Source organism: Platalea leucorodia (assembly GCF_965183815.1).
Source record: "Platalea leucorodia genome assembly, contig: HAP1_HAP1_SCAFFOLD_159, whole genome shotgun sequence".
Classification (NCBI taxonomy): domain Eukaryota; kingdom Metazoa; phylum Chordata; class Aves; order Pelecaniformes; family Threskiornithidae; genus Platalea; species Platalea leucorodia.
The window spans coordinates 139,408-210,045 of NW_028121388.1; the positions used below are offsets into that span (position 1 = coordinate 139,408).

The 70,638-nt window shown below is 52.4% G+C and overlaps 3 protein-coding genes across 3 annotated transcripts; 2 read left to right on the forward strand and 1 right to left on the reverse strand.

Annotated features, from left to right (window-relative positions):
- Window positions 1–7,475: 7,475 nt before the first annotated feature.
- LOC309603629 (olfactory receptor 14J1-like) lies at window positions 7,476–8,435 on the forward strand (the record flags this gene model as incomplete). Its single annotated transcript, XM_082338424.1, has 1 exon — window positions 7,476–8,435. One exon carries the CDS (start codon window positions 7,476–7,478, stop codon window positions 8,433–8,435), a length of 960 nt encoding a protein of 319 aa, XP_082194550.1.
- Window positions 8,436–52,143: 43,708 nt separating this feature from the next.
- LOC309603626 (olfactory receptor 6E1-like) lies at window positions 52,144–53,091 on the reverse strand (the record flags this gene model as incomplete). Its single annotated transcript, XM_082338422.1, has 1 exon — window positions 52,144–53,091. The coding sequence occupies one exon, from the start codon at window positions 53,089–53,091 to the stop codon at window positions 52,144–52,146; it is 948 nt and encodes a 315-aa protein (XP_082194548.1).
- A 10,583-nt stretch (window positions 53,092–63,674) lies between these two features.
- LOC309603630 (olfactory receptor 10A7-like) lies at window positions 63,675–64,634 on the forward strand (the record flags this gene model as incomplete). The annotated part of the gene is made up of 1 exon (XM_082338425.1): window positions 63,675–64,634. One exon carries the CDS (start codon window positions 63,675–63,677, stop codon window positions 64,632–64,634), a length of 960 nt encoding a protein of 319 aa, XP_082194551.1.
- Window positions 64,635–70,638: the final 6,004 nt, after the last annotated feature.

A 70,638-nucleotide genomic window follows, 5' to 3' on the forward strand; every position in this document is an offset into this window, starting at 1 on the left:
TAACTCCTCCACCATCAGGCATGCATGCAGAGATATAGCTAATGATTCAAGAAATGCAGTTAATAATTGGGACAGCTGAACCCCCTATTTGGAAAAGGCGTTATTAGAACCTCAAGAATTAGATATCTTAGGGAGTGTTACGGCACAAGCTGTATATATTTCAACTATACTGGGAAAAATAGCACTGAATACATACAGAGTCATGAAAGCCATGGAGCGTATGATGAATGGAGTCTGGATTGCTCAAAAACAAAAAGGGGGATTTGTGGGATATCTGAAAAGCCAGGACATGTAGTGAGCAACCCAGACTCAGACTATGTGGACTTAATCTGCATTTAACGCAAAAGGAATTCAAGGATGCTGCGAAGGTCGACTGTGGTTTGGAAGACATGAAACAAGCAGATTAAGAGGAAGAAACTATTGGCTTGCAATGTTGAAAACAAGATATGGGAGAAGCGGGCGGTGCGTGTGAACTATTGTTATGAATGAATCAGAATATCGCTAGTAGCGCATTAACAGCATATTGCCAAACATAGTTAACCAATTAGCGATAAGTTTATGCATGATTAGGAAGGCAAGAGACTATATTAACTAAGCTGTGTATGTAATAAACCGACATTTTGCTTGATCATATTGATCGTGTGCTGTGTCCGTGACTTCCGCGTCAGCATCACACCATTGCACATCCTGCCTGGGGAGCCAGGACAGTTGTGCCACACAACAGCCAGCCTCAGAGGGAAGCTGGAGGTAGTGTGAATTCAAATGGTTTTGACTCAAGTCATAGAATCATAGAATCATTTAGGTTGGAAAAGACCCTTAAGATCATCAAGTCCAACCATAAATCTAACACTGCCAAGTCCACCACTAAACCATATCCTGAAGCAGCACGTCCCCATGGCTTTTAAATACCTCCAGGGATGGAAGTTCAAATCCCGAGCTGGCAGGACAACACTGCCTGCAGTTACACGTAAGATACTCGTCACGACCGTGAGTTCAGACCTCGCTGGCAGTTTCTCATACCCCTCACTGAAGAGGGCAGGGTGCTGGGGAGGTGGGAGCGTGCTTCCATTTCCCAGATCCCACAACAGTGCCCAAACCATCCTTCCCTTGGCCTCTGGCATCCCGTTTCCTGAGATATAAAGCTGGTGGGCCTTCTGGGGATAATCATGTTAAAATACATCAAAAATGATGCACGAACCTCCCAGAGTGATGGCCCATTCCTGCAGGAGAAGAGTGAAGGGTTTGTGAAACACATGAGAGCGCAGGGAGAGAGTGGTGTATGCGTAGCAGTGTGGTAAAGGCAGGAAGAAGACCTGAAGAGCTTGGGCTGGGCATGCTAATGTGGAATAGATTGATTTTTTTATTTTTATTTTAGAGCAGCAGAAGAAGGAGCACGTGCATTTCAGTGCTGGCGGATGGATCCAAATTGAGGATTCAAGCAAGTTTGGGACTGGGACATCTTAGGTGATTGAGGACCGTTCTCAGGTCCATGAAAGAAGCTGAAGGGGTTGTGGGGACCTCACAGACATTGTCACATCCTCAGAAAGCCACAACGTTGTGGTTAAAGCAACAGCACTTGGCACCAAAGCCACCCCCCGAAACACAAGTGCACTCACGCTGACCACAGGCAGAGCCTCGAGAACCATTTGAGAGAATAAATCTTCTTTCCCAGGCCCTGGGGATCAGGGCTCGGCCATTCTGCTGGTAAACAAACCCCAAAGGCTTACATGGCATCAGAGCCACCTCCACCTTGCCTTTACCACCTGCAACCAGTGTCTCCAAGTTTGTGCTTCACCAGCCTCCAGGGACAGGCCCCTCGACTGATTGGTTACTTCACAGCTGCTCAGTGATGGCCCTTCGTGGGCTCCCAAACACCCTCAAAAACTTGGGCTTTGCTTCTGCGTTTCACTTCATTAGAGGTTTGTTGTGTCTTGCAGTATCTGCAGTTCAGGAACTTGGCACCAGAGGGCTCATTAACATGCAAAATGCCCTTACAAGCCAAGGCTCTGGGCATCATTCTCCTAAAGGCTTCCAGTCTGGTGTGGGTGATCAGAGAGATTTCAGGAGTGTAGCCAAACAGAGAACATTTCAGTAATAAAGTTGTATTTCTTCTCTTTCCATTTTTTTCTTTTTTTTTTTCCCCCTGCTTACACAGCAGGCGATATCAGCAATCTCCAATTCGTATTGATCTGGAGCCTCTCCTGATGAGGTCTGAATATGTTGGAAAAGTGGGTGCCTGAAACAACACTTGAGTGAGGAGATAGGTGAGGTCATCTCAAGAGGAATCACACTCCTCTGGACCAAAAGGTGGATGTTTGTGGGACTCTCAGGTGCCATGGCATAGCGATACTTGTGTGCAGGGAGCCAGCTGGTCAAACGACCCATCTCCGTTTCTGTAACGGTGTCTGAGTTTGCTCAAGTAACCCCTGCCTTGAGCCCTATCCACTCGGGTTGTTCTCCAGACTCCTGCCTTCAGGAACAAAGGGCTGGGAGACCTTGCTGGTGAAGATGGAGGCAGAGAAGCCATTAAGCACCTCTGTTCTGTCTGCTCCTACTCTTACAAAGTTCAGCAGCAGGCCACATCCTGACCACCTCTTCCTTGTTTGCCAGTACCAGGTGCAGGTGAGCATCACCCTTGTTGGCCCCCCATCAGCTGTGTGAAGAACTTGTCCCAAGATCCCCCAGATTGTTGGCACCCTGCCAGTTTGCCTGGCCAATGAATGCCAGGGCACTTTCAGTTCCCCATGGGAACCTGCTCATTGACCTGAGACTTCCTTAGGTTGCTGACAGAAGATCTTTTCCACCTCTTCTCCCTGATCAAGCAGTTCGTCACGTCCAACAAAATGTCACCATGTATTAGGTTTACATCACAAAGTTTTGGAAGAGGGGGTGGAGGTGCTGCTTCTGTGAGAAGACCCCAGGAGTTGGCCCCATGTCAGACAGAGCCAGGTTCAGCTGGCTCCAAGATGGACCCCCCGCTTGTCAAATCGGAGCCCCTCAGTGATGTTGGTAGCGCCTCTGTGATAACGTATTTAAGAAGGGGTAAAAAACACTGCACAACAGCAGGTGGGAGAGAGGAGGGAGAAAATGTGAGAGAAACTGCCCTGCAGACACCAAGATCAGTGAAGAAAGAGGGGGAGGAGGTGCTCCAGGTGCCAGAGCAGAGATTCCCCTGTAGCCCATCGTGAAGACCATGGTGACGCAGGTTGGCCCCTGCAGCAAATGGAGGTCCACAGCGGAGCAAATATTATCACTGCAACCCATGGAAGACCCCACAATGGAGCAGGTGGAAGTGCCCTGAAGGGAGGTTTAACCCCCCGGACAGCCCATGCTGGAGCAGGCTCCTGGGAGGAACTGCGGCCTGTGGAGAGAAGCCCACACAGAAGCAGGTTTTCTAGCAAGACCTGTGACCTCGTGGGGGACCCGTGCTGGAGCAAGTCTGTTCCTGAAGGACTGCACCCCGGGGAAAGGACCCATGCTGGAGCAGTTTGTGAAGAACTGCAGCTCATGGGAGGGACCCATGCCAGAGAGGTTCATGAAGGACTGGATGCCGTGTGAGGGAGCCCATGGTGGAGCAGGGGAAGAGTGTGAGGAGGAAGGAGCAGCAGAGACAAAGCATTATCAGCTGATTGCAGCCCACATTCACCATCCCCCTGTGCTGCTTGGGGGAAGGAGGGAAAGAAGTCAGGAGTGAGGCTGAGCCTGGGAAGAAGGGAGGGGTGGGGGTAAGGGGTTTTGAGATTTGTTCTTAGTTCTCATTATTCTGTTCTGTTTAATTGGCAATCAATTCATTTCAGTTCTCCAGGCTGAGTCTATTTTGCCCATGACAGTAACTAGGGAGTGATCTCCTTGTCCTTATCTCGACTCATGAGCATTTTGTCATATTTTCTGCCTTGTCCTGGTGAGGAGGGGGAGTGATAGAGCGGCTTGGTGGGCACCTGGCGGACAGCCAAGCTCAGCCCACCACACACCCTTGCTGGCTCTTCTAATCCTCAGTGACAAAGCAAATCCTACCCATTGTCCTTCCCATACGGGAGCTCCTGACATCTGACCTGCTCCTTCGCAAAGGAGGCATCCTTCCCTCCTCTTCCGCCCTGCTACTCTTTCTGGCAGAGCCTGTCTCCCTCCATTGCAGCACCCCAGGTGAGCAAGCTGTCCCACTACATCTAATTTAATCCACAAAATTCACAGGGCTGTGAGGGTCCAGTTTCTCCTATCTGTTCCCCTGCTCCTCCTGCCTGCGCACATTTGGGCTGCGGCACCGACTTGTTCCAGGAAAACATGGGAGCAAGGGCCCAAGACCCAACGTATGGAAAGGCTTTGCTTCAGGGCACAGACGTGCTGGAGTGTTTGGCAGATGGCAAGGTAAGGAGGAGATGAGGTGCCCACAAAGAGAGCAAACCCTGATGTCTCCAAGGGCAGAGGAGCAGGGCTGGGCAATGACACCTGGCCCAGAGAGGGCTTTGGTGTTTCTGCATGAACTCTGCAGAGCTGTGGGGCTTGCAAGACAAACTGCAGGGAGGACAGGGGGCTTCAGAGAAAGTCTCTGGGGGTAACAGACTTTGATCCAGCCACTCTGTGAACATGATTGTCACCTTTCCTCTTTGTAGCATCAGGCAGGTGAATCTCAGAGATTGAGAGAGAGAATGGCCAAGGGCTGAGAGCACAGGGAGAGGGGAGGGCACCCTGGTGTGATCCGCCTCCCAGTCCTGCAGTGCCCCTGGGTGTAGATGGGACAGACCTTGCATCTGTGCTGCGGTGTTGGTGTTCAGGTGGCACACAGGCACCAGACCCATCTGGGGGTCCCTGGGCTGTCTGCCCCACAGCAGCTCCAAGAGGGCACAGCTTTTCTGGAGGTCCTGTGCTGTGTTTGCCTGCTGAGTACAGTTGTGTTTGGCACCCCAGGCACCTGCCATGGCACTCGAGCCTTTTTTTTATGCCATTAAAATGAGAGCCCTGATGTATTCAGTGCAGCGATGTGGATGCGACTTAGCTTTGCGGTGACTGGAGCTCTAGTGAGTACAGTGGATAGAGAGAGACCTGGGTCTCTGTCTGAGGCAGTCCTCCGTTTGGTTACCTCAATAGGTCTGCATGCTCCAGGGAGATACTTGACAAAGGCACGTAGGTGGCTGGTGTCACCGTGGGTGGCAAAGGATATCCCCGTTCCCCCTCGGGCCCTCAGCTGATGCTCAGAAGAATGTGAGTGTTCTCAGAGATTTTCCATCAGAGCTTGCAAACACTTGCCCACATCTTGGACCACCCCTGGCACCTCAGTCATCACCAAGTGTCTGAGTGTGAGCACCTGAGTCCCCACTGAATGAAGCCAAGGGGCTCAGAGCAGGAGCTCACATGCAGGCCACTCTTTTATGCCCTCCTGAACTGAACCAGAGGATTCCCTTTGGCGTGTGGGGTGCATGGGGGGAGCTGGATGCCACTTCAGGCCCAGGGTTTCCAGCTTGGGATGAGATGCCTGTGTTGCCTCTGCTGAACCCCTGCTTGGCACAGGGGAAGCCAACCCCTCCCTTTCCCTGTCTGTGTCTCTTTTTGCCATGGTACAGGAATGGGGGTGTCCAGGGAGGAACATTTGCGCCTCTCACAGTCAGCCATGCTCTGGTAGGACAAACCATGCTGCTGGAATCAGTCTCTCTCCATGGTTTGATGAGGGATTGTCCATGATTACTTGAGTTGACTTCAAAACACATTCCCCTGGAAGGACCAAGCTGCCTTGCAGGAGCTGTCAGCCCTTGGAGCCCCAGGGACATCTCAAAGGAGCCCAGAGGGGGCAGAGAAAGTGGTGCCTTGGGCTGGGCCTCTGCTGCTGAGCTGGGCTGGGCTCCTGGGATGGAGGGAGCTGCTGGCATGTGGGCAGCACTGCAGAGAGACAGCTCTGCCCAGGAGCAGCTCCTCTGCAAAGCGCAGCAGGGCTGAGGGCACTGCCTGCAGGCACGGATGGGAGAGGAGTGAGGAAGAGAGAGTTGGCAATCTGGAGGGGAAGGAGAGCTGAGAGCTCACTACGGGAGAAATCTTCACAGCCCTAAATACAGTAAGTCTCTGGGTGTAAGGCAGAGCAGCTGTGGTTCCTGGAACGATCTCGTAATGCTGGCACATGCCACAGATTATGGAATATGTCAGGAGGACCCTCAGAGTTTCACTAGTGTAGAGCAGAAGGACATGCTTCGGAGCAGGGATTCCCCACTGCACCATCAGAGGACTGGCTGTGATGGCTGCCTTCTCCCAGGGATGGCTGCAGGGGTGTGAAGGTGGGTGTGCAGCCAGGGGTGCCCAGGGCCGTCCTTCCGAGCAGGGTCCCTGCACCCCAGGGGGCTGTGTGCTGGGGCAGGGACTCTGCCGCCTGCCAGAGTCAGCACTCAGCCTGCCCGGGGAGCTCCCAACAGCGCTATGGGGAGAAGCTGTGGGTGGAAGGAGTGAGCCTTGGCAGGGCAGGGCAGGGTGCTTCTGCTGTTGAGAGGGACCTGCGTGCATGAGGACAGCTCAGAGCTCCAGATCACCCTGAGGACATTTGCAGAGGGTCCTTCTGAAGGACGTTGGGGCAGCATTTACCTGATAGGGAAGGATTCTGTGCTCTCAGTTTTTCTACTCTTGCTTGGCTGGGTGGGCAGTGGGAGATGGGCATTTATTTCTTTGCTCTGGAGTAGGCAATGAGACCCCAGTTCTCATTAAGATTTTCTGAGCTGCTCCTTCGCCCCTGCACACACAGAGATGCCCCTGGGCAGTGCCCTGCTGCCAGGAGGTGCCTGCAGGGCAGAGCTGAGCACACAGCAGGTGGGATGGGCTCTGTGAGCACGGAGAAGGAGGAGACCCAGGGACAGAGAAACTGCTGCCAGAAGGGACAGCTCTAGGCCTCAGAGACATGGGCAGGGAGTGAGAGGGAGCTGCTACCAGCAATGCTGTGGGAGTGGGGATTCAGGCATCTCCCTGCCAGCCCCTGCAGTGCAGACACAGTTCCCAACGCAACCCTTGGTCTCCTCTCCTACCCAGCAGAGCCTCTGCCCCCAAAGCCATGGGTCCAGGGCATGAGTCACCACCTCAGCAGCTGGACCTCCAGCTGAAGGCTTCTTGGAATGTGGTACACAAAGAAGATGCTAAAAGCACTTGCCCTACAGTGTCATCAGCTGAGCAGCAGTGAGCACAGCTGGGTAAGGAGGCTTCACAGCATGTCCGCACGCCTTTCTGTCCTCGCTTCATTCTTTCTGGAGCATTGCAGTGTTCTTGCCTGTTTCTCCACCTGTCCGTGGTACTCTTGCTCTCTGGGGTTGGGGTGGGGATGTGGGTCAGTTTTTGTTATGAAACCAACTCTGGGGGTCCTGCCCAGGGGTATCTTTTCAGGGGTATCTATTCAGCTCAGGGAGGGAGTTTCCTATGAATAATGCCATGTTTTTTTCCTCAGAGAAGTCTCCTCTAAACTGCCATTGTCTTTTCCTCCTTGGACAGGTCCTCATGCCCAGAGGGACAAAATGTCCAACGGCAGCTCCATCACCCAGTTCCTCCTCCTGGCATTTGCAGACACGCGGGAGCGGCAGCTCTTGCACTTTTGGCTCTTCCTGGCCATCTACCTGGCTGCCCTCCTGGGCAACGGCCTCATCATCACTGCCGTTGCCTGCGACCACCACCTCCACACCCCCATGTACTTCTTCCTCCTTAATCTCTCCATTCTTGACCTTGGATCCATCTCCACCACTGTCCCCAAAACCATGGCCAATTCCCTCTGGGACAACAGGGACATCTCCTACGCAGGATGTGCTGCCCAGGTTTTTTTCTTTTTGTTTTTGATGTCAGCAGAATTTTTTCTCCTCACCATCATGTCCTATGACCGCTATGTTACCATCTGCAAACCCCTGCACTACGGGACCCTCCTGGGCAGCAGAGCTTGTGTCCACATGGCAGCAGCTGCCTGGGGCACTGGGTTTCTCAATGCTGTGCTGCACGCTGCCAATACATTTTCACTCCCCCTCTGCCAAGGCAATGCTGTGGACCAGTTCTTCTGTGAAATCCCCCACATCCTCAAGCTCTCCTGCTCACACTCCTACCCCAGGGAATTTGGGCTTGTCATGTTTAGTGCTTTTGTATTTTGGTGGTGTTTTGTTTTCATTGTGGTGTCCTATGTGCAGATCTTCAGGGCCGTGCTGAGGATCCCCTCCGAGCAGGGACGCCACAAAGCCTTTTCCACGTGCCTCCCTCGCCTGGCTGTGGTCTCCCTGTTTATGGGCACTGCCATGTTTGCCCACCTGAAGCCCCCCTCCATCTCCTCCCCATCTCTGGATCTGGTTGTTGCAGTGCTGTACTCAGTGGTGCCTCCTGCAGTGAACCCCCTCATCTACAGCATGAGGAACCAGGAGCTGAAGGAGTCCATCAGGAAAGTTATTTTCAGGATGGTTCTCAATAGTGGTCAATTTTCCATCACTCTTCAGGAATGACTCCCATGGTGCCTCATTGCACGCCTGTCCATCATTTGCTGTTTTATCATTTTTTATTATCCGTATTGTTATTAGTTGTTATTGTTCTTCTAAATAAATGTCTGAATCCATCTTACTTCTCTTGAGGAATGAACCTGCTCTGTCAAAGCTGGAGCTGATGGAAAATTGTGTCTTTCTCTCAGGCAGAGCTGACACTTTCATAGCATTTCTGCAATAAAATGGGATCACCCCAGTGCACTGACTGAGGTGGGGACTCTTCTCCTGATGTCAGCAACAGGCCCAAGGAATTTCACCCCAAAAGGGCCTATTTCTTCTTGGAATTGGAAGAGACAAGCTCGTGGTCCCATTAGTAGCTGTTAGAGAGCAAGAGTTGGAATTTGGACTCACCCATTGGTGTGTGGTGACCATGGGGATGGTGACTGGTCAGTGAGGAACATACCCAGGGCTTTCTCAGATATGACAGTACAGAGGAAATTCTCCAGAGAGGTAATCTGGAGAGCCTTGGGGTTCTATGGGGACAGCACATGCCTGGGGTAAGCAGTGACTGAAGCCCCACTAAGTGAGAGATCACCCAAGGTAGAGTCACCCAAAGGGAAAGTGCTAAATGCCGGTATCTGCAAGTAAGGAAAGATGAACATACCCAACCATCGACAGACCAGCTCCAACAGGGAACAGCACCTTTACAGCCACCACACCAGCAACAGAACACCCACAACCATGGACAACACAACTGTCCCCATCCTGGTCGCTTCTCTGCTCTGCTGTGAAGGTCATGAGTGGTCTGGGGGTCCTCTGTAGCACCTACCCACGGGCCCACACCCCCACGGCCCCTCCCACTGTGGGCCTGAGTTGTGGGTCTGCCCAGGTGTCCTACTCAGTCTTGGAGCCGTTACCCACTTGGCAACTTCATCCTTGAGTGTCTCCACATCCTGGTGTCCTCTTCTGACAGCCAGCCCCGCTTGGAGCTGGCCAGCAAAGCACGTACGTGCATTCTCTCTGACACACAGACACACGCACGCATGCGCACACATGCGCGCGCACACACACACACACAATTGAGCATGTTCACACAGCAAATAGCCAGGAGCAGAGTTTAATAAGAAGACGGGACACACCATGGAGATCAGGCACAGGGTTTGGACAGATCAGCCCTGAGCAGCCCCTTCCAAACTGCAGCTGGCCCCTTGCATCCCTCTCCTCGCCCCATCCATAGGCTTCTTCCTCCCAGGCCTCCTGGATCCCTCCCTTTCTGTGCCCCAGTCCCCTCCCTAAGTAACAACTGTCACCAATTACTTTTTCCCCAACAGTCTCAGGTTTGTTCCATTTCTACCACCATTTGGTAGTTGGGAAACCATGGCCTAGGACATCCAGACCTTCAATGGCACCACTGATGGCTTCCCCTGGCACTGCTGGCCTTGCAAGACTTGACTGCCCAGAAGCTCCCCAAAGCTCCCCTCCAATGATCTGTGCAGTTTGGCCTCTTCTCATGTCTCTGCTCTTCAGCCACTTGTGAGACCCAGCTGGGACACATCGTGCTGCCTGTACTGCTAGTCCCTTCTTACACGGGTCTCTGTCACATCCCGCAGTTTCTCATGCCCTGTCCCATAGGTTCCCATTTCAGGTACAGGTGGCTTCACGCCAGGGCAGGGCCTCACCAGCAGCTCAGTCATCTGCCTGCAGCCTTCCCATCGGGTGCTTTTGATGACCTCATGATGCCTGCCTGCTCCTGGCCAATCACGTTGCGGTCATGAGGTGACCTTCCAGCAACAGCCCAACCACGTTGGTCTTACCCACCTCTGCCCTCCCTGAGCAGCCATCTGTGTCACGTTGGGGTTTGTCATATGCTTGATGATGTCACAGTACCTGCCTGCCCGCTGCAATTCAGTCAGGCTGCAAAAGAAGTGACCTCAAAATCAGCCTCCCAGCTCCGATGCCTCTCCTGGCATCTCTCTCTCCCTGCGACAGAAGGAACCTCCCAGCCAACCTCCCACGCACTTCCACGTTGCCGCCATCTCCCCTCCCCTCCCCAGCAATGTCATTTCTGCTGGGCATGCAGAAACACGCTTGCCCGTAGGGACTGCAGAGCCCTGGTGGGACAGCTGGGTGATGGGAGGGCAGCCATGGAGGGCAAGGTGTGCCGGTTTGGGCTGGGGTAGAGTCAATTTTCTTCACAGTAGCTAGTATGGGGCTCTGATTTGGATTTGTGCTGAAAGCAGTGTTGATGACACAGGGATGGTTTCGTTCTTTCTGAGCAGTCCTTGCACAGAGCAAAGGCCTTTTCTGCTTCTCACCCCACCCCACCAGCGAGTAGGCTGGGGGTGCACAAGAAGTTGGGAGGGGACAGAGCTGGGACAGCTGACCCCAGCTGACCAATGCGATATCCCTTACCACATGACGTCACACTCAGCAATAAAAGCTGGGGGAAGAAGAAGGAAGGGGGATACATACGGAACGATGGCGTTTGTCTTCCCAAGTAACCGTTAACGCATCTTGGAGCCTTGCTTTCCTGGGAGAAGCTGAAAGGCCAGCAGCAGGCTCATGGCTTGGAAGACGATGGTGAGGTTCCTTTTGTCTGGTCAGTTGATAGGCCACAAGAAGGCTGATGGGTTGGGATGTCATTATGACATAAATTGTGCCTGAGAAGCTCATAGACCATGAGGAGGCACATGACCATGAAGGCGAGCATGAGGTCACTTTAGTCTCCAGTCTCTTTGGGTGATTGCCCATCAGCAGGCACATGGCTCGGATGTTGACTATGACATCACTTCTGCCTGAGAACCTGGTAGGTCCCAGCAGCAGGCACCTGACTTGGGTGTTCTGTTGTACCTGGAGGTTCTGGTTTGTTATGTCCCCACGAAGAAAGGCACGCAGACCCTGTGAAGTATCATCTCAAATGCCATTTCCTAGAGCAAACACTACCCAGAAAGAGTGAGTAAGGCCAACTGCATACAGGGCTGCAGTAGGAGGACTGTGGCCACCCAGACAAGGGGGTTATCATCCCCCTCGGCTCAGCACTGGTGCGGCCACATCTGGACTAGGCAGAACTTGATTTTGAGGCTCTGGACTTGGTTTGCTCCTTGCCTCTTCTTAGGTAACCAGGAGGTGTACAGTTGTCCTACACTTGGCATTGCTTACCTTCACATCCCACTGCCCCCAGGAAGAGTCCTGACCCACACATGAGGGACAGGATCTGCCCTCCCATTGCCTGGGGGTGAGGGTTTGGCCTTGCTGCTTCATTTAAAATGAACAAACAAAAAAGGTTTCCTCAGCCTCCGAGCTGCCTGCACATTCCCTTTGCCTACCTGCAATCAGAGCCTCCAATTATCCGCTTTAACGAGTCGCTGGGGAGGCTTTGCCAGTAATGGGACTCATTAATACTTGAAGGTACTTTGGGTTTTGCTTTTGATGCTGACTCTTGGAGAGGTTTGTGCAATCTCCCCTCAGTGCCTGAAGCTGAAGGACTCACCACAAATCCTCCATGGGGCTCATTGAAAGAAAGCAAGCCCTAACGAGCCATGTCTCTTCCCGTAAGTTTCAAGTCTTCAAGAGTTGTACAGATAATTGGAGCTGTTTCCTAGTATAGTTATGGGGAAAGATTTCAAAGAGCTTCTAATAAAAATGAGGTTTTATTTCCAAGGGTGTAGTTTATTACTTTTCAGTTTAGAGAAGAGGTGACGGCAGCATTCTCTAATAGATATTGCTGCAGGGTGTCTCCTCAGGAGGTGTGGACTGGTAGGAGAAGCTGTCCCTTGAGCTCTGACAACCTCCCACCTCACCTGCCCAACCCCACCATTTCTCTCCTTGCCCACCTGGGACTTTTCCTTACAGCAGACTTCTCCACTGATCTCTGCAGCTGGATGGTACAGCTCCTTTGCACCACCTCCCCCCTGCTCTCCTTAGAGACCTGGCTGCACACAGGCACGGGAGGGTTTTTCCTATTTGCAAGCAAAGGAAAAGTCAAGCACGGTCAAGTTCCATAAAGAAAACAGACTCTGCAAGCATCTGCTAAGTCCAAGCTGCCTCTAAGGAGGATGCCTTTCTACAGGGGATAATCTTAGGAGAACTATTTCAGGTAGGGAGATCCAAAGAAGAGAGATATAAACATAATTAAAGAGTTGGCTAAGGAGACAATTAGACTGCTGAAAGACAGGCAACTTTTAAGTCCCTGATGTCAAAGCAGCAACTGGATGAGTGAGAGGAATCTGAATGAACCAAGAGTAAGGGGAGGAGAACACTGGAGAATAAGGGAAAGGGCTTTTGTCTAGGCAGTGTTCCTGTGAAAAGATGACGTTAGAAATGGTTCTTCTATCAAGAAAGGTGAAAACATATGAAAGATAAAAATTAAATTAATATAAATAATTTTAATTTATTTTAATAATTTAAATTTAAACTTAATTTGAATATAAATTCAATACACGGTATAACAGGCAGAATAGTGGTAATGAAGTTACACTGGAAGATCGATATTTCTTTGGAATATCCCTTTTGAAAGGTCATGGGATTGGTAGAGGCCTCTTGGGAGTGACGACAAACCAATGTTGCAGCCATCTTTGAAGAGGCCAAAAGTGCAACCCCGGGAACCCCAGGCTGTACAAGCTCACTTGGGGGAGGAGTGAGCCTTCCCATGAGTGCTCTTGGGGGACATTGCTGGGCACCTCAAAGAGCAGAAGGTGTCCAAATGCAGTCAGCATGGATTAGCCAAGGGTAAATCCTGCCTCACCAACCTGATGGCCTTCCTGATGAAGTAACTGCTTTTATGCACAAGTGGAGAACAGTGGATGTCCTTTGCCTCCGCTCCAGCAAGACTTTTGGCATGGTCTCCCTTGATATCCTGGTACCCACGTTACGCCATTACAGTCTGGATGGGTCGACAAACAGATGGGTGAAACACCAGTTGGAGGATGAGGCTGAGAGAGCAGTGGAGAAGGGGTCATACCCTGCCTGGAGGCCAGTGGGACATACTGGGGCATTGTGGGGCAGCACAGGGGACTCTCCTGAGCCCTGTGCAGTTTAACACCTGTCTCCATGACCCGGAGGAGGCAAGTGTCACCATGTTTGTGGATGGCACAAAATTGGGAGGACCATTCCTGTGCCCTAGGTGACGTGCGGAAACAGACTCCACAACCCGTAAGGCTGTAAAGTAGGTATGTTTATTCAGCGCTGGGCAGCACAGGTGGTCATCCCGCCAAAGTCGTGCGCACTCACATTGTGGCTTGTCCTGGATTTATACGACAAAGTATTACATATACATAAGGTTTCCCAATACGCCTATACATATGCATTACCTGCCCCCGCTTTGTATTAAAATTAGCCCCAAGAGGTCGTTTCCATAAACCCCTCCCAACTGCGCTTGCGCAGTGCATCCTGGTGGTGGTCACGAGGGGTCGTGGGGATGAAGGCTGATGACTCTTCTTCGTCACCACTAGTAATCCCTTGCTCTTGCGCAGACTCAGTTGCTCCTTGACTCTTGTCCAAACTGCAGGGTTGGTTTCAGCTGGTTTTCAAGACAAGTTGCTGTTCTTATCAGGAACTGTCTTTCACTGAAAGATTACAAGACTCCTTACTTCAATCATTTTGTACAATAGTTAAACTTTTATAGTTACACTCTAAAGCCCCTTTTCATAGGGGTGCCATTCAGGGCAAACCTGACAGGCAGAAGGACTGTCCTGTCAGGAACTTCACGAGATAGATGAAGGACAAAGGCCAGATGTACTGGTTTTGGCTGGGATAGAGTTTAACTTCTTCATAGTAGGTTATACGGGCCTATGTTTTGGATTTGTGATGAAAATAGTGTTGAAAACAAACAGATGTTTTAGTTACTGCTGAGCAATGATTACACAGCGTCAAGGCCTTTTCTGCTTCTCACTCCACCCCACCAGTGAGTAGGGTGGAGGTGCACAAGAAGTTGGGAGGGGACTCGGCTGGGACAGCTGACCCCAACTGACCAAAGAGATCTTCCAGACCATATGACATCATGCTCAGCAATAAAACAGGGCAGGGAGGGGAGGCTGGCGGGGGGGGGGGCTCTGACTGAGGACTGGCTACACATCAGTCAGTTGTATTTGACCAACTGTTTTCATTTGAATCCCTTGTTTTTCTTGGGTTTTATTTTCCTCTCGCTTTCCTTGATTTTTTCCTCTTTTCCTTACTTTTCTTTGTTGTTATTATTATTATTATTATTATTATTATTTCTTTTTAATTATTAAACTGTTTACATCTCAAGCCATGAGTTTCTTTCTACTTTTACCCTTCCAATTCTTCCCCCATCCCACTGGAGGCAGGGAGGGAGTGAGCGGCTGCGTGGTGATTAGTTGCCAGCTGGGGTTAAACCAGGACACCAGGTCTTGCACCTGGGACAGCCTAACAGCCTGCAGTTGCAGGGGCTGGGGACTGCCTGGCTGGGGAGCAGCTCTGCGGAAAAGGCCCTGGTGGTGGTGGGGGACAGAAGGCAAAACAGGACCCAGCAGTGAGACCTGGTAGCAAAGGTGGCCAGCAGTGTCCTAGAACATATAAAGAGGAGCCTTGCCAAAAGAGTGAGTTGAAGTGATTGTCTCCCCTTTCTCATTACTTGTTAGAGGGGAGAATCACCTCCCTCCACCTGCTGGATATGATTTTTTTGGCAGCCCAGGATATGGTTGGCTTTCTGGGCTGCAAGCACACATTGCCGGCCCATGTCCAAGTTTTTACCCACCACTATCCCCAAGCATTTCTCTGCAGGGCTGCTCTCAATCCATTCATCTCCCAGTCGCTACTGACAGTGGGGATTGCCCCGACCCAGGTGCAGGGCCTTGCACTTGGCCTTGTTGAACTTCATGAGGTTTGCATGGACCTACAACTCAGCCTGTCAAGGTCCCTCGGGATGTCGTCCCTCCCCTCAAGTGAATCAACCGCCCCACTCTGCTTGGTGTCGTCTGCAAACTTGCTGAGGGTGCACTCAATCCCACTGACTATGTCATTGATGAAGATATTAAACAGTACTGGTCCCAGTATGCACCCTTGAGAGACACCACTCGGTAAGTACTAGCACTAGTACTAGTACTCAGACATGGAGCCATTGCCTATAACTCTGTGGATGCACCCATCCAGCCAGTTCCTTATCCATCTAAGAGTCCATTTGTCACATCTGTATCTCTCCAACTTAGCAGCAGCAAGAACGTTGTGGGGGACCATATCAGAGGACTTAGAGAAGGCTAGACAGGTGACGTCTGTAGCTCTTCTGTTCTCCGTTAATGCAGTTACTCCATGGTAGAAGTAGAGTAGTCAGGCACAAGTTGGCCTTTGTGAAGCCATGTTGGCTTTCTCTAATCACCTCCCTCTCTTCAATATGCTTTGACATGTCTTCCAGGAATATCTCCTCCGTGAACTCACCTCTGTACAACACAAACATGGACTTCTGACCTAGTCATTTGGTGTGCCACTGTGGAGGGATAAACAACCTGTACGAGGTGGGGTGACAGTCCAGTGCTGGAAAGGGTGATTGTCATGGGCTGCTCTGTGACGATTGCCTTGGGGCAGCTTCCCTGGGGTGTCCAGCGACCATGGGCTCAGCCCAGAGCCTGCTCTGCTGGTCCTTCCTCTCTCCCCCAGGAGGTCTGGCTGTGCAAGGACACTGCCATGTGCTCCCACACTGAGTACTCAAACAGTTTGGCTGTGTTTTCCTCTTGAGGGCACTTTCTTGGGCTTGTTCTTGAGAGAAAAAGTAGAAGACCTAAGATTTCAGGCACTGCCATCAGGAGATCCCCTTGTATGATGGAAACTCTGTTCTGGAGGTCAGCTCTGTCACAGAAGTGCCCATTGCCTGTCCCTGCCTGCAGTCACAGGACTGCCACACAAAAGGCCTGTGACCAAGCTGCCAGAGCAATCCTTCCCTACACCAAGAGAGGGGCTCAGAAAGAGAGTGTGGAATTTAAAAGAGAGCAGCTCTGGAAAGACCAAGCGCTGGTGCTGCCTGGCCATGCTGCTGTGCTGAGACTCTTTCCCCCTCCACATCACCACACAGACAGTGCTGTGCAGCTCCAGAGAAAGTCTCAGAAAAAGGAAAGTCTCAGACAAAAAAGTCGCTGCAGGGTCCTTTATTTTTTAAATGCACAGAGAACATGGTTCTCATTTCAAGGCTCTGGGTAACGCTGGAAAGGTAGATAGTGAATTAGACATGGTATGAAACATGACAAATCTTTGTGCACAACATTATCACAAGTAAAAATGAGTAAAAAAAAAAAAAATACCACAACCACCAAACCTCCAAAAGACAGGTTGAGCCTGTAATGAGATACATTATAAGTGATATGCATAAGAAAATGGACAGTTAATTGCTTCAGAAAAACATCCAGTCATCATTTTCCACACTGCATCTTTGAGCTCCTGGTTCCTCATGCTGTAGATGAGGGGGTTCACAGCTGGAGGCACCAATGAATAAAGAACTGCCACCACCAGATCCAGGGATGGGGAGGAGATGGCGGGGGGCTTCAGGTAGGCAAACATGGCAGTGCTGATAAACAGGGAAACCACGGCCAGGTGAGGGAGGCACGTGGAAAAGGCTTTGTGGCGTCCCTGCTCAGAGGGGATCCTCAGCACGGCCCTGAAGATCTGCACATAGGACACCACAATGAAAACAAAACAGCCAAATGCTGCTAAGAGACTAACCACAATAAGCCCCACTTCCCTGAGGTAGGAGTCAGAGCAGGAGAGCTTGAGTATCTGGGGGATTTCAGAGAAGAACTGCTCCATGGCATTGCCTTGGCAGAGGGGGAGGGAAAATGTACTGGCAGTGTGCAGGAGAGAATTGAGAAACCCAGTGCCCCAGGCAGCTGCTGCCATGTGGACACAAGCTCTGCTGCCCAGGAGGGTCCCGTAGTGCAGGGGTTTGCAGATGGTAATGTAGCTATCATAGGCCATGATAGTGAGGAGACATAATTCTGCTGAAATAAAAAATGCAAACACAAAGATCTGGACAGCACATCCCTGGTAGGAGATGGCCCTGGTGTCCCAGAGGGAACTGGCCATGGCTTTGGGGACAGTGGTGGAGATGCAGCCCATGTCAAGGAGGGAGAGGTTGAGGAGGAAGAAGTACATGGGGGTGTGGAGGCGGTGGTCAAAAGCTACAGCGGTGATGATGAGGCTGTTGCCCAGGAGTGCAGCCAGGTAGATGCCCAGGAAGAGCCAGAAGTGCAAGAGCTGCAGCTCCCGTGTGCCTGCAAATGCCAGGAGGAGGAACTCTGTGATGGAGCTGCTGTTGGACATGTCCTTCCTCTGGGCATGGGGCGCTGTCGAAGGAGGAAAAGGCAGCGACAAGTTAGGATGAACTTCTCTGATCAAAATCAAGTCCATTTCCCCTGGACGCTCTCCCTGACACACGCACCCACCCTTTTCCTTTTCAAGGAGACCTTCCTTCAGCTCCGTGCCTGGAGCTCAGGTTGGCGCTGGCTGAGTGTGCCATGAGGAGCAGGGCCTCTGTCCGCTGGCTGCTGAGGAGTCAGCCCTGCTCTGCAGGAAACAGTTCATGAGAACGGTGGGTGCAGGGTCCAGTGCTGGTGTTTGACTTTGTCAAATGAAACTGCTCCCAGCACAGAAGGGCCTGTCAGCATCTGCACTCCCAGTGCTAAGGAACGGGGATGGCAGAAGGCAGTTGGGGAGGTTAGTTTTACAGCTTCCCTCCATCTCTCCTGGGAATTGTGTTTGGATGTCAGAAAGCCTCAGCATTTGTGCTGCACTCAGGGAGAACAGAGGGAGTCCTGCAAGGCAAGAGGAGTGCCTGTGGCTTAGTGTAGAGTGAGGAGAGCCGGTCTTTTCATCCATCTTGTTCCCAGCTGCCCTGGGCTTGCATCTTTCTGAGCTGCAGGGTGATCACACTCCCACTTTACCCTGAAAAGCCACCAGACACTGCTGTGAGCAGAGGGATCCACTGCAGACCACTAAATGTCTCACCCTTTCTCAAGGTCTCAACACCCCACATTTAGCCTAGGGCACACATGGCTCTTTTCACAAACTCAACAGTATTTTCTCTGTTGTAGCATCTCTGCACTTCTCCATGGGGCCTTCAGATAACATAAAGGTGCTATAGGGCAGGTTTGCATCCTGGAAGGCAGTTCACAGCTTGGAAGGACACCCCAAGGAGGTAGCCAGCTGTGCTAATGATGGCATCTGGTTAAGGGAGGGTCAGCTCATTCTCGAGCCTCACAGACTGCATTGCCCAGAGCGTCACAGGTTAGAGGAAAGCTGGGACACCTCATTGCCATAAACACACCCAAATGGGAGGACCCCCAAGATCAGTGCCTGACTCTGCAGCTGAAACTCCCATTCCCAGAGAGCCTGACATCAAGACCAAGAGCAGCTGAGGGAGGCAAGGAGAGAGACAGGGGGCACTCAGGAAAGCCTTTCGCTTACCCAGCACTGCACACCACCTCCCGGACGGTGACAGTGCAGGGCAGTCACCCTCAGCCCCTGGTCAGCGGGAAAGGGGCACATGGCAGAAGAGATGCACTTTGTCTCTCCTGCTGGCAGATGGACGAGGAGGTGACTAACACCCTAGACCCCACGCGCTGGCTGTGGGCTTTGCTAGGCGGGAGAGGAGACAAGAAGGGTGTTGCTCAGGGAAGGCATTGGCACTGCAGGGGTGGCTGGATGCCTAATTTCTCCAGTGTGGAAATCTGCTATACCTCCATTATCCTGCCCAGGCTGCTGGCCAGCTTCCTAACCAGGGACAGAACCATTTCTGCTCAAGGCTGCATGACACAATTCTTTTTCTTTGCCTGTTGCGCAGGTACCGAGTGTCATCTGCTGGCCACCATGTCCTAGGATTGGTACTTGGCCATATGCCACCCCCTGCTCTATGCCAGCCTCATGAAGCAAGAAGCTCTGTCTCCAGCTGGCGGATGGGTCTTGGCTAGCAGGATTACTAATGTCTACCAGAGTCACCGGGCTACTTTCCAACTTACACTTCTGTGGTCCCAATGCAATTGATCACTTCTTCTGTGATTTTGCCCCATTGCTGGAGCTCGCCTGCAGTGACACCGCGGTGCTTAGACTGGTTACTTTCATCATCTGCTTTCTGGATGTGGTCTTCCCATTTGTGTTCACCTTGGTATCCTATATCTGCATCATAGTTGTGATCCTGAGGATCCCAGCCACCATGGGGAGGCAGAAGACCTTCTCCACCTGCTCCTCTCACCTCATCATGGTCAGTGTTTTCTATGGTACCCTCATCGTTGCCTATATGATGCCCAGAACAGCCTCACTGAGGCAGCTCAATACAGTGCTATCCTTTTTCTACTCCATCCTCACGCCCATGGCCAATCCACTCCTCTACAGCCTGCGGAACAGGCAAGTCAAGGGGGCTCTTGGAAATGCCCTCAGAAAGACTGTGGCCTGCATCGAGAGCTCCTACCAGTTGTGACCCACCAGGAATAAACAGGTTGTGGTTGCGTCAAGTGTGGACAACTGACAAGTGCATATTTTGTGTACCAGGTATATCTTTAGAAGTGCAGAATCTGGGGACTGTTTGGGGAATGAGAAGTGGGAAAATTTGTGTCTTAAAGACATACAGGTCTGGTGTTGAAGAGGGTAAAAAACTTCCCTGGCTTTCTTCTTGCTTTAAAGTAACCACAATTGTGATCCTGCAAGTGGGAGCTGTTGAAATGCCACACCTGCCCAGGAGTGGCAGAAAGCTTACTCTAAACATGCTGTTTTCTCTTCCGTTAGCCAGCCAAGCTGAGGGGTGGGGGTCCTGCGTGTCTGGGATTCCTCAGGACATCTTCATATTGACAGTGAGAAGATGGAAGTTGAATCAAGCCCTTCCACTGGACACGTCTAAATCTGAGTAGATGAATCCCATCCTTCCTGTTCTCTGGGCTGTCTAGCAGAGGAGAACTGTGAAAGCTAGTCTGATAGGGTCAGCCCCGCTGGAAAAAAAAAAAAAAAAAGTAGATCCTTCTTCAGAAGAAGGGTACCTGAGCTGGGTCTCACCTTCCCAAATTTTTTAATACAGTAATCATTACTTCCCACTCCTTTCCTTCTCCTAATCTGACCCCCCTCCAATTCCCCTCCCCCAATGTAACTACTTATTTGTTTCCCACTGGCTGACTTCGATATTGCAACCTGAGGCCTCCTGTTTTCTTCTTTCTTGCAAAAGAGAGTGAGGTCATGCTCATGGGCCATGACTGAGAACATCCACCCCCAGCAGCGGGCTTTCCCCATTTCCTAGCCTGAGGCATGCGCACAAGATGGAAATGTCTCCATCACCCCTGATTTGCGCAAGGGCCTTCAGCCCTGACATACTCCCACAACACACTTATTCCTCCTCCACCCACAGACATAAATCCCTTCCCACTTCCAGGCTCAAATCATGGTTGCAAGAATTTGATGCACTTCAAAGGAGGCCTTGAGCTTCTTGGATCTTCTTGGTGCTTACAGCAATGTTCCTGGCTCCCTCCAGATTTGATGGACTTCCTGTCTATAACAACGGCTTTCTGACAAGCTTTTATGAAATGTTTGGTTTTCTGTCATTCCTGTGTGTGGAAAGAGTAGACACAGAGCAGAAAGAAATATCCACCAAAACGGATGCTGAGTGAAGTGCCAGTAAGAACCAGGTGAGGCACCCCCCTGGCTGTGGCTTCCTGGCAAGAAGTCTGTCCCGAGAAGGGGATCCAGCCTCTGCCACTCTGGAGTGGGCAATCAGCAGTGTCCATGCCACCTGGCAGAGACTGTCTGTCCAAGCAGAGTTACTGTCTTCTCAGCTTTGAGCGTGAGCTTGAAAATGCTTGGCTGCAGGGGTAGTGCCTGCTGGATTATCACTGCTCCAAAAGAGCAGTCCTTCCAGGTCTTTCTTGAGCAAGAACGGGAGACCCATTGCTGAGGACGGGCTTTGGGGCCATGTGTGCAAAGCAGAATCGATGAGCAGCCCATCCCCTTAACTCCACTCACCCACTCCAGAAGGTCACAGTGACTGTGCTCTGGTTTTGATTCCCCTAAACCCTCTCTGCTAGGCAGGGGCTCGGCAGGGAAAAATCTATGGCACTGGGCAACACAATTGCCCCAGCTGTACCAGCGTGAGGACACCATCCCTGCGTGTGGTCAAACCATCAGCCTTTGGGTTAACAGCTGAGCACGCTCACCCACCCTGCCACAGGGACCCCAGCCAGGGCTGTCCCCGGGCACAGCTTTGCTGTCAGGACAGACATCAGTGCTGAAGGAATGGGAAGGTTCCTGAGCCCAACGCCCATCCCCAGCCCCAGGGAGATGGAAGCCTGCTGTTCACCTCACCTGCAGGGCTGCTGGGGAACAGAGGGGTGCAGGGGGAGGCCCGGTGCCTGGAGGAGGGGGTATAAGATTTCTGCCTCCATGTGCCCTCCACAGCATGCGCTGGGATGCCATTGGATCCTGGGGGCACATCAGTCCAGGGAGGGCATTTCCCTCACCCTGTTGCACTGCTGCTGCTGCAGAGTTGGGGACAGATGTGGCACAGACAGCTATTGCTCTGGGTGGCAGAGGAGGCTCCTCTCCATTGACCCATCCCGGAGTGGGCCAGAGTGTGGAAGCAGCACCTGCAGCAAGAGCCTCCTTCTGCCCCATTGCCCTGCAGAGACCTTGAAGGGGCAGTGCTCTGCAGTGCAGCCCTGTGCCAGGATCAGGCCCCAGCAGAGAGGCAGTCCCAACTTGCCCCACATCACAAGGATTCAAGTGCTGTTTGCTGCAGAGGGTCCCTGGGCACCCAGGGGAATACAGGACTTGTCATAGGCACATCACGGGAGGAGAGTGCCTCTCCTGCTGGCAGGTGTCAAGGGGATGTAGCTCAGTGGCAGAGCACCTGCTTTGCATGTGGGAGGTCCTGGGTTCAATCCCCAGTATCTCCAGGGGTACTTTTGCCCTGACTCCCCAGCCTCAGGCAGGTGCGGGCTGGAGCTCGGGCACTGGTCCTCTCCAGGCCCTGTGGGCCCACCCTGCCCACCCAGGGCTTGCCTGTGAGGTGAGGAGGGCTGTGGGAGGGCTGTGTGTGCTGCCTCTGCTGAGCCCTCTCTTGGAGGAGAAGCAGGCAGCTGTGCTGGACCTGAGCTCAGGCCACTGCCCTGCACCACAGACCCACCCCACCGCCCAGGGACAATGCTTGGCAGCAGAGTGTGGGGAGACCTCAGGGAGGGGAGAGGTGTCAGCAGCACACTAGGAATCATTTCTGGCTGTGCTGAGAGATGTAGTGTGAGGGTGCTGGTCCAGCCCAGGCACCCTTTGGGACCAGGGCCACACTGCCCTGGTGGCTTTCCAGGGATAAGGGTCTGAGATTGTCCTGTCTCCAGGTGGAGATCCCATACCACATGGAAAGCACACCTCTGTGCCTGCAGGTAGGGCTGTCTGAGTTGGACAAGCCTGGGCAGGGCTGTGGGACTCCCAGCTGGAGGAATGACATTTCTTATCCTGACCCTGTCTCCAAGTGCTTCTGCTTCCACCATCAGCACTGGCTTAAGCAGAGCCTCAGCTCAGGGCATGTGGAGCTCCTGAGGCCAGACACAGCCCACAGACATGGGGCTGGTGCCCACCTCTTGTTCCTGGGGTGTTTGGTGTCTCTGTCGATGCTGAGCTGGTGGGATCAGGGAGGCACAGGCCTGTCCATAGCTGTGCACAGGCGGGAAGGGCCAGATGGTGCCGTGGCTGGTCCCGCAGCTAAAGCACCTGCAACCAAACTGGTGTGTGAGACATGGCCTTTCGCTGCAGGGTGCTCAGCCCCTGGGAACAGTGAGCCCAAACTAAGAGAAATAAGGCTGCCCTCCTGTGGGCTTTCCACAGCCGTGCTCTCCCCAGTGTGGGGCAGCAGTGCTGAGAGTTGGGGGTCTCACTGTGACCCCCCTCAGGTAGGTCCTCAGGAGCTGCAGGAGCAAGCACAGATCTGGGGCCCAGTGACAATCCTGCTTTGCTGCATAGAATGAACCCAGCCCACAGGGCCAGACTCTTCAGGTCCCAAAATGCCATGAAATGAGACCTTTCTGCTCAGGTCTGCTGCTCCTTCAAGCACACCAGGCCTGTAGCTTACCTCCCTGAGGAAGAGGAGGCAAACCTGTACCAGGTGCCAGAGTAAGGGAGAAATACGATACCTGTGGGAGGGCAGAGGTGGTGGGCAGGTGGCATGGGACAGGCACTGGGCTCTCTCTCTGGTGCCCACTTGGGGCACCTTGAATCTGCAGGTCAGTGTCCGTACTGCCCATAGGACCCACCATCCTGTGTTCAGAAGATAACACTCCCCTCTTCTTCTTTACTTCACTTTTATACCTTATTTCTCTGAGATGCCAGGCTGGAGCTTATCCCAGTGGGAGTTCTCCAGGGGATGGAGGCCGCGTTTGTCATGTCCATGCATATCACCAGTCACTGTGGGAGTCTCGCCCTGGGAACACTGCTCTCCCGTGTGGGGCTGCCAGCAGGAAGGCTCCAGGGTATGGAGCAGAGGGATGTGTGAGCCTGGGCTTCATCCAGATGCCCCCAGGGGTGGAGGAGCTCCCAGCAGGGAATGGGGCAACGTGGAAGTGGGAGAGGATGTTGGCGACAGTCGCCTCCTGTCCTCTGCTCCTCTACGGCCATATCCTGCTGTTGGCAGCAGTACTGAGCTGCAGCAACTCCCCACAGGGAGCCAACACACCTTCCAGCCTGTAGCAGAGGAGCTTCACCCAAGGCTGAGGAAATGGGTGCTCCCGCTGGGGTGCATCATGGCACCTATCAGAGAGCCATTTTGACTAGAAACTGCCTGTGGCCAGCAGGATGGAAATGGCTCTGTCAGCAGGATTATTCCCCAGGCACCAGGGGCTCTCGCAGCCCCACAGCCTGACCCCGAGCCTGCTGTCCCTGAGACGCGCCCCTTCCCTACCACTGGGTCTTTGTTCTCTGCTCCCCCTGCTCAGCCTCAGGGAGATGAACCGACACCTGGGCAGGCAAGCAGCAGCTCTGGGTCAAAGCCCCCAGAGACTTTTAATAGGAACCAATATGGATGCACAGTGTGAAAATGGGAATAAAAATAGAGGAAACTCCCAGCCATTTCTGCTGCCCGTGGTAAAGGGAGACGGTTCCCTGGTGCTCACAGCTCTCCCAGCTGCACAGGCCTCTCTTCCCTCCTGCCTGCACCCAGCTGCACAGCAGGGATGGGCTCTCCTGGCCTGGGGCTCAGGGACTGTTGGGCACCAAGCTCCGCTGTCACAGCCTTTGTGTCCTCACGGGGATGTGCCACAGACACCTCTTCAGCATCATCATAGCCCATGCTCCCCAGGGACATGGATGAGGTGTCTCCTTCAGGTCCAGGGACCCCAGCACTTCTCCGGGAGTGCAGGCTGCTCCCTGCAAGCAGCAAGGCAGGACATTGCAGTTTGCCGCATGGGGTCTGTACATCACCTTCCTCCCCACTCCTCACCACATTCAGCTCCTTCTCCCACCCCCAGTCCCTCCAAGGAAAACTCCTGGGTCAGGTTCCCCCTTCCCAGGAGCTTTGGGTGTCAGTACGGTAGCGACTTGGGTGGCACCAGGGATGGCACCCCAGGAACCGGCAGCGCTATCTTTCCCTCTCACCTCTGCATGAATCCCTGGGCCCTGCTCCCTCCGCTGGTGCCCCAGGCATTTCCCAAGCTCCCTGCCGAGGGGCTGCATCATCCCCAGGGTCAGAAACCTCCCTGGCATCATCATAGCCATCCACTGGGTCACCTCCGGGCAGGACAAGAACATCTGAAAGGAGAGGGGTGCTGGTTACAGTGAGAAGACACGTCCTGCAGAGCAGAGGATGGGAGGATGCACAGGGACACAGGGCTGACACACTGGTGGTGGCAGCACCACAGGAGACGCCCATGTCCTCCCCATCTGTGATGGTGACACTCTGTGACACCTCTGTCCACCACATGGCTGCAGGGAGATCAGCCCCTTCCTGCCTCCATTACCTGGTGCTGATCCCACACCATCCTCCTCCTCGCTGTCCCCAGGTGAGGGCTGCAGCTGGGTCAAGGAATCCTCTGAATAGGAGCCTGGCGAGATGCACAGCAGGTATTAGGGAGCGAGCCCCATGGACCTGTCTCATGGTCAGTGCTGCTGGGGAAGGGGGACCCACAGAGCTGGGGCTGCATGGGGAGGAGGGCTGGGAATCACCCTGCTCCCCCGAGACAGACACCGTCTCAAAGGTGCTCCCAGAGCTGCCCTAGCGTGGCCCCTTCCCTCACTCCTCAGGTGTCACATGGGGTGCAGGGGCAGGAAGAGAGGGGCTGTCCAGCTGGGATGGGCAAAGCTGGTTGGGAGGTAGCTCCTCTCCCGGGCCCAGGACCTGGATGCTCTCCCCACAGACCACACGGCCCCAGCGCTGCAGGGACCATGGGCTGGGAGGCTTCAGGGGATCAGCCCTGTGTTGGGGCCAGGGGAAAGAATCCTGCAGATGGGCCTGCAGGGAGGACCCACACCCACCTGAGCGACCAAACCTTGCCTGCTTCTCCCATACCAGGCTGTAACCAATCTCCTCATACACAGCCTCGGGGAAGAGCTCCTGAGCCCTCCTGGAGCCTGGGGACAGAGACAGGGCTGGCACAGGGACAGGCAGAGGGGCGATGGGACCCACTGTGCTCCCCCAAACCTGTTCCTTTGGCCAGCCCAGTACTGGTCTGACAGCACAGCCCCACTGCGCTGTCCAGGCACGGCCACCACATCCCCAGTGAGGGCAACATTGCTGTGGAGATTATCTGGGGCAGCGTCACCCTCGCATCATCCTTTCGGAGACAGCGCTCATGCCCCTCTGGCCCCTCGGTCATTCCCTGACTTGTCTGACCTTGGAGCAGCTCCCATGTTTCCTCGCCACCTGGAGCTGCCCCTTATCTGCCCCATGGGCCTATAGCAGGGCCCCTGCCCTGCTTGGGGATGGGCGAGGATGGGCAGGGCTGGGCAGAGGGACAGCTTGGGGACCTGACACCATGGAGATGGACTCTACTGCCCCATGCTCCTCCTGCCATCTCCCTTGCCCCAGAGCCCCCTCCAGCACTACCCAGAGCACTGCCAGCCTTGGCCATCTCCACTCTGCCATTTCTCTCCTTGCCCCATCACTACCTCCCCCCGCCTCTGGGCTCTCTCCACCCCTTGCTGCTGGTGCCCCATGGCCAGGCAGTCAATGGGGTGGTGCATGGGACAGGTGGCAGCACACAGTCTCATCCCCCCAGCTCTGCCTGTACCCCTCAGTGACACCCCGCAGCACCCCACAGCCCTTCCAGGAGGCATGGTCCCTGGGACCGCTATGGAAGGACCCACCTCTGCACCCAGCCCTGGCGCTTAGCACTTGCCCAGCCAGGAGGGCCAGGAGCAGGCAGAGAAGGGCCCCCAGGATGATGCAGATGATGACAGGCACTGAGACTCTCCCGCTGCTGGTCAAATGACCTCGGGTAGGATCTGCATGGGCAAGAACATGGAAGGGGCAACACCAGGCCTGGGAGAGGTGGGGGCAGCACCAGTCCTGACTCCCATCACTCAAGGCAGCAGAGGGTGGAAGACCCCAGGGCTGAGTAATGGGGAAGCTTCCAGCCTGCTGAGGAAATTACAGCCCTCCCCAACTCTCCCACCACCACCCCAGTGCCTCCTCCTGGGAGCTTCACACCCCAGCAAGGAGCCCCTTCCATCCAGCTGTGGGTCAAAGCCTGGTGCTGGGGATACCCAGCCTCGGGCGGGAGGACAAGTTACCTGCTCGGGGTGGGGATGCTGCTGTCCTGGCTGGAGCTGCAGAGGAGGAAAAGGAGAGCTGGGCTGAGAGGACGGGTGTGCGGGTACTGGGGAGCCTCCTTTCCAACACGCCCTGGGTGTGTCTGGAGATGTCCCTGACACATCCCACCCAAACTGTAGTGCTAGAAAGTAGTGCTAGAAAGGGAGGCCAGGACAGGGCCCGCGGCCTCTGCTCTGGGCGGCAGGCAGGATGGCACAGGCAGCCCAGGGGACAGCCCTGGGGCTGCAGGGCCCCACAGGCAGTGGCCTGAGGACACCCAGCTCCACAGAGGCTGCTCCCCACCTGGCGCCAGGCTCCTGCAGTCTGCAGGAATGGTCTCGCTCTTGGGAGGTCAGGGGCCATGCCAGGACCAAGTGGGTGAACGGCCTTCTCTAGCTCCCTGCCAACACCTGAACATGAGGTCCCAGCCCTGCCGCTCACCTGAGCAGCGCACAGCAGCGTCTTCCTTATGCCGGCAAGCACCGCCATCCCCGGGCCAGGCCCAGCAGTCCTGCAGGGACAGCTCTGTCCCTCGGCACTCCACCTGCTCCAGCCAGATGGGGCCTTGCCCCATCCCAAATGCAGCCTCATTCAGCGCAAGACAGTTTAATATGTGGAGGAGTGGACCTCACAGCCAGAGATGGATGCCCGGCCTGTCTCTGAGCAAAGGATATTTTCGAGAACACACCCTCCTCCCCAGTCTTATTGCTGACCATGACATCATATGGCATGGAATATCGATTTGGTCAGTTGGGGTCAGCTATCCTGGCTTTTGTCCTCACTGTCGGGGCAGAGCGAGAAACAGAGAAGGCCTTGATGCTGTGCAAGCACTGCTCAGCAATAGCTACAATGTCAGCTTGCTGTCAAAGCTGTTTTGGCCACCAAGGCAAAGCACAGCACCACAGGGGCTGCTAAGAAGAAAATTAACTTCATCCCAGCCGGACCCAGTACAATCTCTACCCCTCATTCCATACTGTGTGCATCCTGCTCAGGTCCTACAGTATTCAATACATTTCCATCCACCACCACCACTCCCTTCCCCATCCTTTGACATGACACAGACACAGCGTGCTGGGTTTGCCTGGTCTGGCTCAGGTGGACCTGGACAAGTCCCAGCGCACTCCTGACTTCTCACCTCACTCAGTCAGCCAAGGCTTTTTGAAGCATTCAGTCAGATTATCAACCTCAGGACAAGGAATCACACGTATCACCAGCCCACACCCCACACTGGTCTTACAGGTAGCTGTCAGATCCCCCACAACCCTGAGGAAAGGGAGTTCCCCACCAGCACCCTTCCCCTCTCTTTGGCACCTCAAAATCCAGTTTGCTGTTCATGGGCTCATTGGCTAGTTCCTCTCGTTCACATGGTCTTTGCTCAGATCCTCTGTGAGTCTTTTCCATATGGTCCCCATGCACATATTCTTCTGAAGCTGGTATTTTGTCCTGTTTTTTTCATGTTCGCAGACAGCGTTGCCTGTGTCTTGCAGCAGAGAGAAAAGCTGAGAGTCCTCCCCAGTTCACCCTGTGTGGCCATCCTGCTGGGCCGGGCTGGGATGTGGGGTCCTCCTAGGGCAATTCACAGGACTGGGCTCTCCTTGTATGCTGACAGGATTTGTGCCAAGGGCCCCTTGGTGGCCTCCTGGGAGGGGCCATAGCCCTCGGGCATGTTCCAGCTTGTCTGTGTCCTCCCCACCCTCTTGAAGTTCCCCCCACCCCAGACATGTCTGGGCTTCTTCTGCAGCCTGCTAAAGTGGGGGACCTCGACCCACCCTTGTACTTTGCTTTCTATTCACATTTAAACTCTGATTATTCCTTCCAGTAGCTCTTATTAAAGCAGGTTTTCTCCATTTTACACCTATGTTGCAATGGCTGTATAGATTTAATTTCTCTTCCTTTATAAATGTTTACATATATCTATATAAAAATGCATACACATGTATATGTTTATAGAGGTATATGTATTTAAAATATTGTATCTAATCATAAATAAATAAAAACATAGTTATACTTATTTGTCTACTCAGTTTTAGATATCTTTCTAAAAATGTTTCTATTGTACATCAATCTGCATATCAGCTGGTGGGCGGGGCATGGTGCATGTCTGCCCTCCGGTGGCGGTGGTGCCTGTGCTCCTGGCGTGTTCCAGGGCCGTGACCCAAATGAGCACAAGGAAGGCCCGTGGTGAGGTAAAAATGCTCCTTTGAACCGCTGTCAGAGAACGGGTCACTGCGGTGTCAGAGCTTCAGTGTCTGTGCCTGACGTGAGAACTTTCCCGCCTCCCTGTGCTTCCAGGCTGCACAACCCTTCTCCAAAAACCACTGCGGGACCCTCCTGGGTCTCGTGGGAAAATGTGCACAACTGTGCTGAGGATCCCCTGGGAGCAGGGACAGCACAAAGCCTTTTCCGCGTGCCTCCTCCCCTGGCCGTGGTCTCCCTCTTTATCAGCACCTGAAGGCCTCCTCCATCTCCTCCCCACCCCTGGGTCTGGTGATGGCAGCTCTGTACTCAGTGGTGCCTCCAGCAGTGACCCCCTCATCTACAGCATGAGGAACCAGGAGCTCAAGGGTGGAATTAGGATTACATGAAAGTTTCTGCAATAGTGATCAATTCTCCATCTCTCTCCACAAGCGAATCCCAGGATATCCCATCCAAAACTGGTGCTTTGGTGTATTATCATTATTTTTACCAATACAATTATCATTTAACTTTACCGTTATTGTTACTTGTGGTTATTGTGTTCCTAGAGAAATGTTTGGATTTGTCTCGCTTCTCCAGAGGCATGAACCTGCTCTGTCTCACCTGGAGCCTGGGTAAGAGTGTGTCTAACGCCGGGGCGGAGCTGACTGCCCCATATCCTCTCTGTAATAAAACGGGATCTCCCCCGTGCAGTGGGGAGACGAGCAGCAGCCATCCCCATCCAGCTGGAGCTGCTCCACACCCTGAGCAGCAAGGCCTGTGTGGAGTCGCCCTGTGACCCCAGGCACCACAGCCAAACCACCCTGCAGAGCAGCATCGCCAGCTCGGGACCCTGCAGGGGTGGTGGGGAGGGGGCAAGGAACGGCCAGGTAGATGAGAGGAGGGTTAGGGAGAGCTCAGAACAGAGATGACCTGGGCTGGAAATTGCCTCAGAGACAAAAACAGCAGCGTTCACCTAATCCAAGACAATGCCCAGGGTGTGGGTCCCCTAAAGCATGGTCATGGTGCAGAGCCAGAAGTCCTTGCTGTCCGGGAGCTCCACCAGGCATGGAAAGCAGATGAAGAAGGACTGGTGCTCACGACTGCGCATCCCTTTGTGCCATCGCCCCTCCTCAAGGGTGGCATCGAAAGGGAGGCTGGGACCCTGCGTCAGGGCTTGCATGAAGGAAGCATGACTCAGCCCAGAGTTCCCCTCAGTCCCTAGCCAGGCAGGGCTGTAACCCCAGTCAGTGCAATTGCTCTGGGCACCCAAGAGACATGCTGGGTTGGGAGATGCAGGGCAGCCAGGATTGACCGCAGCACTCCCAGGAGCCTCTCTGCAGCCAGAGCAGCTCTCCACAGCGGGGAGGAGATGCGCTGCTGCTTTCTCCATGGTCAGGGCTCTTTGGCAGCTGTAGCCACTGGCACTGCCTGCTGGGAAGCCCAGACCTAGTTCTGAGCCCCGGTGCCCTGCACCACAGCTCTTAGTACCTCCCCTCCCATGCCACCATCCTCTCTCAGAAGCACCACCAAGTGCATTACTCCCTTGGCAGGTATGCAGAGGAGCTGCTGGAGGTCTTCTCTGCTCCCCCATGCTGCCCCCAGCTCTGCCTCAGTGTCAGCCCACAGGCACTGCCACATTCCCTCTCTGTTAGGTGCTGGGTGTCTCCACATGCCCTCCTCTGAGCCCATGCAGGGATCCCCAGGGTGTCTCTCTCCTTGGAGCTGTCACCAATGCCTGGCGGTGCAGTCGCAGGGGATCCTGGTGTTGCCACACTTGGAGAGAAGGTTGTGATTGTCCTTGGTCAGAGTAGGCATCAGGATCTGTCTAGCAGTCAGGAGGGAACGAGGAGGACAAGAGACAACGAGGACAAGAAGCAGGAGGGGGATTTTCAAATGAGGTTTAAGGAAAAAAGCCCACACCTTTATAGTTGCTTAGTGTTGGGTCTGGGGCCCAGAGATTTTCAAAACTCAAGTGGAGAAAACACTGACCAGCCTGATCTAAGGGACAAGTTCTCCCTGCTCAGAGCAGATTGTGGCACTAGAGACTTCCATTGGTTCCTTCTGACTCTTCTTCATGGTATCTGTGTAGATTGCCTAGTCTAGTCTAGACTAGGGCACCTCCTGGGGTTGCCCAATACAGGCTGCAGCTGGGTTTGGAATATCTCCATGGATGGAGGCTCCACAACCTCTCTGGACAACCTGTTCCAGTGATCCACCCCCCTCGCAGGAGAAAAGTGTTTTCTTGTGTTGAGACGGAAGCTCCTGTGCTTCCGTTTCTACCCATTGTCTGTCACTGGGCACCACGGAGAAAAGTCTGGCTCCCTCTTCTTCATTCTCTCCCATCAGGTGTTGATACACATTGATAAGATCCCCATGAGCCTTCTCTTCTCCAGGCTAAAAAGTCCCAGCTCTCTCAGCCTCTCCTCCTGAAGGATGCTTGTGTGCCTTCATCATCTTTGTGGCCCTTTGCTGGACTCGCTCCAGTAAGTTGATGTCTCTCCTGTACGGAGCAGCCCAGCACTGGACGTAGCACTCCAGATGTGGCCTCACCAGCGCTGACTAGAGGGGCAGGATCACCTCTCTCGACCTGCTGGCAAACCTCTCCTGAATGCGGCCCAGGAGGCTGTCGGTCTGCTTTGCCACACAGCCACACTGCTGGCTCGTGGTCAGCTTGTTGTCCACCAGGACCCCTTGATCCTTCTCTAGAAACCTGCTTTCCAGCCAGCCGTCCCCCAGCCTGTCCTGGTCCATGGGGTCCTTCCTGCCCAGGGGCAGGACTCTGTGTTTCCCTTTGTTGAACTTCATGAGGTTCCTCTCTGCCCAGTTCTCCAGCCTGCCCAGGTCCTTCTGAGCAGCAGTGCAACCAGCCGGTGTATCAGCCACTCCTCCCAATTTTAGATCATCCACAAACTTGCTCAGGATGCCCTTGGTCCCACCACAGAGAACTGTAATGAAAGGCTGAACAAAATGGGACCCAGTATCAACCCTTGGGCTACCCCACTGGTGATTATCCTCCAGCTGGACTTTGTGCCACTGGACACAACCCTCTGGGACTCAGTCAGTTTTTAGTCCCTCTCATTTTCCACTTAGCCAGTCCATACTTGCTCAGCTTGTCTATAGGGGTAGAATGGGAGACAGGCTGACAGCTCCCTGCCTCCTCTTTCTTGCTCTGCTTCAAGATAAGGTTTCCATTTGCTGTCTTCCCGTCCTCAGGAACCTCACCAAATCCCCTTGACCTTCCAAACATGCTTTCAAGTGGCCTTACAAGGACATCAGCCATCTTCCTCAGCACTCATGAGTGCATCCCCTCAGGTCCCAAGGACTTATGCATGTGCGGTTTGTTTCAATGATGTTCCCTAAGCTGAGACTCCTGCACCAAGGGTAAGTCTTCCTTGCTCCTTGCCTCTGGTCTTGGGGGCCTGGGATTCCTGAAGGTTGGTCTTACCAATAAACGCAGAGAGGAAGAAGACGTGGAGTACCTTGGCCCCCTCTGTGTTCTCTGTCACCAGGGTCCCACCCCATCTAGCAGCAGGCCCACATTTTCCCGAGCCTTCCTTTTGCTGCTGGCATCGTTGTTAAATCCTTTCTTGATGCCCTTCATGTCCAGATGGAATCACCAGATTGAGATCGAGATGGGCTTTGGCTTTCCTAACACCCTCTCTGAATGCTCGGGAGGTTCTTGGTGCCCTCCAGAAACCTCCTGAGTGTCTTGTGCCCTGCTGTGCTGCCCCTCCGGCAGATGTCCAGCTGGGTAATGTCTGCCATGAGGACCAGGGCCTGCAAATGAGAAGCTGCTTCTACTTGTCTGAAGAAGGCCTCATCTGTTGCTTCTTCCTAATCCAGTTCATCCACAGCAGACATCAACTACAACATTACCCGTGGTAATGTTGGTCTGCCCACTAATCCTGATCTGTCGGCTCTCATCTGGCTCCTCACCTGTCACTAGCAGAGCTCCATGCTTTCCTTCTGCTCGCCCACAGACAGGGCACTTTCCCCTCCTCACTGACCTGCCCCATCCTTCCTAAAGAGGCAGCTTCCATCCATGGCCACGCTCCAGTGGTGTGAGCTATCTGACCATGTCTCTGATACCTAAGTGAGATTACAGCTCAAGAACTGCCCACAGACTCCTAATTCCTCCTGTTTGCTCCCCAAGCCGTCTGCATTCCTGTGCAGGCCCATCAGAGGTGTGCCCAGCCATGCTAATTCCCTGCTGAGACTGAGGGCTACTTGACAGGTGCCCACAAACAGCCCTGGTTGTACCCTTTGCTTCACCTCCAACTTTCTGATTCCCTGTTTCCCCCTTCCCGAGTTCTTCCCTTTGGTCATCCTCAATCCCTCTCATTCAAGAAGCCCATCCCTGATTTCCCTTTACCCGCTGGCCCTGGCTTTGCTTGCCTGTTGCCCTCCTTTGGTGTTTCTGGGCTGGCAGCATTGGGAATTCCTACCTTGGTCAGCAAGGCCATTAAACTGCTACCTCCTTTTATTATCCATCATGGCCTTCAGTTCCTCATGCTGTCATCTTGTTAGAGGCACCACAGGACAGGGTGAGCCACCTACACGCACACATGAACAGCTGACACAAGGAAGATTCAGTTCATGGGGACCCTGGGAAACTCTGGGATTTGGCCAACAGAAAGCTCATCAAGTTTGACAAGGAGAAGTGGCCAGTCCTGCATCAGGGGCAGAATAACCCCATGTATCAGGGCAAGCTTGGAGCTGACCAGCTGAGGGGTGACCCTGAGGAGAAGGCCGTGGTCGCTACAAGGGATGCTATAGGAGCCAGTGGAGCATGCTGGCCATGAATAAGGCCAGCTGCACACGGGGCTGAATTAGGATGAACATGACCACCCAGAGAAGGGGAGTTACCTCCCTCCTTGACTCAGCACTGTTGTGGCCACATCTGAAATAATCTATCCTGAGGTGGGGCTCCATGTTCTGCAGAAGTGGGGAGGAACTGGAGAAGGTCCAGAGGTGGCCTGCCAAGCTGGGGTGAAGGGGCTGAATCACATGGCTTGTGTGGAGAGACCGAGGGACCTGAGATTCATTTGTCTTGTGGCGTAGAGGCTCGGGGCAATGTCATAGTAGCCTGCAGGTGATTAAAAGGTGGTTTCAGGGAGGATGAAGATTTCCTTTGTAGAGGAAACAGCATGAGGAAGGAAAAGCTTTGGAGCCTGAGCCTGGGCATGAGGAAGATGAAATGTCACTTGAAGGGTAGTAGCGTGGTGCAACCGGTCACCGAGGGTAGTAAGGAGTGTGTGTCTGTGATCAGCCCGTGGCTTTCTGTTTCCAAGACAGACATTGTACAGGTAGGGACATGTGAGGATGAGAGCAAAGTGGGGAGGTTAGGACAGTGTGTCTACAGCCTGCAGGGAAACAGGCACAGGCATGGGACAGTGTAGGACATCCAGTGGTGGAGATAGTGGACAATGATATCTGTACAAGAACTGTTTTAGACACAGAGATAGGAAGGGTTAGATATAAATGCAATTAAGGAGTTGATTAAAAGTTCAATCTGACTTCTGTAAGATGGGAAAGTTTGTAATTTCCTGAAGCTCAAAGCAGAAACCAGATAGTTGGGAGGTATCTGAATGAACAAAAAGCAAGATGAGGAGGAAATCTCTCCTCAGCACAAGACTGCTGGCCCAGGGGCTCCTCAGGGTACTCCTTCTGCCCCTGAGACAGAATAACCTGCCCCGAGCTGCTGCATACAGAAATAAGTTTCTCCTTGTAATTTCTTCCCACCATAAGCACAGAGTTGCTTCTTTGTTCTTCTCCAGGGGTTTCCCCATCTCCAGAGAGCCTTTCCTCAGGGGAGAATGTCCTAGCCAGCCATTACTTCCCCTCTCTGTGCTCCCTGCAGGGCCCTGAACTGGCTGTGCTGCTCTGCAGGGCAAGTGGTGCCTGAAACCCACAAGGAGACAATCCCAGGCAGATCCCTGCTGAGCATTCAAGCACCTCCTGGGGTGCTGGGCATGTACCTGTGAAGGCTCAGCCCAGGGCCATTCCCTAAGACATGGCCCCGTGCCCTCCTCCCCTCAGCCCATGGAGAACTTGAGCACAGCACTACGGCTTTTTGAGTGGAAGTTTCTTCAGCCTGTCCTTCACTTCAGCTTTGGAAGAAGAGTCCAACGTCCAGACACCCTTTTATTGCAGAGATGGGACACGGGAAGCCAGCTATACTGTAGTGCCAGACACACACAAAGGCCTCTGGGTCAGATGGGCTGGGTTCATGCCCCTGGAGAAGTGGTGTGGATGCAGACATTCCTGGATAAACTTGGTTATCATAGCTCAAATACCCAAAGCACAAGAGGTGCCTAAGGTACACTGGAAATCATTTGTGAAGAGACATGTGCAGCTTATTGCTGCTGACAGAAAACTAATTGAATCAGTTTCTTCAGTGCGTCTTTGAGCTCCTTGTTCCTCATGCTGTAGATGAGGGGGTTCACTGCTGGAGGTACCACCGAGTACAGAACTGCCACCACCAGGCCCAGAGCTGATGAAAAGGTGGAGGGAGGCTTCAGGTAGGCAAACATGGCAGTGCTGAGAAACAGGGAGACCACAGCCATGTGAGGAAGGCACATGGAAAATGCTTTGTGCCGTCCGTGCTTAGACGGGATCCTCAGCACGGACCTGAAGATCTGCACATAAGACAGCACAATGAAAACAAAACACCCTGAAGATAAAGAAAAACCAAAGAGAAGCAGCCTAGCTTTCCTGAGGTAGGAGTGTGAGCAGGAGAGCTTGAGGCTGTGGGGGATTTCACAGAAGAACTGGTCCACAGCATTGCCTTGGCAGAGGGGGAGTGAAAATGTATTGGCAGTGTGCAGCACAGCATAGAGACACCCACTGCCCCAGGCAGCTGCTGCCATGTGGACACAAGCTCTGCTGCCCAGGAGGGTCCCATAGTGCAGGGGTTTGCAGATGGCCATATAGCGGTCATAGGCCATGACGGTGAGAAGACAATACTCCCCTACCATCAAGAAGAGAAAGAAAAAGACCTGTGCAGCACATCCCGAGTAGGAGATGGCCCTGGTGTTCCAGAGGGAATTGGCCATGGTTTTGGGGACAGTGGTGGAGACGGAGCCCAGGTCGAGGAGGGAGAGGTTGATGAGGAAGAAGTACATGGGGGTGTGGAGGTGGTGGTTGCAGGCTACAACAGTGATGATGAGGCCATTGCCCAGGAGGGCAGCCAGGTAGATGCCCAGGAAGAGCCAGAAGTGCAAGAGCTGCAGCTCCCGTGTGTCTGTGAATGCCAGGAGGAGGAACTTGGTGATGGAGCTGGCATTGGACATTTGCTTCCTCTGGACATGCGGCACTCTCGAAGGGGGAAAAGACAGTGACAAGTTAGGGTAGGCTTCTCTGAGCAAAATCACAGCCATTTCTCTTGGACCGCCCTTCTTGGACCCCTCCCTCCCCCAGCTCCACACCTACCCTTTTTGTTTTCTAGGAGACCTTCAGCTCTGTGGCTTGAGCTCTGGTTGGTGCTGGCAGAGTGTGCTGTGGGGAGCAGAGCCTTTGGCCGTTGGCTGCCAGGAGTCAGCCCTGCTCTGCAGTAGTGGGATCATGGGAATAGTGGGGGCAGGGGCCTATCCTGGTGTTGCAATTTTTTCAGGTTAAACTGCTCCTAATACAGAAGGACTTGTCAGTATCTGCACTCTCTGTGCTGAGGAATGGGTATGACAGAAGGCAGTTTGAGAGGTTATTTTTAAAGCATTCCTCTATCTCACCTGTGGAATGTTCTTGGAAGTCAGAACCCCTCAGCATTTCTGCCACACTCAGGGAGAACAGACTGAGCCCTCCGAGGTAAGAGGGTTGCCTGCGGCTTAGCGCAGAGTGAGGGGAGCTGGTCCTTCTTTGTGTTTTGTTCCCAGTTTCCCTGTCGTTGCACCTTTCTGAGATGGAGGATGATCACGCTCCCATGTTACCCTGAAAAAAATCAGACACTGCTGAGAGCAGAAAGATCCACTGCAGACAACCAGATGTCTTACCCTTCCCCAAGATATCAGCACCCCACTTGTAGCCCAGGACGCACGTTTATGCTAACTTCACCAGCGCAACAGCATTTCCTCCCTTGTAGCATCGCTGCGCCTCTCCATGAGGCTTTCAGATAACCCAAAGATGCTATGAGAAAGATTTGCATTCTAGAGGGCAGTTCACAGTTTGGAAGGACACCCCAAGGAGATAGCAAAATGTTCTAACCATGGCATCTGATTAAGGGAGAGTCAGCTCATTCCCTAGCTCCGCTGACTGCATTGCCCAGAGCCCCAGAGGTTAGAGGAAAGCTGGGACACTTGTGCCCATGGACCCATGCACAAGATCCGTGACTCTGCAGCTGAAACTCCCATCCCCAGAGACCCTGGCAGCAACGTCAAGAGCAGCCAAGAGAGACAAGGAGAGAAACAGACTGACATTCAGGAAAGATTTTCTTTACGCAACTCTGCACAATACCTCTGAGATCATGATAATGCAGGACAGTATCCCTCAGCCCAATTGATGGTCAGTGGGAAATGGGCATGTCGCAGGAGAGATGACTGTCACCTCTGAACATGGAGGAGACTCCCACACTACACCCCACAGCAATGAGGGCTGAGAGCTGTGCTGAGTGATGGAAGAGAGATGCGGATTGCTCAGGGAAGGCAACTGCACTGCAGGGAGTGGCCAGGAGGTGCCCATACCTTCCCTGCAACGGGGTTTCCCTTAGCAGTTCCCTGCTCCCTGCCCATGTCTCTGCTGCCTGGAGCTGTCCCTGCCAGGAGCTCTTTCTCTGTCCACATGTCTCCTCCCTGTCAGTGCTCACAGACCCCACTCCAGCCCCTGTGCTCCCGTCTCTTCCCTGCAGCCTCTCCATGAGTGCAGGGACTAAGCAGTAGGTGAAAAACCCTGATGAAACTTGAAACGTGATGCTGGTGCTGTCTGTAGCCTCCAGAGTTGGAAACTGAAAACACAGAATCAGGAAAGCTCCTTGTCTTTACCATAATGCCTGCTTTTACCTTCCAATCGAAACATCCCGTGTGAAATGTCCCACTGCCCACGCAGTCAACCAAGAGGAGAAAACTCAAAGGGCAGACACCTTTCTTTTCAGGTAACTCCTGCCTTGATATCCATCTTGAAAAGTCCTGAGGGCGAGCCAGAGCTGTGAGCAGCCCTGGTCCATGCAACACCCTCTCGACAGCAGAAGGACCCTGCCCGGCCCTGCCGGGGGTTGCTCCTTCCACCCACAGCTTCTCTCTACAGCACTGTTGGGAGCTCCCGGGCAGGCTGAGTGCTGACCCTGGCAGGAGGCAGAGTCCCTGCTCCAGCACACAGTCCCCTGGGGTGAAGCGGCCCTGCTCTGAAGAACAGCCCTGGGCACCCTTGGCTGCACACCTGGCTTCGCAGCTGTTCCTGAGAGAAGGCAGCCATCATACCCTGTCCTCTGACAGTGCAGCAGGGAATCTATGCTCTGCAGCACACCCTCCTCTTCTACACTAGAGAAGCTATGAGAATCCTCATGGAAGATCCCATAGGCTGTGAGATGTGCCAGCTTTAAGAGATTCCTCCAGGAACCACAGCTGATTTGCCCTGCAACCAGAAACGTACCGTGTTAAGGGCTGTGAAAATTTCTCCCCCAGTGAGCTCTCAGCATCCTTCCACCCCAGAGTACCTGAAACCTCTCTCTGCCTTGCTCCTCTCTCCTCAGTGCCTGCAGGCAGTGCCCTCAGCCCTGCTGCACTTGGAAGAGGAGCTGCTCCTGGGCAGAGCTGTCTCCCTGCAGTGCTTCCCACTTGCCAGGAGCTCCCTCTGTCCCAGGAGCCTGATCCAGCTCAGCAGCAGAGGACCAGCCCAAGGTGGCACTTTCTCTGCCCGCTCTGGGCTCCCTCCAGGTGTCCCTGGGCTCCAGGGGAACCTGCTGTGAAACAGGCTGAAGCATGTTCCCTCCCTCAGCTGGGGAGAGACACTTCTTTCCAGCAGTGGCATTTCTCCTGTCAGGAAAAGAGTTGGGTATGAGACTCACCTTCCTGTGTGCCATCATTTGCAGTATACCCAGAAAGTGGCAGAGAGGAATCTGCTTTACCCCTGGGGAGGGAAAGGATTCAGCTAAGTCAATCGAGGCATCTCATCCTCGGTCTGTAGTCCTGGGGCTAGAAGGGGATTCAGCTCACTCCCATGCCTGCCACAAACCCCAGGAGCTGGGATTTCTCTTGTCTCAGTTCATGTGTGCATTTCTACAATTTTAGAAAATAGGCATCTGCATGTGAACTACTTGTCTCAGCTCCCATGCAAATCAGTGGAGACGGAGGCCAGGAGTGATGCATACACCTGGTGACACTGGAAGTGTCAGAGGTGGACCAAGATAAGTGCAGGTAACTGCAAGCTCTAACAGAGCAGTTCATAGAGAAAGAACAGCATCTGGGGGCATCACCTTGGAGGCTGCTGGGGAATTCCTGTGGCCAACAGCAGATGCCCATTGAACTTTTCCCTACTTGTGATGTTTGGGATAGCCTATTGAAGGTAGTCAGCTAGTCAAATGGACTCATGTGCCATAGGGATATCTCAGTCCTTTTTTAAAATTTTATTTCTCTATCAGCTGTATATACTAGATTGTCACCAACTGTAATTGCAGTAGTCTCATGGACATCCCTACATTGCCTAACTAAATCCAGCGCAGCTACCCAATGGCCGAACACAGGCCTTACTGCCACATGAGATGCCAGGGCACAAGTGCATGTGGCTGCTAAAGATGGCATCTGATTAAGGGAAAATCAGCTCATTTCCTAGCCTCACAGACTGCATTGCCCAGAGCTTCACAGGTTAGAGGAAAGCTGGACACCTCATTGCCTTAAACACATCTGAATGGGAGGACCCACAAGATCCGTGCCTGACTCAGCTGAAACTATTATTCTCAGAGATCCTGACATCAACACCAAGAGCAGCTGAGGGAGGCAATGGAGAGGCAGAGGGACACTCAGGAAAGCCTTTCCCTTACCCAGCACTGCAGAGCCCTTCCCAGATGCTGATAACACAGGGCAATCACCTTCAGCCCCTGGTCAGTGGGAAATGCACTTGATCTCTCCTGCTGGCAGATGGAAGAGGAGGTGACTAACACCCTAGATGCCATGGGCTGGCTGAGGGCTTTGCTAGGTGGGAGAGGAGACAAGAAGGGTGTTGCTCAGGGAAGGTATCTGTACTGTAGGGCATGGCTGGCAGGCACCCATATCTCCTCTGCAGCAGGGTTTCCCTTAGCATTTCCCCCTCTCCCTGCCCATGTCTCTACTGCCTGTGCTGTCCCTGCTGGGATCTGTTTCTCTGGCCCCACATCTCTTCCCTGCCAGTGCTCCCAGCCCCTATCCCAGCCCCTGTGTGCCCAGCTCGGCCCTGCAGCCTCTGTGTGTGTGTGCAGGGGCCAACGAGCAGGTCACGCAAACCCTGATGAAACTGGAAAGGTGATACCAGTTTTAGCTCTAGACTGGTGGGGGGTGAAGGTACTTGCTGAGCTTCCTAGTAGACCCCAGGGTGATGGTTTAGGAGTCTCAGCCCCTTCTCTAACCTGCACAGCTGAGTTTCCAGTCCCACCAAGCCAAGCCAGAGAAAAGTGGAAGCATAGATTCAGGAAAGCACAGACTCAAGCAGGAAACCCTGACCGTACTCATGAAAAGTCCCCTTGGAAATGACCTGGGCATGAGCTGGATCTGAGAGCAGCGTTGTCCCATGCAGTGCCCTCTCAACAGCAGAAGAGCCCTGCCTGGCCAGGGGTCACTCCTTCCATGCACAGCTTCTCCCCACAACACCGTGAGGAGCTCCCCAGGCAAGCTGAGTGCTGACCCTGGCAGGCAGCAGAGTCCCTGCCCTGGCACACAGCCCCCTGGGGTGCAGGGACCCTGCTCTGAAAGACAGACTTGGGCATCCCTGGCTGCACACCGAGATTCACACGTTGCGTCTGTCCCTGGGAGAAGGCAGCAGCCATGCCCCGTCCCTCTGATGGTGCAGCAGGGAAGCCCTGCTCTGGAGCACATCCTCCTCCTCTACACTAGAGAAACTGTGAGAGTCCTCCTGAAAGATCCCATAGGCTGTGGGATGTGCCAGTTTTTGGAGATCCCTCCAGGAACACAAGGTACGTTGCCTTGCATCCAGAGACTTACCATGTAGAGGGCTTTGAAGATCTCTCCCTCAGCGAGGCCTCGGCCATCTTCCCACTCATGCCTGCCTTTAACTTGTCTCTGCCTCACTCATGTCCCCTCCGTGCCTGCAGGCAGTGCCCTCAGCCCTGCTGCGCTTTGCAGAGCTGCTTCTCCTGGGCAGAGCTGTCTCTCTGCAGTGCTGCCCACTTCCCACGAGCTCCCTCTGTCCCAGGAGCCCAGCCCAGCTCAGCAGCACAGGACCAGCCCAAGGCAACACTATCTCTGCCCTCTCTGGGCTCCCTCCAGATGTCTCTGGGGCTCCAGGGGAACCTGCTGTGAAACAGGCTGAAGGAATCACTGATGTTCCCTCCCTCAGCTGGGGAGAGGCACTACTTTCCAGCAGTGTTATTTCTCCTCTTGGGAAAAGAGTTGGCCATGAGAATCACCTTTTGTTGTTCCATCATTAGACAGGACACCTGGCAGGTGACAGGCAGGGATCTAATTTCTGCAAGCTGGGGAATGTCTTCAGTTGGGTGAATTTAGGCATTTCATTCTGGGTTTGTGGTCCTAGGAATAGAAAGACATTCAGAATTCTTCTGTCCATGCCGTGTCTCTGCTCTGAAGCAAAGCCTTTGCACATTCAGGGTCTTGGACACTGGGTAACAGGTTTCCTTATGGCAAGTAGGAGCTTGCCCACTGCCACAGCTGGGGTGCTTCAGCACAAACGTGCACCAGTGCCCTCAGACAGGGGCACAGACAGGAGCCGATACTGTGGGAGACAGAGCTGTGACATGGTGGCAAAGCTCAGTACAGCTGGTCTTCAAGGACAGCATCCTCCAAGCTCAGCAATAGTCCAGATCGCAACTCAATCTAACCTTGAAAGGCAATTCAAGGGCACCATCTGCGTGTTTACTACTTCTGGAACTGTTAAAGAAGAAACAAAGATACTGTGTGGCCACTGCTGAGTTTTCTAAGAGCAGGTGTAGGTAAATATGAGAGTCTCTGTTATCCTCTTTGCCTCAGTCTTCCCCAGCAAGGTCTCTCAGGCCTCTGTGACTCAGGGCGGGGCTCTGGAGGAGATCAAGCAGTGGTGGATGTGGATCAAGTCAGGGGGCACTTGAGCAAATGCAATCCTTGCCAGTCTACGGGAAAGGAGAGGTGGCATCCCAGGGAGCTGAGAGGGCAAGCCAGTCTCACAGCGATGACACTCTCCATCATCTTTATAAGGTCATGGAGACTGGGGGCACTCCCTGATGACTGGCAGCACCCAACCATTGCATGCACCTTTCAAAAACACTCAAGGGATGAGCAGGGAAACTCAAGGCTGCGTGTGAGTGTGTCTGAGTGTGTCCATTCAGACCCCATTTCTGGGTGTCTGAAAAAGAAGGTGACTGGTTTTCCCCAGGGTAGCTTGTGTCTTGCCATCCTCTTTGCTTTCCGGGATGAAAGGGCAGGATTGCTGGACAGCGGGAGAAGAGTGGCTGTCTTTTAACCTGCAAGTCAGTGAAGAGTTCAGCATCATCCCTCACAATATTCTTGTGCCCAAGTTAGGATATTAGGGCCTGCATGGGTGCATAAGTAGAGGGGAAAAGAACGAGACGGCTGGTCAGGCTCAGAGGGATGTGGTCAATGTGTGGTACTCTGCCTGGAGGCATCTAGCTAGGAGGGTCATGCAAGGGTCTGTCCCGCCACCTACCCTGTTTCACATGTTTTTAATGACCTGGAGGAGATGAGAGAGCTCTTTTTCATGCCAATAGAGATGAAAGATTTTGAAGAGGAAAGATGTGTTTGGGTAATTTTGATGCCACCGCGATACTAAGAAAACATTCATGTTAGGCACCTACCCTATTTCTAACCAGGAAGCTTAAGCCCTAACCCTACCCCTACCCCTAAATGGCACCTTCCCCCTGACAGGAATCCACTACTCCAATCCCTAACCTCAAACCTTACCTCTAAACCAAAGCCCCAAACCTTAAACGCTTACTCTCATCCTGCTACTCACTCTAATTCCTAGCCTTCATCCTGAACAGCCCTCAGTGGGGCCAATCAATGCTTCAAGGTTTTACTTCTGCCTTTGACTTCTTGGGAGGTTTGTTCAGTCTCCTCTCAGTATCTGAGGTTCACGGACACAGGGCCAACTACAGCATGGGGGCTCATTAAAATACAGAAAGCCCTAACGAGCTATTTCTCTTCCTGTGATTTTCTTCAACTCTTCAAGACTCATACAGCTAACTGTAGAGTCATTTCAAAGTGTAGGTAGGGAGGAAGATTTCCAAGTGCACCTAATCAAAATCCTTTTTTTAAAGGTTGTATTTTATTCATTTCAGTTGAGAGCAGAGGTGATAGCAGCATTCTCCAATTGATATTGAAGCAGAGGGTCTCCTCAGGAGGTCTGCGCAGCTAGGAAAAGCAGTCCCTTGAGGTCTGGCACTGTAGTGACAACCTTGCCCCTTGCTTCCTCCCTTCCTCAACCTCACCATTTCTCTCATTGGCCACCTGGGATTTACATCAGTTTCCTGACATCAGACCTCACTGACCTCTGGGAGCTGAACGTTACAGCTCCATTGCACCATCTCCCACCTCATCTCCTTAGACAACTGGCTGCACACAGGCACAGAAGGATTCTTCCTGTTGGCAAGCAAAGAAAATTAAGCATGATAAAGCTTCATAAACAATACAATACACTCCTCAAGCATATGCTACTTACAAGCTACCACTAATGAGGCTGCCTTTCTACAAGGGATAATCTTATGAGAAATGTTTTAGATACATAGCTACAGAAAGGTAGAGATAAACATAATTAAAGAATTGGCTAAGGAGACACTTGTCCTACTGAAAGACAGGCAAGCGTTTAGTCCCTGAAGCTCAAAGCAGCAGCACAGGTGAGAAGGATCTGAATGAACAAAGAGTAAGGGCAGGAGAAAACTGCAGAATAATGGAAAAGGGCTGTTGTCTGCACAACCTGCTGAAAAGATGACTTTAGAAATGCTCATCGTACCCGGACAGGTGAAAATACAGGAAAGATTAGAGAAATTAAATACAGAACACCATCCAGCATTTATCCGCTCGATCCAGTGTGACCTGGCAGCAAAAGTGGCCAGCAGTGTCCTGAACTGCATAAAGAGAACCCTCACCAAAAGTGCGAGGGAAGAGATTGTCTCCCCCTGCTCCTCACTCGTTAGGCCACCTGTAAGCAACTGCGTCCATTTTTGGGCCCCCATTTCAAGTGGACTGGGTCTGGCTGGGATGGGGTTAGCTTCCTTCATGGCAGCCCATATGGTGCTATGTTTTGCATTTGTGCCTAAACCAGTGTTGATAACACACCCGTGTTTTGGCTATTGCTGAACCGTGTTTGCACAGCGTCAAGGCCTTCTCTGGTTAAACCTGAGAGGCAGCTAAACCCTGCACAGCCGTTCACTCACTCCCCCACAGTGGGATGAGGGAGAGAATCGAAAACAAAAGGTGAAAGTCATGGGTTGAGATAAAGGCAATTTAGTAGGACAGAAAAGAAAGGGAAAAGAATAACAATGCTAAAAGAATATACAAAGGAAGTGATGCTGTCCAATGCCCAGCCAGTTCCTGAGCAGCGGACCCTCGGCCAGCTTTTCCCCCAGCTTTATATGCTGAGCATGACATGACATGGTACAGAATATCTCTTTGGTCAGCTGGGGTCAGCTGTCCCAGCTGTGTCCCCTCACAACTTCTGTGCCCCTCCCAATGTACTCTCTGCTGGGGCAGTGTGAGAAGTATTACGTAGCAATTAACATCATCCAATTCAAACCATTGGCTATTCTCACCCAAAATCAAATCCCCTTGAGGAACGCATATTGGACTTTCCCATCCTCCTGCATCACCCACCAAGTGCACCCAGGTCCTTGAGCAGAAGCAATCCCATGAATGGTTTTGCCTTTACCCAAGGCAGGAGTAACCCAGACTGTCTTCCCCAGCATATTTTTTATGTGCGCTAGAGGGACTTTATCCCCCTCTACGGTACGTAAAAGTTTTGACTGGGCAGGGCCAACTCTATCAGCAGATCCCCTAGTGTTGACTAACCGGGTGGCCTTTGCTAAATGTGTGTCCCAATGTTTGAACGTCCCAGCACCCATTGCTCTCGGTGTAGTCTTTAACACTCCATTGTACTGTTTGATTTTCCCAGAGGCTGGTGCATGATAGGGGATGTGATATATCCACTCAATGCCGTGCTCTTGGGCCCAGGTGCCTATGAAGTTGTTTCGGAAATGAGTCCCGTTGTCTGACTCAATTCTTTCTGGGATGCCATGTCACCATAGGACTTGCTTTTCAAGGCCCAGGACAGTGTTCCGGGCAGTAGCATGAGGCATGGGATATGTCTCCAGCCATCCGGTGGTTGCTTCCATCACTGTAAGCACATGGCGCTTGCCTTGGCAGGTTTGTGGGAGTGTGATATCATCAATCTGCCAGGCCTCCCTAATATTTATATTTCAGCCATGGTCCTCCATCCCAGGGAGGCTTGAACCGCTTTGCTTGCTTGATTGCAGTGCATGTTTCACATCCATGGATAACCTGTGCAGTAGTGTCCGTGGTCAAGTTCACCCCTCGATGACGGGCCCATCTATATGTTGCATCTCTTCCTTGATGGCCTGAGGTGTCATGGGCCCACCCAGCTAGAAATAATTCACCCTTCTGTTGCCAGTCCAGATCCACTTCAATCTTAGCAGCCTGATCCACCTGCTGGTTGTTTTGACGTTCTTCAGTGGCCCGACTCTTGGCTACGTGAGCATCTACGTGACGTGCTTTTACAGCCAGGTTTTCTACCCAGGCAGCAGTATCTTGCCACAATGCAGCAGCCCAGATGGGTTTGCCTCTGCGCTATTAGTTACTCTGCTTCCATTACTACAACCACCCCCACAGGGCATTTGCCACCATGCATGAGTCAGTATAGAGATAGAGCATTGGCCATTTTTCTCCTTCAGCAATATCCAAAGCCAGCTGGATGGCTTTCACCTCTGCAAATTGACTTGATTCACCTTTTCATAGAGTCATAGAATCCTGGAATGCTTTGGGTTGGAAGGGACCTTTAAAGGTCATCTAGTCCAACCCCCCTGCAAGGAGCAGGGACATCTTCAACTAGATCAGGTTGCTCAGAGCCCCGTCCAACCTGTCCTTGAATGTTTCCAGAGATGGGGCATCTACCACCTCTCTGGGCAACCTGTTCCAGTGTCTCACCATGCTCATTGTAAAAAATTTCTTCCTTATATCTAGTCTAAAGCTAGTCTCATTTAGTTTAAAACCATTACCCCTTGTCCTATTGCAACAGGCTCTGCTAAAAAGTCTGTCCTCATCTATCTTATAAGAATCATAGAATCATAGAATCAGAGCATGTCCTGAGTTGGAAGGGACCCACAAGGATCATTGAGTCCAACTCCTGTCCCTGCATAGGACAACTCCAAAATTCACACCCTATGTCTGAGGGTGTTGTCCAAATGCTTCTTGAATGTTGTCAGGCTTGGTGACGTGACTGCCTCCAGGGTCAGCCTGTTCCAGTGCTCCACCACCCTCTGGGTAAAGAACCTTTTCCTAATGTCCAACCTAAACCTCCCCTGGCATATCTTCCTGCTGTTCCCTCGGGTCCTGTCACTGGTCGTCAGGGAGAAGAGATCAGCACCTGCCCCTCCTCCTTCCCTTGTGAGGAAGCTGTAGACCGTGGTGAGGTCTCCCCTCAGTCTCCTCTTCTCCAGGCTGAACAGACCAAGTGACTTCAGCCGCTCCTCATACGGCTTCCCCTCTAAACCCTTTACCATCTTTGTGGCTCTCCTCTGGACACTCTTCAGTAGCTTTGGGGGTTTTTTTGTACTGTGGCGCCCAACACTGCACACAGTACTCAAGGTGAGGCCACACCAGTGCAGAGTAGAGTGGGACAATCACCTCCCTCGACTGGCTGGCAATGCAGTGCTTGATGCACCCCAGGACACGGTTGGCCCTCCTGGCTGCCAGGGCACACTGTTGGCTCATGTTCAACTTGCCGTTGACCAGAACCCCCAGATCCCTCTCCACAGGGCTGCTCTCCAGTCTCTCATTCCCCAGTCTGTATGTACATCCAGGGTCGCCATGTCCCAGGTGCAAAATCTGGCACTTGCCCTTGTTAAACTTCATACAGTTGGGGATTGCCCAGCTCTCTAATTTGTCCAGATCCCTCTGCAGGGCCTCTCTGCCCTCAAGAGTGTCAACGGCTCCTCCCAATTTTGTGTCATCGGCAAACTTTGATAACAAACCCTCGAGTCCTGCATGCAAGTCATTTATGAAGATAGTGAAGAGCACTGGCCCCAACATGGATCCCTGGGGAACCCCGCTAGTGACTGATCGCCAGCCCGATGTAACCCCATTTACTATAACGCTTTGAGCCCGACCCATCAGCCAATTGCTCACCCATTGCATTAGGTGTTTATCCAGCTGTATGCTGGACATTTTCTCCAGGAGGATACTGTGAGAGACAGTATCGAAGGCTTTACTGAAGTCCAAAAAGATGACATCGCCTGGCTTCCCTTGGTCAGCTAGGTGGGTAACCTTGTCATAGAAGGAAATCAAGTTTGTCAAGCAGGGCTTTCTCCTCGTGAACCCATGCTGGCTGGGACCAATGACTGCGTTGTCTTTCAGGTGTTTTTCAATAACTCCCAGAAGAATTTTCTCCCTCATTTTGCCAGGCACAGAGGTGACACTGACAGGCCTGTAGCTACCAGGGTCATCCCTGTTGCCCATCTTGCAGACTGGGACAACGTTTGCCAGCTTCCAGTCAACTGGGACCTCCCCACATTCCCAAGAGGATTGATAAATCATTGAGAGAGGTCTCGCTACGACATCAGCCAGCTCTTTAAGTACCCTCGGATGAATCCCGTCCGGCCCCATTGACTTATCCAGCTGGAGCAGCAAATCCTGCACAAGTTCGGGGTTGGTTGGGAGTTTGTCATTCTTGCAGTCATGGTTCTCTAGCCCAGAGAACACTTCATCGGTGTTGAAGACGGAGGCAAAGAAAGCATGAAACGTCTCTGCTTTGTCTGTGTCCCTGTTTGTGAGGTGACCCTGCTCATCAAGTAATGGGCCAATGTTATTTCCTGCCTGCCTTTTGCTATTTAGATATTTTAAAAATCCCTTTTTATTGTCCTTGAGCTTTGAGCTTTGAGCTTTGGTACTTTACCTTTAAGTACTGAAAGGCTGCAAGAACATCACTTTTCCTTACATCAGACTTCTCCAATGAAGTCTGCAACTGGGTGTTACAGCTCCATCGCACCATCTCCCACCTGATCTCCTTAGACAACTGGCTGCACACAGGCAGAGAAGGATTTTTCCTATTTGCAAGCAAAAAGTAAAGCATGATAAAGTTTCAGAAACAATACAATACACTCCTCAAGCATATGCTACTTACAAGCTACCTTTAATGAGGTTGCCTTTCTACAAGGGATAATCTTATGAGAAATGTTTTACATAGATAGCTACAGAAAGGTAGAGATAAACATAACAGAAGAGTTTGCTACAAAGGCAATTGTCCTACTGAAAGACATTAAAGCTTTAACTCCCGGAAACCCAAAGCAGCAGCATAGCTGAAAGGTATCTGAATGAACAAAAAGTAAGGGCAGGAGAAAGCTGGAGAATAATGGAAAGGGCCTTTGTCTAGACAGTCTACTGGTAAGATGACTTTATTGTATCAGGAAATTGAAAATAAGATGACTTATTGTATAAGAACAGGTGAAAATACACGAACGATTAGAGAAATTAAATACAGTGTATAACAGGCAGAATAGGGGTAATGAAGTTACAGGGGGAGACTGATATTTCTGTGGAATATCCCTTTGGAAAGGTCATGGGATTGGTAGAGGTGTCTTGTGAGCGAGGACAAAGCAATGTTGCGCCCATCTCTGAAAGAAGGCAAAGGAGCAACCCAGGGAACCCCAGGCTGTACAAGCTCACTTTGGTGAGGAGTAAGCCATCAATATCTCTTGGGTGGTATTTCTGGGACCTTTAAAGAGAAGAATGTATCCAAAAGCAGTCAGCATGGACTTTCAAAGGGTAAAGCATGCCTCACCAGGCTGACTGCCTTCATGATGAAGTAACTGCATTTGTGCATGAGGGGACAATAGTGGATGTTGGTCACCTCAACTTCAGCAAGATTTGTGACATGTTCTCCCTCACTATTCTTGTACCCAAGTTAGGACATTATGTTCTGGAAGGGCAGACAAACAGATGGGTGAAACAGCAGTTGGAGGATGAGGCTGAGAGAGCAGTGGAGAAGGGGTCATACCCTACCTGAAGGCCAGTGGGACATACTGGGGCATCATGGGGCAGCACAGGGAACACTCCTGGGCCCTGTGCAGTCTGACAGCTGTATCCATGACCCAGAGGAGGCAACTCTCACCATGTTCAGCAAGAACAAATGCTGGATTCTGCACCTCGGATGAAATAATGCCGGGCACAAGTATAGACTGGGAGGGGAGTGGCTGGAGAGCAGCCCTGCAGAGAGGGATCTGGGGGTGCTGGCTGGCAGGGGGCTCAACAGGAGTCAGCAGTGTGCCCTGGCAGCCAAGAGGGCAAACCGCACCCTGGGGTGCAGTATAACGAGGGGCTCAAAAGAGGGGATGTTGTGGTTTAACCCCAGTCGGCAACTAAGCACCACCCAGCCGCTCGCTCACCCTCCCTCCCACAGTGGGATGGGGGAGAGAATCAGAAAAAGAAAGTAAAACCCATTGGTTGAGACAAAGACAGTTTAATATGACCACAGAGGAAGGGGAAATAATAATAATAATAATAGTAATAATAGTAATAATAGTAATAATAGTAATACTACTACTAAATAATAATAAATAATAATACACAAAAAAAGTGATGCACAATCACCACCTGCTGACCGATGCCCAGACCGTCCCCGAGCAGCGATCACTTTCCCCTCGCAAACTCCCTCCACCTTATATACTGAGCATGACGTCACATGGTATGGAATAGCCCTGTGGCCAGTCTGGGTCAGCTGTCCTGACTGTGCCCCCTCCCAGCTTCTTGTGCACCAGGCAGAGCATGGGAAGCTGAAAAGCACTTGACTAGTATAACCACTGCTTAGCAACAAGTAAACCATCAGTGTGTTATCAACATTATTCTCATCCTAAATCCAAAACACAGCACTGTACCAGCTGCTAGGAAGAAAATTAATTCTATCCCAGCTGAAACCAGGACAGGGGATTATCCCGCTGTATTTAGCACTGGTGCAGACTCACTTGGAGTACTGTGTGCAGTTCTGGGCCCCACAACTGAAGAAGGATGTAAGGTACTTGAATGCGTCCAGAGGAGGGCAACAAAGCTGGTGAAAGGGCTGGAAGAAATGTCCTTTGAGGAGCTGCTGAGGACACTGGGCTTGTCTAGTTTGGAGAAAAGGAGGCGGAGGGGTGACCTCATTGCTCTCTACAGCTTCCTGAGGAGGGGAAGTGGAGAGGGAGGTGTTGATCTCTTCTCTCTTGGATCCAGGGACAGGACACGGGGAAATGGTTCAAAGCTGCACCAGGGGAGGTTTAGACTGGACATTAGGAAGCATTTCTTTACAGAGAGGGTGGTCAAACACTGGAACAGACTTCCTAGAGAGGTGGTCGATGCCCCATGCATGTCAGTGTTTAAGAGGCATTTGGACAATGCCCTTAATAACATGATTTATCTTTTGGTCAGACCTGAAGTGGCCAGGGATTTGGACTAGATGATCCTTGTAGGTCCCTTCCAACTGAACTATTCTGTTCTATTCTATTCCGTTCTATTCTATTCCGTTCTGTTCTGTTCTGTTCTGTTCTCTATATACACCCATACAGGGTGGATCCCTCCAGCAGCTGGGCTCAGATGCTCAGTCTCCTCAGTAGCTGCCCTGGATACCAGCCTCCCCAGGTGCACGAGCCTCTGAGGTTGCAACCCCATTCCAGATGCTGCCACAGACCACCCCAGTCACACAAACACACACACACACAGACAGACAGACAGACAGACACACAAACTCTTAAGTCCAGTCACTCCGGTCTCTCAATTGCTGGCACTAATGACATACGGGCTGTCTGACCCCCTGGTCCTTCTCCAGTTGCTGCACTCATCCCCCTGTGCTCACATGTTCACGCAGAAGAGAGATTCCCCCTCACAGCAATGAGCTAGAAATTAAGTTTAACGAGAAGACAGGGCAGACTGCACTGGTCAGGGTCCTCCCCTAAACTTCCCATAATAAAAGTCCTGTGCAATCCAAAAATGCTCTTCCCCTGCATCCCATAATGTGTCCTACGCCCCTAGGCAACAATTCCCTTAGTCCAAATGGTGATCCAGAGAGCTGCTCGCAGTGACTCCTCTTGGTGGGTTTCACACCTGGACAACGGGGCTGACGGCTCTCCCAGGGCAGCCCTGGAAGGAGCTGGGACAAGATGTCCCTTCCTCAGGAGCCCGTCATTTGGGTTCCCACCTGCCACGGTGCCTCTGTGCTCTTCTCGCTTTTTGGAGATGGGCTCTTGATGAGCTGGTGGCTCTCCTGTGATGGCTCTGGGAGCAGCTGGGGCAGGGTGTTAACTGAGTTACTCCTCCTGCCATCGGTAGTGCCTTCTTTGTGTGTGCACATGAGCTTCTATCACTTAACCTAAGGCAACCCAACAAGAACATGCATCTCCTGAGGCATTGGTATTTGCAGGTTACATGCCTATGCACTGGTATTGTTTAGCATATTTAACGTAGCAGCTCATTGGAATTGCTGTCCAGAAATGCATCAGGATTAGGGGAAAAGCTGTGCTGTTGCACGGGCAATGGCTTTGTTCAGGGCCAGTAGCACAGTCTTGTTTCTAAGACTGTAGATGAATGGATTTAAGAGTGGGTACAGGACAGTGTTCAGCAAAGCTACAGTTCTGTTTGTGTCCAAGGAAACATCTCCGGAAGGACGCACATAGAGAGCAATGCAGCTCCCATATGCAATGGCCAAGGTGGTGAGATGGGAAGAACATGTAGTAAAAGCTTTTTTCCTCCCAGCGGCTGCTGGCAGGTGCAGAATACAGGAAAGGATGCCCATGTAAAATGCCAGAGTTAAACATAAGGAACCCAGTAGGATAAACGATAAGAAAACAGAGTCTGTTTTCCAAAGCAGGCTGGGGTCAGAGCAGGACAATGAGAACAAGGGGGAGTTGTCACAAAAAAAATGGTGGATCTTGTTCGAGCCACAGAAAGTCAGCTTGTAGAGGAGGACCAGACGGTAACTCAAGACTGTGATGCCTATGACCCAAGCAGCAGCAACCAGGTGGATGCAGAGCTGAGGCTTCATGATGGCAGCATAACGCAAAGGCTGGCAGATGGCAACGTAGCGGTCAAAGGACATGACAGCAAGTAGAACCATCTCTGTACAGCCCAGGGCAAAATAGAAACAGGACCGGGCAAAGCAGCTGCTTAGTGAGATCGTTCTCCTACCAGAACTCAGGATCACAAACAATTTGACGCTTGTGGAGGATGTGAACCAGATTTCCAGGAAGGCCAGATTGCTGATGAAAAAGTACATGGGGGTTTGCAGGCGGTGATCCACACACACGAGGAAAATGATGGTTGCGTTCCCCATCACTGTTGTCAGGTATATGAGCAGAAGGAGCAGAGAGAGAAATAGCTGCAGGCTTTGATCAAGCCCTGAGAAACCCTCTAGGATGAACTCAGTAACTGCAGTTTCATTTTCTGCTCCCATGCTGAATTTCAGTTCATCCTGCCGAGACAGGAAGATGGCAAAACCCAAGTGTGATTATTTCACCGTCTGGATGAAAGGAATCCTTCCTTCTCTGCTTCTTTCCTTGCTTGCAGTCTTCCTCCTATAGAGCACAGAGAGAGAGAGAGAGTCCTTCAAGCCTTTCTCACCCCCTGATTTTTCTGGTTTACGTTTCAGTTTGAGTCCTCAGAGAATTTGTTGTCATCTTCCTACCTTTCTCAAACACTCCCAAAGGATTCTTTCTCCAGAGCAGAAGATTTTAAAGAGGCTGCGAGCTATTTCACCCCATTCCTGGCAAATTCCACATTCACTCAGACCTATTGCAAACATCTGTCACGCCTATGTGCCAAACTCATCTCTTCTATTGCACAAATGCTAAACCATCAAATGAAATGAAATGAAATACATATGTTGAAAGCAATTCTTTGTACTTTTCAGTAGTACTTGCCTTTTTGCACTAGGAATCCTTGAGAATCTCTTGTTTTCAAAATAAGTAATATCTAGTATCTCTTTTGTAATCCCCTGCTTCCTTCCACACCTTCTTGCTCTCTGTTTCTTCAGGAGAGGGGGAGGGGGTGGAATAGGGATCAAGTATAACTTGTCTTCTTTCGTACTCTAAATAGTGACTGAAAGGTATGATGACTCCACACAGTCTGTCACACAGTCTCATCTGACATCCGTCTGCACTGAAACACGCTTGTTTCCAAAGAGTTGCTCATTGCTATTGCTATCAAATGTCCTGACCTAAATGCAGAGCAAGAGAAGAGCATCTGGAAGGGATTTGTAACCTTTCTTTTGCATGCCAGTTATAGGCTGGGAGGAACCAGCCTCTAGCGTTTTCTCTTGTTTCCATTGACTCTAGAGGGAGCCTGGGGAAAACCAGTTCTCACAGGCACCTGCAGCCAAGTAGATGAAACTCACTATTCAAGTCTCAAATCACTCATTTATTAAGGTTGTTTGTTTTTTTTAATGTCAAAACAGACATCTAAGAGAAGGAAGCACAAGAAAACTATATGCAATAAAGACTGATGTTTTTCCCTTCATCTTCATATTTGTTTTTAGACATGGAAAGGAGCAGAGCAGATGACTGCCAAAGTAGGATGATTCCAAGTGCAAGGGAAGGAGAGGGAGAGGAGGAGAGGGTGGGTTTGAAGCAGTGAAACAGATCTTCTCCACAGGCTGTGTTGTCCCCTTAGGCTCTGTCCCAGGCCAGAATGGGTAGCACTTGCACAAGGAGTAAAATGGGAAGATCAGTAAAGGGCAGTGCTCCATGTTTGCACTGACATTTTAGCTTGGGGTTCAGGTTAGTCTTAGATCCCAAATGCCTGGCTTGTTCTTTGCCTCTAGTCTGGCATCGGGGAAGCTCTGCACTCATTTTCTGAGATTAAATCCCTGGCTGTATTTGAGCAAAAGCTCAAGCTCAGTCACCTACAGCAGTATGAGCGTAGTGAATCAGTGAATGAGAGGGGACAGTCACAGTGTCCATTTTCTGGGTCAGTTTAAACACTCAAAGGCTTGTGTCTTCATACTCTCCTGGGTGACACCTCAGTTCTCTAAAATTGTTCTTCTCCTGAATGCACTTTCTTAGGGGAACCTGCAAATTTGCAGGCAGCTTACAAAAAAGCAGCTTCTCTTCAGGCCCCGCATCGTCAAGCACGCAGCCAGCATATGCCATAGTGAGTGAAGAAAGATAGGGTATGCAGGTGAAGGATAGCCAGGTGAAGAAGGCCTTGTTATGGCTTTGCACAGAGGTTATCCTCAGGACGGTGCATATAATGTAGGTGTAAACCACAGAGGTCAGTGTGAAGGAGCTCAGCAACACAGTAGAGAAGAGAGCAACGCTCATGTTTCATAGTAGCTGGTGCCCATGCGGGCTGCTCTCAGCAAAGGGATGATGCTGCAGAAGAAGCAGTCTCTGCAGTGGGCACAGAGGGTCTAATGGCATACAGGATGGTGGGGCTGAGCGTGGAGAGAGATGCCATTCCCCAGCAGCTAAAGATGAGCATGGAGCACAGCCAGGAGTTGGTAAGGACAGAGTCGTGTGAGGGGCTGCAAATGGCCCTGCAGCAATCGAAACACATCACAACACATAGGTTAAACTCAGCTGTGCTGATGGAGAAGAAGGGACTTGTAAGCAGCTGCAGAGATATCTTAATCTCCAGCATGAGACTGACAAACATGTTAGGGGGAATGACCAGAGTGAACCAAATATCCAAGAAGGACAAGGTGCTGCGGAAGGGATGCCTGGGGGTGTGGCACTAGTGGTGGAGCCAAAGGATGGCAATGGTGACTGCATTCCCCATGACAGTGAGCAGAGAAATCACCAGCAGCAGTGTGAAAAGGAGGGTTTTCAACTCGCAAAGGACTGAAAAGGCCTTCAGGAAAAATATTCTTGCTCCGGTGTGGTTGTGAGGATCCATTTTGGTACCCAGTCAGTTGAAGGTGTGGCAAGGGTAACTAATATCGTGCTTGGTGAAATTCCTCTTGTTACCTTTGTCAGCATTCCCTTCCCTTTTCTTAGGTTTCCTCCTCCTTCTTGAAATGGGAGACCGCAACTGCACTCTGTAGGGATTCTGCTTTTCTCTGTGTTTTTACCCAATGACATGAAACAAATATGGATGCAGCCCACTTAGCTTCAGACACAGTAAATGCCTCTCCAGCCTTGCTGGTTTGCATGGGTATTCTGGACTGCCAGCTAAGAACTGGTATTTCTGGCAAAAGCTGTGCGAATTACATTACATTTCGAATGGTGGTGCAGCTGGGTATCAGGCCTGTGCCGGTGTGCAACCAGAGCACTTCAGTCATTAATCCCCTGTGTGGTCCAGGGACTCTCCCATCTCATCATCGACATCGATGAGAGGAGAGAGTGGTCTGAGACAGTGCTTCAACTTGAAACCAAGTGGCTGAGTTCAGTCAACCACCTTCAAAATTAACCTCCTCCAAAATGAGCCAAAATGAGTCTCCTTCAAAATTAACTGTTGGACTGACTGGTGTGGGACTTCTCCAGGTGGGATTTCCAGACAGTCGTAGAGAATGCAGATCCTGCTGTGCCTAGACCAATTCCTGTGCATAAATGTGGGGATTAACATCCTGGGTGGAGAATCTAACTGTTTCCGAGATCCCTGTAGCAGCTCCTGCTGCAAAACAGAATAAAATTGAGTCAAGTAATTACTTATGATGCTTGCACATGCCAGAGAGGACACACAGGTCAACAGGCCAGCTGGATTGTCTGAATTCAGTAGAACAGTTGTAAGGGGAGTCTCACCTGATCCAGTAGAAGACACCGCTGCCAGTAAGCCTTGCAAAGGAGACTCTTCCAACCTGCATAATTCCATGATTCAGTTAATCTTTCCCTTGGAGAGCTCTTCAAAGCAGAGGCTGAGGAAGAAAAAAAGTCAGAGGCAGAAGAAGCGATATAAAATATGCCAACACAAATTGAGACGATCCTCTGAGCAATGTTTCTCCACTCAAACCGTTGGTAGGTGTCATGCTTTAACCCTGGCCAGCAACTAAGCACCACACGGCCACTTGCTCACACTCCCCCAGTGGGACGGGGGTAAAATTGGAAGGGAAAAAGTGAGAAAGAAACTTGTGGGTTGAGATAAAAACAGTGTAATAATTAAAAAGAAATTTTTACAAGAATTCTATGGAAAAGAGGAAAAAAATAAAAGAGAAAATTAAAACCCAAGAAAAACAAGTGATGCAAATGAAAACAATTGCTCACCAACAGATGCCCAGTTAGTCCCTGAGAAGCGGCCCCCCACTGCCAACCTCCCCCCTGGTTTATTGCTGAGCATGACGTCACAAGGTATGGAATATCCCTTTGGTCAGCTGGGGTCAGCTGTGCCAGCTGTGGCCCCTCCCAACTTCTTGTGCACCCCCAGCGTACTCACTGGTGGGGTGAGAAGCAGAAAAGGCCTTGACTCTGTATAAGCACTGCTCAGCAGTATCAAAAACATCCCGTTGTTATCAACACTCTTTCCAGCACAAATCCAAAACAGAGCCCCATACTAGCTACTTGTCGTGGCTTAACCCCATCCAGCAACTAAGCACCACACTGCCGCTCGCTCACTCCCCCCCGGTGGGATGGGGGAGAGAATCGGAAGAGTAAAAGTGAGAAAACTCATGGGTTGAGATAAAGACAGTTTAATAGGTAAAGCAAAAGCCGCGCGCACAAGCAAAGCAAAGCAAGGAATTCATTCACTACTTCCCATCGGCAGGCAGGTGTTCAGCCATCCTCAGGAAAGCAGGGCTCCATCACGCGTAACGGTTACTTGGGAAGACAAACGCCATCACGCCCAATGTTCCCCCCTTCCTTCTTCTTCCCCCAGCTTGTATACCGAGCATGACATCATATGGTATGCAATAGCCCTTTGGCCAGTCTGGGTCAGCTGTCCTGGCTGTGCTCCCTCCCAGCTTCTTGTGCACCTGGCAGAGCATGGGAAGATGAAAAGTCCTTGACTAGTATAACCACTACTCAGCAATAAGTAAAACATCACTGTGTTATCAACATTATTCTCGTCCTAAATCCAAAACACAGCACTATACCAGCTACTAAGAAGAAAATTAGCTCTATCCCAGATGAAACCAGGACACTACGATGAAGAAAATTACCTCTATCCCAGCCAAAACCAGTACAGATGCCCATCCACAAGAAGGGCCAGAAGGAGGATCTGGAGAACTACAGGCCTGTCAGTCTGACCTTGATGCCAGGGAAGGTTATGGAGCAGATTATCTTGAGTGCCATCCCACAGTACGTACAGGGCAACCAGGGGATCAGGCCCCGCCAGCGTGGGTTTATGAAAGGCAGGTCCTGCTTGACTGACCTGATCTCCTTCTATGACAAGGTGACCCGCTTAGTGGATGAGGGGAAGGCTGTGGATGTTGTCTACTTGGACTTTTGTAAAGCCTTTGACATGGTTTCCAACAGCATTCTCCTGGAGAAACTGGCTACTCATGGCTTGGACAGGCATACTCTTTGCTGGGTAAAATCTGGCTGGATGACCAGGCCCAAAGAGTTGTGGTGAATGGAGTTCAATCCAGTTGGCGGCCGGTCACAAGTGGTGTTCCCCAGGGCTCAGTACTGGGACAAGTTCTGTTCAATATCTTTATCAACGACCTGGATGAGGGGATTGAGTGCACCCTCAGTAAGTTGGCAGGCAACACCAAGTTGGGCAGGAGTGTTCATCTGCTGGAGGGTAGGAAGGCCCTACAGAGGGATCTGGACAGGCTGGACCGATGGGCCAAGGCCAACTGTATGAGGGTCAACAAGGCTCAGGGCCGGGTCCTGCACTTCAGTCACAACAACCCCATGCAATGCTACAGGCTTGGGGAGGAGTGGCTGGAGAGCTGCCTGGCTGAAAGGACCTGGGGGTGTTGGTCAACAGCCAGCTGAAGATGAGCCAGGAGTGTGCCCAGGTGGCCAAGCAGGCCGCTAGCATCCTGGCTTGCATCAGAAATAGTGTGGCCAGCAGGACTGAGGGATTGTACCCCTGTACTTGGCACTGGTGAGGCCACACCTCAAATGCTGTGTTCAGTTTTGGGCCCCTCACTACAAGGAAGACATTGAGGATGTTTGTCTTCTCCCTCTTTGTCTCTGGTGAGTTCATTGGCTGGCCTTCTTTGATAGTGGGGAGGAATCAGCACTCTCGAGGGTGATATCATCTCCTCCTTTAGTGGTCTTCAGGAGTCCACTTGGAGGACTTTATTAAATGAACAAAGGACTGTGCTGATCCACTTCAAACCAGTTCTTTCTTTTGTCCAGCCAGGAGGCTAGTACATGTTCTGTGGGTTGCCAGTGAAATGAAGACAAAACCAGTTTCTGTCCGCTCAGAGAAATTTTACCTTGAAAGTACATTTTTCTTTTGATTTATGAGACTGACTCATTGCAAATGGCTTCTGTGGGACATTCTGAACTGAGATGAACCCCTCCCAAATCACCTTCTCTGAGCCACTCCTCTTGGTTCCTTCTGCTACCCATGGGAAAAGTTTTCCTTTTGGGATTCACCATGTCCTAGGGTGGGTGACTCTATGCTCACCACTTAACAGATCTCTCTCCACTGACCACAGAAAAGGGCCTGAGATCAGATGCCTAATTTAGAGATTAGATGTCCGTTTAGGTATTAAAATAGTTTAAGTTCCGTCCTAAGATTTTGACCTTAATTTAGACTATTGCTTTCGGATTCATCTGTGCAGAGCACCTCTGACAAGTCATCCCCTTTCTAATCTCTTCTTCCATTGGCCAAGAGGACCATGTGTTCATCTGGAGGAAGAAAGATGGTCCATGGAGGAAAACAGGTGATTCTAGAGTGATTTCAGCTGTCCACATTAAATGGGATGAGTTATACTTCCTGAACACCTTTGCAGCTGTTTTGGAGTGTTTCTTCCTCCTGACTCAGAAGTGAGGCTAGATGATGAGGTCAGGAGCAGGTACTGTAATAAAGATGTCTATACTTGGACAGAAGAGAGCCCCTCTGTCAAGGAGCAGCAAGAGCAGAGCTGCTCCCTACAGGCAGGTGAGCAGGGAGCCAAGGGAGACACCATGGCTGGCAGCACAGGTGCCTCTCCAGCCAGGCCCCAGCCCTGCAGTATCTGAGCAAGGCAAGCAGGAGATGGTGGCCTGCAGTCAAGCCAGGAAGTCTGGCTTAGGGTGAGGTTCAGGTCCAGTGATCACCAAGCAGGCCCACAGCGATAAGGCAGTGCCAAGATCAAGCCAGGAAGTCAGGCTGCAGTTGGGGTCCAGATCAAAGGGCTCTGTGGCCAGACAAGAGCATGGGCATGGACACTGGCATGGGCATGGGCATGGGAGAGTCAGAGGCCGATCTGGAGACCAGTACTCCTACAGCATAGGGTAGGGTAGGGACTTAAGGCCTGGAGCTCCTAGGCCCATGACTGTGGATGGAGGCCTCAGCTGAGGCTGATCAGGGTCATTTAGGTTAATTAATTGCCTCAGGCCTCTGACATCCTCCAGACTTCAAGAGGACTTGAACTGAGTCCATGTAGCTAAGCAGAGAAGTAAGCCTGAAGGGAGATAAAACAGAAGGATCTCCTGATGTTTGTTTTGCTGAAGACTTGGAAGAAGACAAAGCACTTTTGACCCCCTGAGTAGCTAGTGTCACCTCAGTCTCAAGGCCTGGAGAAAGAGTCTCTCTGACCATTCTGCTCCTCAGAAGTCCTTGTATCCAACTTGGGACTTTATGGCCTGCATGGTGTACAAGACTGGATGAAAACCTGGCTGGATTAGTGGTCCCAAAGGGTAATGGGGAATGGTCCACACTCTACCCAAAGTCCAGCTACAAACAGAACTCTTTGGGAGTCTGCTCTGAGACCTCTCCTGTTTAGTAGCTTTACCAATGACCTGAGAAGTGTACGGGGTTGACCTCATCAAGTTTTTGGATGACACAAAACCAGAGGGAGGCAGTCAATTTGTTCAACGGGCAGACTGCCATTTCAAGGGAGCTAGACAGCAATGCCAATTCCTCTGGTGTTTGAGGAACAGGCCAAAAAGAAGTGTCCCAATCTGTCCTGACAGAAGGAAACATGGGACAGACTAACCCTTTATAATGATGACAGAGGAGACTGACTGGCTGGGTAGAAACCTCTGCATCTGGAACCCCACCACCCCGTACAAGAAAGACACTTCTAAGCTTTCATGAACTCAGCAGAGACCACTAGAGCACCTGAGTTGTGAGGACAAGCTGAGGAAAGTGGCTCTTGTTTAGCTTGATGAAGAGACAGCTTAAAGAGAAGGTACTAGCAGCCTTCCAGCACCTACCAGGAGATTACTGAAAAGACACAGCTGGGCTGTTTACAGAGGTGCATGGCAGAAAGACAGAAGACATGGTCATAACCTGAAACAGGGGAGATTCTGACCTGGAATAGGGAGAACACTGACCCTGAGGACAGACAGACATTGGACCAAGTTGCCCAGGCAGGCTACGGAATGTCCATCCTTTGAGGTTTTCAAGACCCCACGGGACACAGCCCTGACCACCAAGTCTGACTTCACTGGAGACCATGCTCTGAGCAGTTGCTTACCACAAATGGCATCCCAGGGTCCCTCTCTCCCTTTGCTTTCAGTGGAGAGACAAGGGAGCCTACTTGTCATGAGGTGCAAATCAACAGAGGTGGGAAGTGTCATGCCCTCTTGCTCCCCTTGACCTAAAGCCAGAGCAAAGGAGAACCCCGTGCAGCATTCCTTCAGGAGGGTGGAGTCCTAACTGGCAGTCTAGATCAGTAGCTGAGCTCACTTGAGCCCCCAGCAAGATAGGCACCTTTGCGGCTAGGAAAGGTTTGGGTTTCCTCTCTCCTCAACAGGCAGAGCCTGGCACCCCTGAGGGTGATCCATCCTGGCCCACATTACCAGCCTCCTCAGCTTGGAGGAAGTGCCTCCTTTCTCCCCACGGACCATTCAGGGAGCCTGGAAGGAGAAGCTGTGGCACATATCTCATTGTAGTTCTGCTCCATGAGTCTGAAGAGATCACGGCTCATTCCCCTGGCTCATTTCCACTCTTCCTAAGAGCACAGAGATCCAGGGGAGGGCAGCTCAGGGCTTTCATCCCCACAGGGCTTCAGCTGCACAGCGCTCACTTTCGGCGACACAAAGAGAGCCTTGAGCTGCAGCAGGAACCTTCAGGAGACTCTTCTATAAACCCGGGAGGCACTGCAGAGCTGGTGACATTCAGGAGCTCCTGAAGACTCACAGAAGGAGATGCTGATAGTGTGCAAGAGCAGAGCAATGACTGAGTCACGGGTCAGAGTCTGCAGGCAGAATTGGAAAGGGGAGGATGGAATGGGGAAGAGGCAGAGCAAGGCACCCAGATCTTGCCTTTCATCCTCCATTACCCTCAAAGGAAAGGTTATCACATCCTGCTGGGGATTACAGGTAGGTGCTGGATTTGCTGAGGCAGAGATACAGGCAGTGTGGTTGTCAGTACAGTCAGAGCTGTGGGGCATAAGCTAATGGGCACTCACGCACCTCAGTGGACATGAAGAGGTTGGGGCAGAGTATATGGGGCCAGTGTGCCAATACATGTCCCTTATTTCCTCAGCTCTCTTAATCTCTCTCTGTCTCTTTCTCCTTCTTGCTTCTATTTTAGGGATCGATCTCAATCCCTCACCTCTCTCACAGCTGTCTCTCAGCCATCCACATGGGATGTGACTTACTGGGAGCAGTGAATCTGAGGCACCCTCCCCATAGAAGCACCTTCAGGAACAAGGCATGCCAGTGTATGCTGGGTGAATCACTGAGTAAAAGGGCTTCTCCATCCCAGGAACTCTCTGGGCTGCCTAGGTGCCTGCCTTGGTCATCTCCAGCTCTCTGTAAATGGTATAAAGTTTTGACACAGGGAATCATCAGGCACAGTGTTTTGTCTGACCTGAGCATTATGAAAGCCCAAGGAGGAGGCGTGGGCAAAGTGCTCTCTCTTTCAGCCACGGGTGTTCCCTGGGCAGGCAATCAGGCATGTATCAGGCATGTACTGGAAACCTGTGCTTGATGATGATCCTGCGCTGCCCCAGCCCCACTCACCCTCAGGACACTCCTGTGTCTTCATTGCAATGCTGAGCAGGGAGCCCTGAGAACTCAGATGGGAATACTGAGGTCCAGGTGCTGTGCTGCTGCAGGGAGGCAGCCCAAATGCATTCAGAAATTGAAGGTGAGGAGATAAAGATGTTCAGAAAATGATCATAGAATCATAGAATCATTAAGGTTGGAAAAGACCCTTAAGATCATCGAGTCCAACCGTTAACCTAGCACTGCCAAGTCCACCACTAAACCATGTCCTCAAGCACCACGTCACCCCTGTCCTTTTCCCCTCCTCCTCATGCAGCATCACTTTTCCTCATTTGGCTTAGACAGCTCAGGTACCTCGTCTCTGGAATTCAGTTTTCCCTGCCCTTCTCTCCCAAGTTCCCATCTGCTTGTACATCTCCTGTCTAACAGACCCTTTGCAGTGCCTTCAACTACCAAGCTGGTAACTCCTGGCCACTCTTGGTCAGTGGAAAGAGATGGACTGTCCAGGGACAGAATTGTCTCATCAGAAAGCAACTGTTTCAGGGAGTTGAGACCACTAATCCTGTTCAGGGTCCATTCTTCCCCAGAGTGAAGAAACAGTCTATGGCACAATGTGTTCCCTCAAAGGCTTTTTCACATGATGGGGCTTTTTTGTCTGGCCCATCTTTCTGTTGCTTGAAAGCAGGACTTGGCTAATGCCTATGCTGGGTACTACTGGGAAGAACTTCATGTGTCATCATCTAATGTGAGCAAATGAACATTCTCTTTTATTCCACAGAAAGAGGTGCCTCAATGCAGTAACTCATCTCTCTAATCAGAGGAGATTCTTCTAAGAAGAGCAGTTTGGGCCTCTTGAAGAACCTGTTCCTGCCCTTTCACTAGGAATGGAGCCCCTAAACCAAGTGGGAATTCAGTCAGATGAGGGAAAACCTCCATGTGGTCTCTGGCAATGACTTCTTCCCAATTCCTTTTTACAACAAACACAGAAGCGCATGCCCTTCCTCAGGTTCCCGTCCTGCCAAGTGGGGAAAAGAAGGTCCTACAGCACTTCATGGAGAAAGAGGAATGGGACAACCAGACATCACCAGTGGAGTTCCTCCTGCTGGGACTGAGTAATGTCCACAAGCTTCAGATGCCTCTCTTTCTCCTCTCTCTCATGATCTACATGGTGACTGTGTTTGTTAACATCCTCATTGTTGTGCTGGTGGTGGCAGATCGGCATCTTCACACTCCCATGTACATCTTCCTGGGGAATTTCTCCAGTGTGGCAATCTGCTGTACCTCCACTATCGTGCCCAGGCTGCTGGCCAGCTTCCTAACCAGGGACAGAACCGTTTCTGCTCAAGGCTGCATGACACAATTCTTTTTTTTTGCCTGTTGTGCAGGTACCGAGTGTTATCTGTTGGCCATCATGTCCTATGATCGGTACGTGGCCATATGCCACCCCCTGCTCTATGCCAGCCTCATGAAGCAGAAGCTCTGTTTCCAGCTGGCGGCTGGGTCTTGGCTAGCAGGATTACTAATGTCTACCGTAGTCACTGGGCTACTTTCCAACTTACACTTCTGTGGTCCCAATGCAATTGATCACTTCTTCTGTGATTTTGCCCCGTTGCTGGAGCTCGCCTGCAGTGACACCACGGTGCTTAGACTGGTTACTTTCATCATCTGCTTTCTGGATGTGGTCTTCCCCTTTGTGTTCACCTTGGTATCCTATATCTGCATCATAGTTGTGATCCTGAGGATCCCAGCCACCACGGGGAGGCAGAAGGCCTTCTCCACCTGCTCCTCTCACCTCATCATGGTCACTGTTTTCTATGGTACCCTCATCGTTGCCTATATGATGCCCAGAACAGCCTCACTGAGGCAGCTCAAGACAGTGCCATCCTTTTTCTACACCATCCTCACGCCCATGGCCAATCCACTCCTCTACAGCCTGCGGAACAGGCAAGTGAAGGGGGCTCTTGGAAATGCCCTCAGAAAGACTGTGGCCTGCATCGAGAGCTCCTACTAGTTGTGACTCACTAGGAATAAACAGGTTGCAGTTGTGTCAAGTGTGGACAACTCAGAAGTGCATATTTTGTGTACCAGGTATATCTTTAGAAGTGCAGAATCTGGGGACTGTTTAGGGAATGAGAAGCGGGAAAAGAGAATTTGTGTCTTAAGGAAATACAGGTCTGGTGTTGAAGAGTGTAAAAAACTTCCCTGGCTTTCTTCTTGCTTTAAAGTAACCACAGTTGTGATCCTGCAAGTGGGAGCTGTTGAAATGCCACACCTGCCCAGGAGTGGCAGAAAGCTTTCTCTAAACATGCTGTTTTCTCTTCTGTTAGCCAGCCAAGCTGAGGGTAGGGTTCCTGCGTGTCTGGGATTCCTCAGGACATCTTCATATTGTCAGTGAGAAGGGGGGAGTTGAATCAAGCCCTTCCACTGGACATGTCTAAATCTGAGTAGATGAATCCCATCCTTCCTGTTCTCTGGGCTGTCTAGCAGAGGAGAACTGCGAAAGCTAGTCTGATAGGGCCAGCCCCTCTGAAAAAAAAAAAAAAAACACAAGTAGATCCTTCTTCAGAAGAAGGGTACATGAGCTGGGTCTCACCTTCCCAAATTTTTAACACAGAAATCATTACTTTCCATTTCTTTCCTTCTCCTATCTGACCCCCCTCCAGCTCCCCTCCCCCAGTGTAATTACTTACTTGTTTCCCACTGGCTGACTTAGATATTGCAACCTGAGGCCTCCTGTTTTCTTCTTTCTTGCAAAAGAGAGTGAGGTCATGCTCATGGGCCATGACTGAGAACATCCACCCCCAGCAGCGGGCTTTCCCCATTTCCTAAGCTGAGGCATGCGCACAAGATGGGAATGTCTCCATCACCCCTGATTTGCGGAAGGGCCTTCAGCCCTGACATACTCCCACAATGCACTTATTCCTCCTCCACCCACAGACACAAATCCCTTCCCACTTCCAGGCTCAAATCATGGCTGCAAGAAGTTGATGCACTCCAGAAGAGGCCTTGAGCTTCTTGGATGTTCTTGGTGCTTACGGCAATGTTCCTGGCTCCCTCCAGATTTGATGGACTTCCTGTCTATAACAAGACTTTCTGACAAGCTTTTATGAAATGTTTGGTTTTCTGTCATTCCTGTGTGTGGAAAGAGTAGACACAGAGCAGAAAGAAATATCCACCAAAACGGATGCTGAGTGAAGTGCCAGTAAGAACCAGGTGAGGCACCCCCCTGGCTGTGGCTTCCTGGCAAGAAGTCTGTCCCGAGAAGGGGATCCAGCCTCTGCCACTCTGGAGTGGGCAATCAGCAGTGTCCATGCCACCTGGCAGAGACTGTCTGTCCAAGCAGAGTTACTGTCTTCTCAGCTTTGAGCGTGAGCTTGAAAATGCTTGGCTGCAGGGGTAGTGCCTGCTGGATTATCACTGCTCCAAAAGAGCAGTCCTTCCAGGTCTTTCTTGAGCAAGAACGGGAGACCCATTGCTGAGGACGGGCTTTGGGGCCATGTGTGCAAAGCAGAATCGATGAGCAGCCCATCCCCTTAACTCCACTCACCCACTCCAGAAGGTCACAGTGACTGTGCTCTGGTTTTGATTCCCCTAAACCCTCTCTGCTAGGCAGGGGCTCGGCAGGGAAAAATCTATGGCACTGGGCAACACAATTGCCCCAGCTGTACCAGCGTGAGGACACCATCCCTGCGTGTGGTCAAACCATCAGCCTTTGGGTTAACAGCTGAGCACGCTCACCCACCCTGCCACAGGGACCCCAGCCAGGGCTGTCCCCGGGCACAGCTTTGCTGTCAGGACAGACATCAGTGCTGAAGGAATGGGAAGGTTCCTGAGCCCAACGCCCATCCCCAGCCCCAGGGAGATGGAAGCCTGCTGTTCACCTCACCTGCAGGGCTGCTGGGGAACAGAGGGGTGCAGGGGGAGGCCCGGTGCCTGGAGGAGGGGGTATAAGATTTCTGCCTCCATGTGCCCTCCACAGCATGCCCTGGGATGCCATCGGAGCCTGGGGGCACATCAGTCCAGGGAGGGCATTTCCCTCACCCTGTTGCACTGCTGCTCCTGCAGAGTTGGGGACAGATGTGGCACAGATGGCTGTTGCCCTGGGTGGCAGAGGAGGCTCAGGGGAAAGGATTTTCTCCTCTCCATTGACCCATCCCGGAGTGGGCCAGAGTGTGGGAGCAGCACCTGCAGCAAGAGCCTCCTTCTGCCCCATTGCCCTGCAGAGACCTTGAAGGGGCAGCGCTCTGCAGTGCAGCCCTGTCCCAGGATCAGGCCCCAATTTCCCCCATCTCAGGAGGATTCAAGTGCTGTTTTCTGCAGAGGGTCCCTGGGCACCCAGGGGAATACAGGACTTGTCATAGGCACATCACGGGAGGAGAGTGCCTCTCCTGCTGGCAGGTGTCAAGGGGATGTAGCTCAGTGGCAGAGCACCTGCTTCGCATGTGGGAGGTCCTGGGTTCAATCCCCAGCATCTCCAGGGGTACTTTTGCCCTGACTCCCCAGCCTCAGGCAGGTGCAGGCTGGAGCTCGGGCACTGTTCCTCTCCAGGCCCTGTGGGCCTGCCCTGCCCACCCAGGGCTTGCCTGTGAGGTGAGGAGGGCTGTGGGAGGGCTGTGTGTGCTGCCTCTGCTGAGCCGCCTCTTGGAGGAGAAGCAGGCAGCTGTGCTGGACCTGAGCTCAGGTCACTGCCCTGCACCACAGACCCACCCCACCGCCCAGGGACAATGCTTGGCAGCAGAGTGTGGGGAGACCTCAGGGAGGGGAGAGGTGTCAGCAGCACACTAGGAATCATTTCTGGCTGTGCTGAGAGATGTAGTGTGAGGGTGCTGGTCCAGCCCAGGCGTCCTTTGGGACCAGGGCCACACTGCCCTGGTGGCTTTCCAGGGATAAGGGTCTGAGATTGTCCTGTCTCCAGCTGGAGATCCCATACCGCATAGGGAAGCGCTCCTCTGTGGCAGCAGGGAGGGCTGTCTGAGTTGGACGAGCCTGGGCAGGGCTGTGGGACTCCCAGCTTTGACATTTCTTATCCTGACCCTGTCTCCAAGTGCTTCTGCTTCCACCATCAGCACTGGCTTAAGCAGAGCCTCAGCTCAGGGCATGTGGAGCTCCTGAGGTCAGACACAGCCCACAGACATGGGGCTGGTGCCCACCTCTTGTTCCTGGGGTGTTTGGTGTCTCTGTTGATGCTGCGCTGGTGGGATCAGGGAGGCACAGGCCTGTCCACAGCCGTGCACAGGCGGGAAGGGCCAGATGGTGCCTTGGCTGGTCCCGCAGCTAAAACACCCGCAACCAAAACGGAGTGTGAGACTTGGCCTTTCACTGCAGGGTGCTCAGCCCCCGGGAACAGTGAGCCCAAACTAAGAGAAATAAGGCTGCTCTCCTGGGGGCTTTCCACAGCCATGCACTGCCCAGCGTGGGGCAGCAGTGCTGAGAGTTGGGGGTCTCACTGTGACCCCCCTCAGGTAGGTCCTCGGGAGCTGCAGGAGCAAGCACAGACCTGGGGCACAGTGACAATCCTGCTTTGCTGCAGAGAACAGACCCAGCCCACAGGGCCAGGCTGTTCATGTCCAAGAATGCCAGGGCTGGAGCTTATCCCAGTGGGAGTCTTCCAGGGGATGGAGGCTGTGGTTGCAATGCCCATGTTGCGTCAACCATCACCATGGGAGTCTCGCCCTGGGAACGCTGCTCTCCTGTGGCAGCTGCCAGCAGGAAGGCTCCAGGGTATGGAGCAGAGGGATGTGTGAGCCTGGGCTTCCTCCAGATCCCCCCAGGGTCCCCCCAGGGGTGGAGGAGCTCCCAGCAGGGAATGGGGCAATGCGGAAGTGGGAGAGGATGTTGGCGACAGCCACCTCCTGTCCTCTTCTCCTCTAGGGCCAGATCCTGCTGTTGGCAGCAGTACTGAGCTGCAGCAGCTCCCCACAGGGAGCCAACCCACCTTCCAGCCTGCAGCAGAGCAACCTTTCAGGGAAGAGCTGGAGGGGTGTGGACACCCACCAGTGGGAGCAGGGAAGGCAGTCTAGGCTCCAGGTCCTGCCCAAGTGCCAAACTCTTCTCCCCTCCTGGCTTCTGTGCTTTTTCTGTCCATGGGTGCTGGGGCTGGTGAAAACCCCAGCCAAGGGAGAGGGACCCGGGCTCAGCTCCCAGCAGCACCTGTTTTAGGGGAGGGACACAAAATCTCCTCTGCCATGGAAACATGCCCACATGAGCATCCTCCTGGATGGGCCCTTCTCCAGGCCAGGGGCCAGGCCACGGCTTTTGGCTGCAGCACACGTCTCGTGGAGACCCTTTCTCCATCCCCCGGCCCTCCAACAGCGCTGAGGGAAAGGTGCCCCCATCCCCCCTGCTCCCATCCCTCCTGTACCTGCAGACAAGTACTGCCCCGACACAAATCCAAACTGACACCCCTAGCGAGGCAGCAGGAGGGCAGGGGTGGGGGCTGGAGGGGAGCAGGAGGAGGGGGTCCCAGGGCTGCCATGGGGCCTTACAGCCCCTGCTCAGGAAGAAGGCAGCTCTGTGCCTGTGACAAGAGTGCTCAGGGTCTGCAAGGGCCCAAGGCAGCAGAAACAGCCCATGGAGACTGGGGTCCTGGCAGAGGGAATTCCAGCCCCGTGTGTCCCAGAAAGTGGCTCTGCACCCTGTGCTGGGGCAGTGTGGAGCACAGCTGCCTCCTAACCATTGTGGGAGGTAATCCATGGGCCATGATCCCCGCTGGGGCTGGCTGGGGTGTTCAGAGCACTGCGGCCACCTTAGGGCTCACTTCTGTGGGGCAACAACCCAGGACTTACCCTGACATGGCAGCTCTGTCATGGCCTCTGCACTGTGGGGCCAGTGTGGCCCAGGCAGGGCCTGGGGGAAAGAGCAGCTGGAAACCCCAGGGTGAGGAAATGGGTGCTCCCACCGGGGTGCATCACGGCACCTATCAGAGAGCCATTTTGACTAGAAACTGCCTGTGGCCAGCAGGATGGAAATGGCTCTGTCAGCAGGATTATTCCCCAGGCACCAGGGGCTCTCACAGCCCCACAGCCTGACCCCGAGCCTGCTGTCCCTGAGACGCACCCCTTCCCTACCACTGTGTCTTTGTTCTCTGCTCCCCTGAGCAGCCTCAAGGAGATGACCCGACACCTGGGCAGGCAAGCAGCAGCTCTGGGTCAAAGCCCCCAGAGACTTTTAATAGGAACCAATATGGATGCACAGTGTAAAAATGGGAATAAAAACAGAGGAAACTCCCAGCCATTTCTGCTGCCCGTGGTAAAGGGAGACGGTTCCCTGGTGCTCACAGCTCTCCCAGCTGCACAGGCCTCTCCTCCCTCCTGCCTGCACCCAGCTGCACAGCAGGGATGGGCTCTCCTGACCTGGGGCTCAGGGACTGTTGGGCAACAAGCTCCGCTGTCACAGCCTTTGTGTCCTCACGGGGATGTGCCAGAGACGCCTCTTCAGCATCATCATAGCCCATGCTCCCCAGGGACAGGGACGAGGTGTGTCCTTCAGCTCCAGGGACCCCAGCACTTCTCTGGGAGCGCAGGCTGCTCCCTGAAAGCAGCAAGGCAGGACATTGCAGTTCGCCCCATGGGGTCTGTGCATCACCTTCCTCCCCACTCCTCCCCACATTCAGCTCCTTCTCCCACCCCAAGTCCCTCCAAGGAAAACTCCTGGGTCAGGTTCCCCCTTCCCAGGAGGTCTGGGTGTCGGTACGGTAGCAACTTGGGTGGCACCAGGGATGGTACCCCAGGAACTGGCAGCACTATCTTTCCCTCTCACCTCCGAATGCATCCCTGGGCCCTGCTCCCTCCTCTGGTGCCCTGGGCATTTCCCAAGCTCCCTGCCCAGGGGCAGCATCATCTCCAGGGTCAGAAACCTCCCTGGCATCATCATAGCCATCCCCTGGGTCATGTCCGGGCAGGACAAGAACATCTGAAAGGAGAGAGCAGCTGGTGACAGAGAGAAGATACATCCTGCAGAGCAGAGGACAGGAGGATGCACAGGGACACAGGGCTGACACACTGGTGGTGGCAGCA